The sequence below is a fragment of the Solanum dulcamara genome, chromosome 10 (assembly GCF_947179165.1).
Source record: "Solanum dulcamara chromosome 10, daSolDulc1.2, whole genome shotgun sequence".
Classification (NCBI taxonomy): Eukaryota; Viridiplantae; Streptophyta; class Magnoliopsida; order Solanales; family Solanaceae; genus Solanum; species Solanum dulcamara.
The window spans coordinates 39,640,460-39,712,548 of NC_077246.1; the positions used below are offsets into that span (position 1 = coordinate 39,640,460).

Sequence of the window (72,089 nt, forward strand, 5' to 3'; positions counted from 1 at the left end):
AGATACTGGCTTGAATCAACACCGATAGCTAGTACACAAATCTGCATCATTAAAACAGATATAGAGTATAGTATGAGTACCAAAACAACAGGTACCCAGTAGGCATCATGGGCCGACTGAGCTAGATAAGCAAAAGTAAATTGAAATGCGAGTAAATTACCATAACCAAAGACAGGGTAAGAAGTAAATGTAGGTATGTACACGAGCATAATCAACAAACAAAGAGAAAGAATCTAGCTAAATCCACTGGGCTCCCATAAATCCGATGGATACGCTCATGCACAAGTCTAAGGTAATAACTTGAATGGGACCCCATAATCCCGATAGGAGCAAAGGTATTTGAAGTAAAAGAACGGAGCCTATAGAGTTCCAATAATACTACGAATATGCAGGACTTGAACTGAACCATCCCAAAAGCCTAAAACTTTAACCCAAATCTAGGGGTAGATGAAGATTTGAACCAAAGATTCATCAGGGAATCCAAAATTTGAACCATGCGTAAGCTAGAACATGGACTTCAATCGGTTAACTGTAGCTAATGAGTCGACACAAGTAAGCTAGACCACAGATTTCAACTGGGTAACTATAGCAAAGGGGTCAAACACGGATAAGCTAGACCACAGAATTCAATCAGGTAACTGTAGCTAAGGAGCTAGATCAGGGTCTTTGATTGGGTAATTATAGCATATGAGACGAACACAAGTAAGCTAGACCAAGGGCTCAAACTGAGTAATTATAACTAAGGGATCGAACTAAATTAAAATCAGCGGCCAATCGAGCATCAAAGGGAGTAACCCCAAATTGAGTGCCATCAATGCATCACTCCATCCCGATCCATATACAACCAAAATCATTAAGAAGACTCCCAGAGTCAAGAATCAAGCAAGATAGGATCGAGGGGAGAATACGACATTATGGAGATAAGGTCACAAGCTATGTTACTACCTAGCTAAACTCAGACTATAAGATTCAAGTCTACTATATCAGTCTACAGGGAGCTCACTACCCGAAATGATGTTGGAGAAGTTCTAAGGCTCAATGACACCAAAATCGAGCAATTCTAAGGCAACACTAGTCTAAACCTAGACTAAAGAAAAACATGCTTCTGAACATATAACCGCAGATGCATCATACATCACAAGGCATGGATGATTAATAATAGCAGGAGTCATGCTTAAGTAGTCCAACAATTTCTCGAAATAACGCCTAGGACTTGAATTCTAGGAATTTAGCATGCTAGACACAAAAAACCCTCCAACTCATAACAGTCAATATACTATTGCCTATACATGCTCAGTCTCACGAGGGAAAAATTGTAGCCTACTTGTAGATTGACTACTAATGCTCTTAATCATGGAACCAGAGCTTTTCCCTTTTGAACGACCTCTGAATGATGCCACGCTATCAATAATAGATTCACAATGTTAATACAGTCATTATGAAACTAAAACTATCAAATTCAGAGACTGGCCAATTTCAGAATCAAAAATCGAAAATTGTGGGATCCGCAATGTAACTCATGGAATTGACTCTGAAAATAGGCTCCATTTACTACCCCTAGATCATGTTCCAAAAAGGAACACAATTCACACCCCAAAAATAGACCCAAATCATTCATGCATTCATGATCAACTACATAGCCCAAGAACACTAGAACACACAGAAAAAAGGAAATTACCTCAAAGAAAATCTCAACTCCTAATTCTGAATATACCACTGGGTTCCCCTCGAAATATCATGCAGAATAGTCTTTTGAATTGCCCAAATAGCCCAATAATTGAAGGAGAAAATGAAGTTAAAAGTTGGGGAGAAAATCTGGGAAAAGGGTCTTAAGAACGACCGACTAATGTTGCTTTAGCGATCTCTGGATGGTCGCTTAAGCGACACCCACCAAGAGGCGGGCATCGCCTTACCGACACCCACCAAGAGGAGGGCATCGCCTTAGCAACAAGTCTTTTATTTAAGCGACATCCGCCCGCGAGGGTTGGTCGCTTTAGTGATTAGAAGTTGCTTTAGCGACGACGCCAGACTCAATTGGCGCAAAATGGACTTTGGTATGTCCAATCCTTCGATGAGGTGCTCGGGATTCATTCGGAACCCTGTGCGCACAAGAGAGATATGCTACCCCACCAAATTTGATGATTCGAACTCAATGGCACATTCAAAATTCTAATACAAGGTCATTTTAATAAAAAGTGGATCTCATACTCTGGTGCCATTTTGGGCCGATTTCCACGACAGTTCTTGGGATTAGATCGAAAGCCTTGAAAAGTGAATGAAGGGTCATTATTAAACTCAACATTCTAGAGCAACCGCATTGTCGAAATTCTCATCCGAGTATGTTTTTCAAGAATATTGACCAAAGTTAACTTTAAGCAAAATTTCAAAGGCAAGAGCGCCAAATGGCTCCAAACTCGCACCGATTGCTTGGTACTTGTGCCGAACATGCTTCTAGCCTAATTTGACCATTTTGGATTTGATGAAACCGTCAGAATTCTGTTCTGAAGTCATTTTTTTGAAGTTATGACCGAAGTCAACTTTTCAAGTTATAAAAGCTCTAAAATAGAAAAATAGGTCTAAAACCCAAACGAACGAATGAGCAATCGAACAGTCAGTGTCAGCAAGTTATAAATGACTTGGGGTCACTACAAGAATGCTCAAAATGACGAAATGAATGTTTTGATTCAAAAATGACCTGGTGGGTCATCTATTTACATAATTATACGGAACTCAATAGAAGAAGAATTAACTCATTCAAAAATTTAAGAAACTAAGTTAGACTTAACTCATTCTCAACAATCGATAGAATTAGATATAGGGAACGTGGAAGAATTCCAATATTGTGGTTAGCCTTACATACCTTAAAAGCTCCATAAATCGTGAGGAAAAATCTTAATTTGAAGAAGAACAATCAAGAGACCCTATCTTGATATTCTTGAATTTGTTTTCTTGGAAACCGTATGGTTAGTATTTAATATTTCTCTTAGAGATTCATGTATGTATAAAGAAATTTGGGTTGGAAAGCTTGAAATATATGAATAAGAACTTACCTTGATGAATAATCTTGAAAGAGAATCCTAACTTGATGTTTTCTTAAATATTCTTGAGCGTAAAGTTTAGGAGTGAATGAGAGGGTTTTTAATGAGGAAACAAATTGATTTTTACATGTTTAGGGACATTAAAATAACTCCCCAAAGGTTTATATGACAAAAATACCTTGAAAATAAAAGGGGAGTCATGGCTTAGGCAGTGGAGTCCACGTCATCGCGGACTTCTGCTAGGACTGAGCATCTCCAGTAAAATAGTCATAACACTTTACTCTGAACTCCAAATGAGACAAACCTAGCAGAATTGGAAATAAGACACACAAAGTTTTAATTTGATATTCATGGGATACCTAACTCATAATATTCCGAGAGATATGGTCGTTTAAAGTTGAACCTTTTAAGATCTTATACGAAAACTTAATCGGTTAATGATCTTTCAACTCGACTTAGTACTAGAGGTTCCTTATGACCCTAATTCATCTCTAATATACTTCAAATATTTAGAAATTAATCCTATAACATTTATGCAATTAGAAGTCATCAGGTTCGGGCCTATATGTATAAGAAGAATAGCTCGGGTCTTAGCTTAATTTTTTTTCCAGGGTATAACAATATCTCCCCTTTGGGATCATTCGTCCTCGAATGATAATTATATCAAGGATGGAATTGAGGCACGAATAACAATCAATACTCAAATATTCAACCAATCAAATGCTCTAAACAATCAATTATTCAAACTCAAGGATGGACATACCAATTCAAATCAAGAATAGGGACATTACCTTCAACATCGTCATTGAAAGGAACGAATAGAATGCACAGACGCAATTACTCAAATACTTAGACTCAAGAATGAATATAACCTCGAAAATAGAAATCCAACTTACTTATGAACGTCGAATATGAATTGAAAAGAGGATTACCACTCGAACACTTCCATCAAAATTCCTCATGAATCCAAAAGAAGACTATTTGTCCGATATAAGGATAGGACCACTTGTATTAAAAGGTACGACTACTAGCTTTTTTCTCAGCAACTCTCCTCGACTATGCTTTCCTTCGTGGATACTACACTTCATTAATTTAATTCTATAACTCTCATCAAAGAAAATGTCTATTGCATACCCTTATCAAGTTCAAGCCTAACTCTAACTCACAACGTGCTACCCATAAGATGATCATACTCATAAAAATCTAACCTACAAGATTCATTTTCTATATCTTCATAAGGAACTTCATTTAGAGGATGCTACTTCTCTTACCACTCTAATACACTTACTTGATACCTTTAACAAGAAGTCATCCATAACCTTCTACTATCACTCACATAATGAGAATCATGTATTCAAGCTTATTATTCTACTTACTCAATGACCTCTTTGTAATATACATCACCTAAGAATTTTCATGTCTACCTTAGCATCTCTACACTCGCAATTGTATTAACTTCTACCAAAAGCAATATCAATAAATTCTTACCTGTCTATTACACACAACAAGATCCCATCTTGCTTTTCCTTAGTATCTATAACCTCAAGTGGAATCATCATACCTCAACTCTCACCATAAGGAACACCCACTCTCTCTTATCTTCCACAACTCATTTACTATCATCAATATCGCTATCATGACTGAAAAGGAAGAATCGCTGAAAAAGTTTAGAGCAAAAGGTCATAAACATGATTCATTCGAGAAATTCTAATCTGAGAACATCCATAACTAATATGATCTCTCTAGTCTTTCAGGGCTTATCATGAGTTCATGGAAATATACATATTGTGAAACTCAAGTCATGTCTCATGTAACATAAGGTTGAAAACGCTTAGATTTATGAGACAAAATCAGGATTGCTGAATGAAATTATCATTTCTCATCCTTGAACTCAGTATGGATATGCATCAACATAGGGATGCATAGCTCTTGTCCATGGGCATGGTGCTCATACACATGGCAGGAACAGAGTATCACCTCGACTGAAGTATTAGTAATATGTGAGATGGAAAAACATCAATGTCTCATCCTGAACAACTCATCACTATTGAAAATTTAAGACACTTTGGTTTATTACCTCGTAATCACCCCCTTAGCTCAAAGGTCACCTCCTTAAGTCTGCGAACTAATTTTATTTACTAGCTACAAGAACAACTCTCCACATGGTTGGGGCATCACTATCCATAAAAACACTTAAACTCCCTTGTACACTAAACTCAAAGATATGAAACCGCTACTACAACTTTCTTTTGAGATACCACTCTTAGCTTTCTTCTACCTTTATAGACATTTTTCTATACTTGCCACTCTTATTAGCATACATAGCCGCTTTCTATAACTTTTATGATCTAACCTCTTCTTTTAGTCTGCGAACACTCAACTTTTAGGCTCTCATACATCTAACTGAAGAAAACTTGAATTATAATAGGAGACTCATCATCATCTATACATAATCCCCTCGACCCAACTCTTAAAGATGATAAGGAATGCTTACATCAGCCTGGTCCACATTGACAACTCATTTATACTATTTATGTACCCATAGAAAATCATAAATTTAAAGCCTCATACCACTATATACTATCTCTAATACACATCTTAGGCCTTTTCTTACCTAATGACTTAGCCCCAATTAACTATTTCCCTCTAAAGGTCATATACACCATACTGGTAGCTCACACTTATTGGATGTCAACATCTTAAACTTTTGCATATGCTATGTCAATCCTATTAGATCAACTTTAAAAACCAAAAATGTCACTCTCATAATGCTAACCCGTGTTCATAATGCTCATCTAAAATTCAAGCTTAGAGTCTATGCCAACATGTATCTTACATACTTCTTGCATACTATACCATCTTGCAATTACTAGGTAAAATTTAAGAAACACTCGCCTAATACCTCATGACAATTAATTGATCTCTATCTCACAGACTGTCTAATTATAGTCTATCACCACATCTCCTTTCACAACCTAGGTGCTATTTAGACATTTATTACACCTCCTTGCTTAGTTATATTTATGACCCTATGAATATCATAGGGCTCTTCCTACAACATCATAAGTCCAGCTCAGATCTACCAATTTATGACTACTCCACCCTTCGATCCACCACCCATAACTGGTCTTGACTAACACACAGACATATAAAGATAACTCCTTTCTAGGTTCAAGTATACTCTAACTCATTCTAACCAACAATTTTTCTCTACCTTCTATCATGAAAGCTTGACGATACTTACTATATCTTCAGTCAATGTCAAAAGGACTTGACTTCTAACCCTATTACGTACCTTATAGATACCTAACTCTAGGTACATGCCTCAATCAACCACCATTCTCACTATTTGGTTTCTACTCCTCTAACTCCATCTTTCTTGCTCTAGGATCATTCTACGAATCATAGCTTACCATGCCTCAAATCACATTTCATATGATGGGGACACTAATCATTTATAAACATGACTTTCCTCTCGAGGATAACATCTGAAGCAAGGTTTTAGAGATGGAACTATGGGAATACATATTGCTTTGTCTCAACGTACAATTCATATGAATGAGGGTGCATTCTTTCAAATTAATGGACTTATGCACACTAATCGGCTCCTTTCAAGCCTAGTGCATTATATTTACACTTTGAAACACTTTATCAGAGAGTAACTCATCAATAGGGATCTAAGTTTTATTGTTTCGACCACCTTGAGTATGAGGGGTAGTTGAACGAATTTGAGAAACAAACAAATTTGAATAAGTTTCTTGGAAAACAACTCTATCGTATGAGGTAGAATTTGAAACAAGGGAAAATGAGGTAGAATTTGAAAGAAGGGAAAATTTTCTTAAATTTTAATAGTCCTTCATTTATAGAAGTGGGTTCCTCATAACCATAAATAAGACCCTACTGACACAGCTTCATAGACACCTTAGGACACTTGAACTATGCGCTCTGATACTAAATTTGTCATACCCAGAGAGAGTACCCTAGGCGTGGCCGACACTCAAAAACCATTGATGGTCCCCAAGAGAACATCTTGGTTTGATCACTCATTCAATCAAAAAATGAAAGACTCAGATAAATCAAAAAACTACTCGAGTGGGCTGAAAACTCAACAACTCAACTAAAAGAATAGTTTTAAGTAGACGATCTTTGAAAATAACCTCAATCTCATAAATAAACATTTGAGAAAAACAGACTCAAAAGGAACATCAACTCCAATCTACTCAATCTATGTCTATGAACCCTCTATCAACTATTCTATAAGTTGTCGAAACAAGCCCATAATGACCTCAAAAGAAACTACTCATAAGAACTGAATGAAAAAATTATGGTTCCTCCGAAAGCAAGGAGTCTCACCACTATCAGGAAGGGAATGGATCTTCAACGATACTCTTGTGGAGGATCTCTAATATCTGTATCTGTATCATAAAATAATGCAGGACAAATGGCGTCAGTACATAGAATATAGGAGTATGTAATATAGCTGAAAGGAAACTTACTCAAAGATATTCAACTCAACTCAAGGGATTCAACTTTGAAAATAACTCAACTTAATAAAGATGCAAGTTCAAATATATGAAATGTATTTCAATCGACTCAATCATAGTTTTTCAAATCGACTCAATCGTATGCAATCTAAATCAAATCAAATCATTTTTTTTAACTGACAACCATCACCATATGAGTGAGTGATGTACAACAAAGTGGTGTAATTACCATACCCATCCAATACTTTGCCAGGGTAAGGGATGAATCACTATCATTGTATCCATAATCAATCAAAGTCCATTATTTTGAGACTTAAGAGGTTTAACCCTCCATCCTACGCTAGCTATGTAGTTAATGGTATTTGAGTTGTAACTATACTCTTACCCAAATCGGTGCTCAATAATACTAAAATATATGCTACTCATATCTATTAGGTAAAATATGCATATCATCTAATATGGTCTCATTGGACCCCTTTCAAAATTCAGTCTCATCTCAAATCATCATGTTTTTTCATTAAAAAGTGTGCTATCAAGCTCAATCAAATCTCCTCAAAATTCTATCTCAAACAATCATTTATACTCAAAATATTTAAGTTTAAATAATATTACTTTTAAAGACTTCTCAGATTCAACTCATTCTCATTCAAGACATTCACAAATCATGATTTAAGACTCAATCAATGCATATAGTATTTAATTATCAAAACTCAATTCATATGAAAACTTAAATTCATTTAAAATCAATACTTATACTCAAATCATCAAGTTGATTCAGTAAAATATGCTTCCAAAAATCACTCACACCTCATCAAAGCTCTTCCTCAATTTTAGTCAATTATTGGGGCAGGGTGGATGAAATGGAGGATTGCTTCTGGTGTGCTTTGTGACAAGAAGGTGCCACCACAACTTAAGGGCAAGTTCTACAAAGTGGTTGTTAGACTAGCTATGTTATATGGGGTCGAGTGTTGGCCAGTTAATGTCTTTCACGTTCAAAAGATGAAAGTTGCCGAGATGAGAATGTTGAGATAGATGTGTAGACATATCAGGAGCGACAAGATTAGAAATAAGGCTATTCGAGACAAGGTAGGAGTGGCCTCGGTGGAAGACAAGATACAAAAAATGCGATTGAGATAGTTTGGGCATGTGAAGAGGAGAGACACAGATGCCCCAGTGAGGAGGTGTGAGAGGTTGGCCATGGATGGTTTCAGAAGAGGCAGGGGTAGGCCGAAGAAATATTGGGAAGAGGTGATTAGATAGGACATGGCATAGTTACAGCTTATCGAGGACATGACCTTAGATATGAGGGTGTGGAGGACCCACATTAGGGTAGAAGACTAGTACATAGTCTCGTTATTCTGTCCTATTAGTAGGCGCATTAGCGCACTATAATTTCCTGTGTAGAGGACTGAGATTAGGATAAAAGGGCTAGATGACTCATCCTTTACACCATAGTAGTTGTAGTTATGCTCATTATTTTTTGCCATTTGATTTTTGCATTGTATTATTGTCAATAGTTGTGGCATCGTTGTTCTTTGATTATCTTATTTATTTATTTATTTATAGTAGTTAATGCCTCTTTCTTTACGTACCATTCTACCATGACTTTCTCACTTTTGCTATTTCTTGTTTCCATCTTGTTTTCGATATGATTGTCCTTATCTGACCTTTCATCTTGTTTTCCTTTTGTTTTCCTCTCTTGAAGCTGAGGGTCTTTCGGAAATAGCTGCCCTACCTTTCAAGGAGGGTGTTAGGTCTGCGTACTCTCTATCCTCTTCAGACCCCACATTGTGGGATTATACTGGGTTTGTTGTTGTTGTTGTTGTATGTTCGACCCTCATACTCATTTGTACTCTATACTCTCTCTCTCTCTCTATATATATATATATATATATATATATATATATATATATATATATTAGTTCAGATCACTCTCTTCATCAATACATAAAAGCCATCATCTTTACTCAAAAATATGTATGTAAAAGTCACAATTATCAAATCAATTAGGGTTCATGGGAAAGTAGACATGAAAAATAATTCCAATCAATTGAGAGATAGAAAACAACAATAACCTCAATACATAATTATATGGAACTCAATTGAAGAAGAATTAACTCATTCAAAAATTCAAGAACTAGGTTAGACTTAACTCATTTTCAACAATCGATAGAATTAGATGTACGACACGTGGTCGAACTCAATACAAAGTTATGATTAGCCTTACATACCCTAAAATCTCCACAAATGTTGATGAAAAATCTTAACTTGAAGAAGAACAATCAAGAGACCCTTTCTTGAAATTCTTGGATTTGTTTTCTTGGAAACTCTATGGTTAGGATTTAAGATTTTTATTAGCGATTCATGTATATATAAAATAAAATTGGGTTGGAAAGCTTTAAATCTATGAAGAAGAACTTACGTTGATGAAGAACCTTAAAAGAGAACCCTAACTTGACGTTTTCTTGAAAATTCTTGAGCGTTAAAGTTTAGGAGTGAGTGAGAGGGTTTTTAATAAGGAAAAACTGATTTTTACACGTTTAGGGACATTAATATAACTCCCAAAGGGTTATAGGATAAAAATATCCTTAAAAACTAAAAGGGGCATCGTTTGGCTTAGGTAGTGGAGTCCACGTCATCTTCGCGTCGCGAAGCCATCGCGAACTTCTGCCATGATGGAGTGTCTCTAGTAAAATAGTCATAACTATTTACTCTAAACTTGAAATGAGGAAAACATGGCGGCTTAGAAAGAGGACACGTAGATCTTTAATTGGATAGGTCATGGGACACCTAGATCTTAATATTGTGATAGATATGATCGTTTAACTTTGACCCTTATAAGATCTTATATGAAAACTTAATCGGTAAATGATCTTTCAACTCAACTTAATACTAGAGGTTCCTTATGACCCTAGTTCACCTCTACTACACTTCAAATACTTTGTAATTGATCCTACAATATATATCCAATTAGAAGTCATTGGGTTTGGGCCTATACGGATAAGAAGAATCGCTCAAGTCTTAGCTTAAATTTTCTTTGGGGTATAACAATTATAAAGTAAAATTGTGATGAGTGAGTGATTGTTCTCATCCAATCTTGACCCTCCACAACGTAAATTGATGATCAAGCTTCTTCAATTTCAAACAATTTAAAAATAGTTAGCTTGAAAAATCCAAAATATTTTTAAAGTTATTTTAAAGTAATTTTTGCATTTTTGTAATTTTGAATGATATATATATATATATATATTACCTTTTATGATTATTCAAAAATCGTCTAAAAAAGATTTTGTTTTTAACTAAATATTTTGTTAATTAGTTTTGCTTGATTAATAGATTTGTATTTCAAGTAAATTAGTTAAAATTAAGATAATTATTTTACTTTTTCAAGATTAAGAAGGTCCTTAATTAATTAATATTAATTCATTCTATTTAAATTTTAGCGGAATTCCTTAATTAAACTTAGTTTGATTAATTTTTTAACTCATGTTGTCTATAATTGAAACAACGTGACCTTTTTTCTAATTTCAATCATAGCCGATTCTTATTTCATCCCAACTCAATTTCCCACTGCCCCAACAACAACATTTGCTACAAGTATAATATACTCCTTCACCGGCGTACCAATTTCAATTCCCATTCAACAACAACACGTGGCAACATTACACCAACTCACTACACTACGTATATATTAGAGAAACTTACATAAATAGCTATAGTAGTAGGGTTATTCAATTTGAATAACTATAAGTATCTAATTTATCATAAATGGCTATAGTTTATATTATATTTTCATTGTATTATAATATAATTATTTTTAATTTTTTAATTTTTACAGCATTACATTCTTAAATGTTCTGTAGTAAATAAGTTGAAAATTTTGATACTATATCTGACATTCCTTTATTCACTCTCCAAAAAGCTCTCAACTTCCCATTATTAAATTAATAATTATTAATTACACATTTAAGAGGCATGCACTAATGAATTGTTTGTTAATTTATAAATAAAACATTAATTCAAATTTAGACTAAGTATATTGTATTAAAATGCATTAATACAATCATGCCTATGACTATATGACGAACTGCCATGTATAACATTTCATTGCAACTTAAAAATGAAAATTACTTAACATTTTTTACTCATTTTATTTCTAGCTTGTCAACGTCTTGTTCCTCTATTTCAAAAGGATGACAATAAGGAGTATATTCCAAAGATGAGGCTTATATGTATAACTCAGTTAGACGTTCAAAGTAACACAACAAATGAGGAACCAGTCAGAAAGGGCAAATGACTATAAGTATATACTCTATATAAATTATTCTTATTAAATACATTATTCATAGCTAAAAAGATACAGGGATTCATTGTGTGCATTATTTATGTAAGTGTCTCATTTTTTTCAATTGAACTTAAATTCCCTTGGAAAACTACTTTTACTCATCTTTATATTCAGATACTCATTATAACAAAACCAATCATGAATTTAACACTTTACACATTTTTTTGCTTGTATACAATGAGTGATTTTGAAGATTAACAAAATAAAATATAAAAATAAAACATTAATAATTAACCATGCTCCAGATTTAAAAAGTGATGACAAAACAAAAGTAACATATTCACCACAAAAATATACTTTCATACTTTTAGATAAAAAAAGATAAATAAAATATCCATAACAAAAATGTTAGTTTCTTCTTCAAATTACTTAAATAGTCTACTAGTTGATTATGACAATTTCATTGCTCCCATTTTTTGTGCATGGCCTCCTGATCAATTTTTGCGGTGCCTCATTATTGCTAATATTTCTATCTTCAATCTTGTTTGCAGTGTACTCCTCATTTTGATGGTGCCTCATACGAGTGTATACGTCAAAATATTTATTCTTGAATTCATTGAGCTGGACAGAGGCAAGCTTTTCCTTCAAATCATTAACTATGTTATAGTTTCCATATATCTGCATATGTGGGGCTTCAACCGGGCGATTCAACACATAGAATCTAGTTCCCTACACAAGGGAAAAAAGTATTACTTGTACTGTTCCATATAGACATTTAGGAAAATCAAGGATGCAATCCATTCTCTTATAAAAAATTAATGTATTAATATATTAAGAAAAGATAGTTTAACATGTTATCATACAATAAATACGATAATTAAAAATACATTGCCCTTAAATATACAATAATGTTGTGTATATGTGTATACTCTAGATATTCAAATCAATTACCATTAAGAATACCGTAATACAGTGTGCATAGTAATGTCCATGATATTAAAGATGAAATTGATCCATTAGAAAATCAGAAAAGGTGAGAAAAATAAAGCATAGCACAAAATAATATCAAAATGTATTCAAATATGTCAGCATAAGAATACTTATATTTCAAATGAATACAAGATTTATATAGCTAATGTATTGTTATATCAAAGTATACATGTAGCCCTTAATGTAGTATTATACCAAAAAAAGATAAAAGTATGACATATTTTTCTCTACATAATACCCCTGCAATTAATCACAAAATCTTGTAGCTTGGACAACCCCATAAGCAAGATATAATGTATCACATTGTGATTATCCAAGAAAAAGTATTCAAATATATTCGTTTTTGGTGTCACATAATTCTCAAAAAAGCAAAGTATTCACATGTATAAAAACATTGTACTATCTATTAAAATCAAACATCAAATTTTAAAGGCATACAAACCTCATTTTCTTCATCTTAATGTTCTTGCTGCACCACTTTTTCCCCCTGCTATCAACATCAACATTGTTGACTTTTCTTCTTTTTTCAGAATTAAATTTTTTGATGTGTTTGAACCTTCTTTCATCTTTACGGATTTTGCCGAGTTAGTTTCATCAAGTAGAATCATAGGAATAGGTTCATTATTCTTCCTTGACCTTTTTTCATTCTCCAATGCAACAAGAAAGCTTGAACATTTATCTTTCTCTTGAGTAATACACAATCAAAATAAGAAAATTCATCCAACAATTCATCAGATAAATGTATAACTCTGGGGACCTCCATTATAATAAGGACAATATTTCTTCAACGAAATCCTATAAAAATAGATGAACCATAGCTGTATACAAGCATAATAAACGAAAAAATGAGAACAAAATTGAAATTGGAGGAAACCTTTGAAGATGAATTACTAAAATCACTGCTGAAATCGTGCAAAATAAAATCATGATTTGGATGAAAATCTAGATTAAAAAAAATGAAGAACTAGGGATAATGAAAGAGAACACTTAAGAGAATATTTCGAAGATGGTAAAAAAAGTTTGGGAACCATGCACGAGTGCCTTAGGTAATAGCTGGTAATTGATTAGGAGTGTGATAATTGATTAGGAGTGTGGTAACTGATTAATTGTGCATTTATTACTTTTGAGTGTTAAATATTTGTTTAATTATGTATAGAATTAAAAAAATATTATATATATATATATATATATATATATAATTAACTTTGCTATTTAATATTTAACTGTATTCATATAATATAATAAAGGTAAATTATAGCTATTTATATTAAAAAAATATTGATGTTATCTATATCCTGTAGATTTTCCTATATATTATACATACAACACCTATACCCCTACCAACCCACAACAATTTCCTACATTATACAACTACACTCCAGCAACAATTACAATAGACCAAACTTTATAACACCTACTATTTCTCCCAATTCCCAAGCCCACCACCGATTCCAATTCAAAATATACACCGACCTAATTTAACATATAGTAGCCCATCCCCAACCAATACATCAGCATACCCACTTAATTCTGAAAGACCCTAAGCGCGTATACAGAGACATGTACATCCCCAACACATAACGTATCCTCCAAAAGACCCCGTACTCATCTCCTTCTTCCTTAAGGAACCAAAGGCCCAGAACAAACCCAAATGATGCTGCTCGGTACATCATCTAGGCTAGCAAAATCTTCAAAAATCGTCCAAGTATCTTAATCTCATCATTGGTTTGTCCTTCTTCAAGTTCAAACGACTCTCATTCTCAAGCCTGTGAGAATTTGTTCACGATTGTACAAATTATAGTGGTTTGACCTTATCTCGAGATTTTCCAGCGAAATTTGAATTTGAACCCCTAATCCTATCTGATTTCCCCTCTCTATTTCCCCCCAAATCCTTTCCTATATAAACTCATCTCTTCTTCATTGATAAGGGGGGGTCTGAATACACAAATTTCATGATAAAAACATAGATTTTTGAGAGCTAAGAGAGTTCCGAAGCATTATGATTTCTTTAGAAAAGAGTTCTTTTCTTTCTTCGACTGCCTGAATATTCTTCGGAAACTGACGTATTTCAATCTTGGTGTGGAATAGATCACTTCAACTCGTCATCCTAGTTCATTTCACCTGAAAAGGTAAAAAATTTCTTTGATCCTAACTCGTATTAGTCGATGTTCATATTTTATGAATTGAATGAAGCTTTCTTTCTCTTCTTTCAACTTCCTGTCCATCTTTTCCTTCTCAAGTACTCCCATTTGTCTCAGATTGCTATGCTCATTGTTGAAGTATAATAAGTGTTTGTTTTGTATCAAATTGGTATATTTTAGTTATTTAAAATGCACCTTCAATATATGATTTGAGTGTAAGACTCTATGTTTAAGCGATATGGTTCCTTTGATTTTCATATTTAACATCTTGATTCTATAGTTCGTGTTTCCTTTATCTACATACTAGTCTTTACTTGCATACAATAGGATAATCCCTACTTTAGTACTTCAAATCAGCATGATATGTTCCTTGATTTAACTTCCAAGTGATGAGTTCTTATGTCATCTTTTTACTATTTTGGTACATGTGAATATCGGATGAAACCAAAGGACTCCTTTGCTTCTCTTTGCATTTCTTTCGTTGGGATGAAATCCAATATTTTTTGGGTCTAGTCTGCCTCGCGAATTTAGAGCAGAAAAGGAATCAAGTTTACATGTTTCAAAGGTCGAGAGCAGGCTATATACGTCCAAGATACAATAGATATACAATTTATGTACATTGGTAAAATAGTCATTGTATACATTGATATACACGAAAATTGGCCAAAGGCTTAAAAAAATGTAGCATTCTTTTAATAGAATTAGGATAGATATTGAGAATGGGCTGTTAGCCCAATAATTTTTGAACTCACTCTATTTAGTTGTTTACTATTGTGTTTGTAGCTTGTTAATTCTGTTACACCCAGTACTTTTGTACTTTGGAACGCGTTCTTAAGCTCTTGGAAGGCTCTTAAGTTTCATGGAAGGATCGTACACTTCTTAGGTTTCTTAAGGTTTCCTAAAGTTTCTTAAAGCTTCTAAAAGCCTCTTAAGACTTATTAAGAAGTCTTAATCTTCTTAAGAGTTTTCATGTGAGCCGGATAATCTATAACGCTATCAAACAACTCTAAGGAAAGGAGAATTCGATACCCCATAGTAGAGAAGATTGGAAATAGAGTTATAAGAATCCGGAAGAAGTTGGAGACCAAATGATGAGTCGTAGGAAACGACTTATTTATGTAAGCTACCAACTTGAAAATCTTACATACTTAAGCTACTAGAGTACATACCAAGCTTACTTAGCAAGGATTACATAGGTTCGTAAAGTAAGATGAGATTATGAACCCACGAGGGGGAAAAGAGAGTGACACGTGGCAACATGAGAGAGTGACACGTGGAATCATAAGAGAGTGCCACATGGAAGCAGCTGGAGCAAGGGTGGTGGACCCCATATGCCATGTGGCAACCTGTGATTGGAGGAAAGGGGTGTATTGACCCAATGAGGGCTTGACACGTGTCACCACTTAGGGCTTGACACGTGTCACCACTTAGGGCTTGACATGTGTCACCACTTAGGGTTGACATGTGTCACCCCCTTAGGTAGACTATATATATATTTCTTATGAATTATTAAAGTTCCATACTTATCTAGAAAATTCAAGAACAAGAAAGAAGAGAAGAGAAGAAACTAGAGAGGGAGAGAGCCACGGTTTTGGAAGGAAACAAAAGGTGAGTTCTTCAATTTTGCTTCATGAATTAATTATATATGATGTAACAAGATGTTATGAAGGTGTTAATAATGAAAATTTATGGTTTGTATCAGCCCAAAACGTTAACAAACAGCCATGAAATTTTAGGCGTGCTAAAGGAACTTCCGAGGCAAGTTTCGATGAGTTTGACGAGTTTCAGGCAAGGTAAGGGCTTCCCTTTCAAATTGGAGTTTATGATGTTGTTATGAGCTATATTACATGTCTTAAATAAGGTTAGAATTGAAAAAATTGCATAAGTATGCTTGACGTTAGAAACAAACTAAATTAAAGTGGTTATAGCTAAATCGAAGTCGAGTAGTGGGTTGTGGTTGTGGTGCTGCGGGTGAAGTTGGTTGGGTTGCGTGTTGAAGGGATTTAAAGTGTTTTAAAACGGGTGTGGGTGCTTCTTTTTTCATCCACACAACCCTCCATTTGGTATGGTTAAAGATTTTGTGAAATAAAGATTAAAAACTCTATTTTCGTATCGTAGTTTTGAGCTAGTTGTTTGGAGTTGTATTGTGTAATGTTGACGTAGTTTACTTGTATATATGATGATGGTTTTTGTTTTTTGTATGTTTGTTGACACTGTGTCCAAGTTGAAACCTTGGGGATGTTGAAGTTACAGGGAAAATGCTGCCCGATTTTCGATAGCATCGGAACTAGTAACAAACTAGTCGAGGGTAATGGATAAGAAATGACTCCTATTAGTAATTGGTTGTAGAGTGGGATATTGGAAAGTCAAAGGCTATTAATATTAGTAGTAATTTCATGTCAAATAGGTTAAAGAGGTATCAAGGCAAGCCTGATTTCAATTAATCTCGAAAAAGGTATGTGAAGCTTTCTCTTGGCATGTCTTTGACATAAGTATGTGGAGATTTCTCTTGGCATGTATTAGCCTTAAGTGATTGATATACAAAATGTGAGGATAATTCCATTCATATAACCCCAAGTATGACTCATAAGTCTTATTCACTTCTCGATGGTAAAATTCCTATACTAGTTGAGTTATTGCCTCTCAAGGCTTCTATGTGATGGAGAGTAGTAAATATGTGAATTTATCTCCTTTCTCTTGGAATGTTTTGGCATAAGTATGTAGATCTACCCTTCTTTACTCTTGATATGTCTTTGACATAAGTGTAGTGCTATGATGATAAGGTAATGCAATAATAAGGTTATGATACCGAGCCTATGACGGGCCGGGTACGATATATGTAATGATGACTCCTTGAGGAAAAGTAGAGACTAGGTAAAGCTTATTATTTCTCTTCCTTTGGCATGTCCTAATTGTAAGTAAAATGTGATACGATCTCTGGGGTAACTCCACTTTTAAGTCCTAAATGTAATCCGTATTCTTATTCACTTCTGAATGTCAAACTCTTGTAGTAAGTTGAACTACTTTCCTTGAACTCCATAGGTTGAGAAGTATTGAATGCATAAGCTCCTAGTCCTAAGGACTATGTGACAACGGATATCCCTGATTCTATAAACTGTTAGTATTACGTTAGTACATGTCTAGGGTCCCCAAGATCCTAAGTGATATAGGCCTGAATGGCATTTAGAAGGCACTCGAGATGGCTACACTACTATTCTGGTCCTTAGATGATAGCTTAATCTTCTTACATTGTGGAGTCTCTGATAATGATTTAGATTGTATATGGTTACTCACTACTTGATTCGTGTATACTGTAATACATCTTTCACCGAGTCTTGGGCCAGCTATAATATAATTGTTATTATATGATATGTGGATCGGACCGAACGTTCCTTGACATTACTATATGATATGTGGATCGGACCGAATGTTCCTCAGCATTACTAAATGATATGTGGATCAGACCGAATGTTCCTCGGCATTACTATATGATATGTGGATCAGACCGAACATTCTTCGGCATTACTATATGATATGTAGATCGGGCCGTCGTTTCTCTGGATTATTATATGATGTACGGATCGGGTTGTACGTTCCACAGTGCTAATAATATATATGTGCATATGATGACAGAATGATGTAGATGGTACACCAATTCCCCAAAATAGGCCGGGCACAGTACGTGATAGTAATATGTATGACTTTCTTTTATACAATGCGAGTACGGTAAATGGTTAAATGTTATACTTGTCCCCTGCATCCCTACGCCAACTGTAATTTCCTTATGATGTCTATGCTTTACATACTCAGTACATATGTCGTACTGACCTCCCTTTCTCGAGAGGGCTGCGTTCATGCCCGCAGATACAGATACACACTTTGGGGATCCATCAGCATAGGAGTTCCACTCAGCAATTCAGAAGCGCTCCATTGTATCGGAGCCTAGTTTTGGTATTAACCCTCGATGTATATATTTATTTGTTCACGGGTACGGCGGGGGCCCTATCCCACCTTATGTTGTTGTTCTTACTCTTAGAGGTCTGTGGACATGTATGTGGGTTGTATATGTATGTGTGAACAGTTGTGCCTATATGTTACGATAGCCTCATCGACTTATATATATTGTCTTGCCTGTTGGCCCGCTATGACTCAAATAGGAGACAGGTTTCCTTATAGTTAGCAAGGGTACATGCGAGTGTCCAGTTCAGGCACCCGTCACAACCTACGGAGTTGGTTACTTAGTAATTTTTTTTAAAAAAGAATTTACTTTATAAATTATTCCAAATATCTTAAGATCATATTTCTTTCAAATAGTTTTTAAAAGTCTTTATAATTTACAAGTAAATTTTCCAAAAGTTAGTCAAATATAAATTTTCAAATCGTTGGACAACCGCGCATTAGCGGCCACTTTGAGTGCCGATACCTTCTCAAAGTGGAAATTTGAACCCTTTATCCTTTTCTTTGAATTTTTAAGACTTAGATCTGTTAAAGTTTTTTAAATTTCATTAAAAAATTAAGTGACAACTCCTTTTTAAGTTGATTTTTTCTTAAGAAGTCTAAATCAATTTCAAAATCATCTTTTTTCCCACTAAATAGAAATAGCGACTCCACTGGGGAATTTAATAGGTTCTAATCATTGGATGTGATTATTTGTCTATGCAATAATGTTTACTTGTCTTTATTTGTTTAGATTCCACAAACTATAAGTGTTGCACTTCATGGTATTGAATTCCGCCAAATGAAAAATAGTTTGCATTAGGAATAAGGATGGTTACGTCGTTATCTGCGGTTGTTCCTTTAGAAAATAACCCTTTACTTATTTAAATAATAAATAGATAGTTGGTTCGTGGTCGTCCAACACCGTTTATTATATTCACCGCGTAGTTTGTCCAACTCGGATAACCGGTCTCTTTTCAAAAGCCCATTCTTGTTCACCTAGTGTAGAGTGGAAGCCAAATTCCTTTAGTGCATTAACATAAGTTGACCCAAAACCCAAGGCGTGTTGGGACCATTAGAAAGACCACCTTGAGTCCAAAATGTCCCCCGGCCTGAACAGATAATCATGCTTATATGTTTAAATTTGAAGGTTGTATACGTTATTTGGCAAATCATTGTTCCTCGGGGTTGGGAGTTTATTTTAATAGCTTATTCTAGAAGAAGAAGGATCTTCACATACTGATATTATATTAAAAAGGCATTGGCGTTTGGAGATGTCAAGAACTAAGGACCTTTCATAGAGGTACATTATAGGATTATATTTTCACGACCCAATTTCTCAGGTCATGATGACACCTACTATGATCCTCCAGTAGGCAAGCCAACCTATATCCCAGAACTGCGGTTAATGGGATGTCAAAGTAGAAGACCAACAATTTAAACTATAAACAATAAATCAATAATAGGAACACAACTGAATGGCGGAAGCAAATAAAAAATATAGACAAATAAAAGATCCCTCCCAGAATCTGGAAGTCATATGTAAAGAGCTACTACCAAATGAGTACAAGTCCCAACAGTTGACCACAGAAACAAGGTTGTCTCAAAAAGCAAAATAGAGACAAAATATATATACACAGAGGGAGACGTGTAACTCCAGAACACTATGTGCTCACCCTCACCTATAATCAAGACTGCAGTTGGCACGAGATCAACTTTAATAGCTAGTACCCGAACCTGCATCACAAGAAAAGATGTAGAGTGTAGTATCAATACAAAAACAACAGGTACCCAGTAGGCATCATAGGCCAACTAGGCAAGATAAGCAAAAGTATACTGAAATGCGAGAAACTAACCACAACCAAAGGCAGAAACAAGAGCTCAATGTATGTATGTACATGAGCATACTCAAAACACATAGAGAAAGAGAGAAACTAGCTGAATCTATCGGGCTCCCATAAACCCGATGGGTACGCTAGTGCACAATTCTAAAAGTAACAACATGAAGGGACTTCCATAAGCTCGGCATGAATAAAGATAGTTGAAGAAAAATGATAGAATTTGATGAAGTTCCAATAATGCCACAACTTCCCACGGACTTGAAAAGAACCATTCTGTAAGCTTGACGCTTTAACCAATCCTGAACATAGTTAAGAAATTGAACCGAAGAATCATAGGAGGGCCAGGAACATGAATTCAGATTTGATAGCAACTAAGGACTTAAACCAAGGTGTCGATAATCACAAACTTGAACCACGTACAAAAGAGACCAAGGACTTGAACCGAGGTAATAGCAGATATGGACTTGAACCAAGGCTGATAGCGATAGTGGACATGAACCACGGCTAGGTAAAACCATGGACTCAAATTAAGGTAATAATACCAAGGTAAGGACTTGAACTATGCTCGGTGGAGTAAATTCGGGACTTGAACCATGACCAGAGGCGAATCAATCAGAATTAGGATCAGCGACCAATCGTGCTTCATGGGGAGTACCCTAAATTCGAACATCATCAATAAGTCATTCCATCCCAAACAACATCCAACTAGTATTAATGATTAAACCTCCAGAACCACGAACCAAGTGGTACAGAACCGATAGAACAGTAGGATATTATGGAGATAAGGTTCCAAAGTTGTGTTACTGCCTAGCTAAGGCTCAGACTATCAGACTCAAGTCTACTATATATATCAGCCTACAGGGATCTAAGGTGTCCGAAATAATATCAAAGAAGTTTCAAGGCCTTACGGTACCAAAATTATGCAAGTCTAAGGCAACACTAGTCTAAGCCTAAAGTAAGGTCAAACATGCTTCCAAATACATAAACCAAACACACAATACATGTCATACAATACAAATGATCGACACTTCACAAGAGATATGCTCAACTAGCCCAAAGATAGAGCCTACGACATGAATTTTAGAAATTTAGCATGCTCAACACCCAAACACCCCCAAACACATACAAATAAGTATACACATGCCAAAACAAGAAGCAAAAATCATAGACTACCTGTAGGCCGACTGCGTGCTCCAATTCAAGGAACCAAAGCTTTTCCCTTTCGAACGGCCTCAGAAAGCTGTCATGTCATCAACAATAGATTCATAATATCAATACAGTCGTTGTTACATTAAAATCATTGAATTCAGAGATGGGTGAATTTTAGAGTTAAAATAGAGAATTGTGAGACCTACTCCATAATTTATGAAATTAACTTCGAGAGCAGGTTCTAAATGCTACCCTAAGCTTGTGTTCCCTTTGCCAAACAACCACTATACCAACATGCATCTATACCCTCAATTTATCTCAAAGCAAGAAAGTCAAAAAACAAAGAAAATTACCTCCAATGAAGCTTCTATACTAAATTTTGAGCACACCACCTGATTCCCCTTGAAAAAAACCGCACTTTAGCCCTTGAAATCACCCAATTCGCCTCAATATTAAGGGAGAAAATGTATTTTGAACTTTGAGAATATAACTAAAAACTTGAACTTAAAAACAGGACTTAGGTATCACAAAAGTGACCCCGATAATTTCTTAAGCGAACACCTCAAAGAGGCGGGCATCACTTTAGAGACACCAGTTAGCTTAAGCGACAGTCGCCAAGAAGAGACTGGTCACTTTAGCGACTAGGAGTTGGTTTAGCAACAACACTAACCTCAGTTGGTGTAAAATAGACTTTGACATGTCCAAGTCTCCGACGGGGTACTCGGAATGGTAGGATATTATGGAAATAAGGTTCCAAAGCTATGTTACTGCCTAGCTAAAGCTCAGACTATCAGACTCAAGTCTGCTATATCAATCTAGAAGGAGCTAAGCTATCCGAAATGATGTCGGAGAAGTTCCAAGGCCTGACGGTACCAAAATTATTTAAGTCTAAGGTAACACTAGTCTAAGCCTAGATTAAGGCCAAACATGCTTCCAAATACATAAACCAAACACACAATATATGTCATGCAGTACAGACGATCAACACTTCACAAGAGACATGCTCAATTCACCCGAAGATAGAGCCTGCGAGATGAATTTTGGGAATTTAGCATGCTTGACACCAAAACACCCCCAAACACATACAAATAAGTATGCAAATGCCTAAACAAGAAGGGGAAATTGTAGCCTATCTGTAGGCTGACTGTGCGTGCTCCAACTCAAGGAACTAAAGCTTTTCCCTTTCGAACGATCTTGGAATGCTGTCATGCTATCAACAATAGAATCACAACATCAATACAGTCGTTATGACATTAAAATAATTGAATTCTGATATAGGTGAATTTCAAAATCAAAATCGGGAATTGTGGGACCTACTTCGTAATTTATGAAATTAACTCTCAGAACGCGTTCTAAATGCTACCCCAAGCTTCTGTTCCAAAAAGGAAAACAATTCCCTATGCCAAATAACCACTATACAAACATGCATCTATATCCTCAATTTAGCTAAAAGCAAGAAAGTCCAACAGCAAAACAAAGGAAATTACGTCCAACGAAGCTTCTACACTTAATTCTGAGCACACAACCTGATTCCCATAGAAAAACCCTGCACTTTAGTCCTTGGAATCACCCAAATCACCTCAATATTGAGGAAGAAAATGTATTTTGAACTTTGAGAATATAACTAAAAACTTGAACTTAAAAATAGGTCTCAGGTATCGCAAAAATGATCTCAATGATTGCTTAAGTGACCACCTCAAAAAAGATGGGCATGCTTTAGCAACACCCATCCATGAGGGCCTGGTCGCTTGCTTTAGCGATGGCACCAGACTTAGCTGGTGCAAAATGGACTTTGGCATATCCAAGTCACTAATGGGTTGCTCAAAATTCATTCAAAAACCTATGCGTGCAAACGAGATATGCCACCCCACCAAATTTGACATTTGGAACTCAATAGAGCATTCAAAATTCCCATACGAGATCATTCTAAAGAAAAGTGAGTCCTACACCCAAGTGCCATTTTTAGCCAAATTCCACAATGGGACTCAGGATTAGACCGGAAGCCTCAAGAAGAGAACGAGAGTCATTCTACACCGAACTCAATTTTTCATAACTAACTGCATTTATAGAATTTCCGTCCTAATGCATTTTCTAAGAATGTTGACCAAAGTCAATGATAGGCCAAATTTCGAAGGCAAAAGCACCAAATATCCCAGAAATTGTACTGATTGTCTCGATATTCAAGTCGACCATGCTACTAGCCTAATTTGTCCATTGTGAAGATGAAAGAACTATCAAAATTTTGTTCCGAGTTCATTTACCTGAAGTAATGACCAAAATCACTTTTTCAAGTTATAAAATTTCCAAATAGGAAAATTTACCTAAAACCCAAATGAGCGACCAGATGATCGAACAATCAGTGCCATCAAGTCAAAAATACTTGGGGTAACTACGGGAATGATCTAAATAACAAAATGAATACTTTAATTCAAAATAACCTGGAGGGTCATTACAACATCCACTACTAAAAGAACTTTTGCCTACAAAATCAAGAGTCAAGAAGTACCTAAAGGCTCAAATAAATAGAAAAACTGTGCCCGAATCTCCTGATCGGTCTCCCAAGTAGCCTCCTCATCTAGACGATGCCTCCATCGTACCTTAATAGAAACTAGCTCCTCAATATAACATTGAAGATCATCCAACTCGACCGCATCATATTAGAGTACATGAGACTCATTTGGGATGTACCGGTGCAACATCAAAATATGGAAAATCGAATGAATAGCTGAAAAGGATGGAGGTAAACCTAACTCATATGCAACCTCAACAAGTGTCCTCAAAATCTCAAAAGGGTCAATATATCAGGGGCTAAGCTTTCCCTACCTACCAAATCTCATTACACCCTTCATGGGCAATACACAAAGGAATACTCTATCACCAACGACAAATCTCAACAGTCGACGCCTATGATCAACATAGCTCTGGTAGCTACTTTGAGTTGTCCTGAGCCTATCCTTAATCACCCTTACATAATCCAAGGCCTCATGCGTCAAGTATGTACCGCACGACCTGGGATCTGTAGAATCAAACTATCTAATTAGAAAGCGACAACGCCTATCATATAAGGCCTCAAATGGGGCCATATGAATACTGGAGTGGTAGCTATTATTGTATGCAAACTCTGTCAAAGGAAAAAACCAATCCCACTAACCCCCAAATACCATAACACAAGCCCACAACAAATCCTTAAGAACTTAAATAGTGTTCTTTGACTGGCCGTCAATCTGCAGGTGAAAAGTTATGCTAAGGTCGACATGGGTACCCAAATCCTCCTGAAAAGTCCCCCAAAAGCTGGATGTGAATTGTGAGCCCTGGCCTGAGATGATAAATAGGCACACCATAAAGACAAACCACCACCTGAATGTAGATATGGGCCAACCTCTCGGCACTGTAAGAAGTATAAATAGGGAGAAAGTGCCAGGCAACCCCACAATGAAGTCCATAGTGATACACTCTCACTTCCACTTGGGAATTGATAATCTCTGAAGATCGCCACCAGGTCTCAAATGCTCAGCCTTAACCTACTCACAACTCTAACAATGTCACATAGAGCCCGTTTGGATGGGCTTAAAAAAAGTAACTTTTATGTATAAAGTGCTTTTAGAACTTTAAAGTGCTGAAAGTTATTTTTATAAATAAGCAGTTGAGTGTTTAGATAAAAGTGCTTAAATGAGGAAAATTATGTGAATTTTAGATTTTAGGGTTAAAAGAATAAAAAGGGTAGTTTGAGAATTTAGTTAAAATATAAGGGATATAAAAGTAATTTCCATGGTCAAAGAAAATGACTTTAAGCACTTAGGAAAAAAAAGTCAGGAATCCTAACTTTTCATTTTTGACTGACTTTAAGAACTTTCTGGCTTAAAGTTAGCATTAGGCAAACACGTTTAAAAGCTGAAAAGGGGCTTTAAGTTGATTTTGACCAACTTAAAGCCAATCCAAACGGGCTCATAGTCTGCAATATCTCTCCTCATACTGCTCCACCAGTAATGCTACCTTAAGACATAATACATCTTAGTAGTGTCCAAATGGATAGAATATCTTAAATTATGGGCCTTACTATGGATTAACTAGATCAAACCCCCAACCCTTGGGACATAAATACGGATACCATACCTCAATACCCTATCTGGATCTAAAGTATCCAGGCAGCTTCATCTCCCAAAACTCGATCTCAAAGTGCAACTAAATCCTCATCCTCAAACTGATGGTTGTGAATTCAATTAATAGAGATGGCTGATCTCCTACATAAGCTAGCACACACTGAGGGATCAGATATATCAAGGCAAATCATTCGACTAGCTAAAGACTGGATGTCCAAAGCTAAATGTCTCTCCATAGTAGAAAGGAAGGCAGGACTACCCATACTTACTATTTTTCGGCTCAAGAAGATTGCTACCACGTTCACCTTGCCCGGATGGTAGAGAATAGAGAGGTCATAGTCCTTTAGGAGCTCATTCCAATGGCGTTGCCTCGAATTAAGATCCCTATGACTGATAATATATGAAAGGCTCTGGTCATCAGTGTAGATCTCACATCGAACTCCACACAAGTAGTGCCTCTAAATCTTAAGCACAAAAACTACCACCGCCAACTCTAGTCATGAGTGGGGTAGTTGCACTCATGCAACTTAAGCTTCCTTAATGCATAATCAATAAACTAGCCCTAATGCATCAGTACACAACCCAAATCAGCGCCAGATGCATCATAATAGATGGTAAATCCCTTTCCCTCAATTGGAAGAGTTAATATAGGAGTGATGGTAAGCAACTCCTTAAGCCTTAGAAAGCTTATCTTACCCTTCTCCAACCATAAAAATAGAATTTCCTGATGAGTCAACTGAGTCAAAGGTGCTGCTATAGTAGAAATCCCTCAACAAAGCACCTATAGCACCCATGTTAATCTAACAAAGCTATGAATATCAATCACAAAGATGAGCATGTCCCAATTAAGAATAACCTCAATCTTTATTAGATCTACCATAATGCCATTCTTAGATACCATGTGTCCCAAGAATGCTACAGACTCAACCCAAAACTCGTACTTTGAGAACTTGGCATAAAGCTGCTGATCCCTTAAAGTATGGAGCACTACCTTCAAACGCTGCTTATGCTTATCTCTACTTTGCGAGTATACCAAAATATCATTTATGAAGAGTATAAAAAATGAGTCCAAGTACGGCCTGAATACCCAAGTTATCAAGTCTATGAAAGTGACAGGGGGAATTAGTCAACCCAAAAGACATCACTAAGAACTCATAATGGTCATAAAGTGTCCTAAATGCGGTCTTAGGGATGTTTGTTTCCCTAATCCTCAACTGTTGTAGACGAATATCAAATAAATCTTAGAAATGTCATGACCCAACCCCGTAGGTCATGATGGGTGTCCAAGATAGACACTCGCATATACCACTGTTAACTATAAGTAAACCTATCACATGTTCACATATTGGTACAACCCGTCTCCTGAGTGGAGGGGGGTCACAACTTATCAATAGGTAACATAACCCATAAGCCGATGAGTCTATCATAGTTTGTGGGGTCGTCCTATTATAAATACACACGCAAGCTGAAAAGGCTTCCACAATAAAAGGAACGTCCCAAAACATAAGTCATATCGGCAAAACCAAACATACATATATACACAACCTACATGCATGTCTACAGACCTTTAAGAGTAATAACGGTAACATATGGCGGGATAAGACCCCCGCCATACCCCTAAATAAAATAAATATATACATCACAAGATCAGTACCCAAAAGCTAAGCTCCGAGACAATAAAGCTTCTCCGAACTTGATGAGTGGAACCCTAAGTTGGCGAATCCCCAAAATGTGCATCTGTACCTGTGAGCATGAAATGCAGTCCCCCCCGAAAAGAGGGGGTCAGTACGACATATGTACTGAGTATTTAAAGTATAAAACATCATAAGGAGATTACAACTAACATAGGGATGCAGGGGGCAAGTATAACAATTAACAATTAGTGTACTTGCATCTTATAAAACAGAATCATGTACATCATTGTCACATACCGTACTCAGCCCATTATGGGACTCGATGTTGCAAATATATCACTATATTTTCATATGCATGCCTATATACCATATCCGACCCTTTAGTGAGAGACTTGATGAAGAGAATAGTGTACATTTATATCATATCCGGCCCATCACGGGACTCGATGCCATCATCATATCATCATATCATATCTTCATATATATCATATCATACCCGTCCCTCTGGTAAGGCACTCTGTGAATCTGTCATATATCATACCCCGACCCTCTAGTAAGGGACTCGGTGAATAATTATATCTTCATATCATCGTATACATATATCATACCCAGCCTGAGACTCGGTGAAATTATAGTGAAGCTGTGCACGATTAACATACCCAACCCATTATGGGACTCGGTAGAAGATATATTAACAGCATGCACGAGTAGAGTAGTGAGTAACCATATGCAAGTTAAATCATCATCTGAAACTCCATGAAATAGTCAAGTGAATCATCACTTGAAGATCAGGGTAGCAGTTATCTTAAGTACCCTCTAAAGGTCATTAGGAATCATATCAAATAGAGTCTCATAAATCTTAGACGTGTATCAAGACAATGCTACACAACTAATCAATCAGATACATTTATCATCATAGAGCCCTTAGGAATAGGAGGTTACGCATCCAATCACTACTCAACATATAAAAGGCTCGAGGGTAGTAGTTCAACTACTTTAAGACTTCTACATTCAGAAGTGAACACGAGTCATGAGTTATATATGGAACTTATGAATGGAAATACCTCCAAACCCATATAAATTCACTTAAATTTAAGACATTACAAAAGAAAGGAGAGATAGGCTTTATGTATACTACTTTTCATCATACAGAAGCCTTAAAAAGTAATAACTCAACTATTGTAGGAGTTCTAACATCAAGAAGTGGATAAGAATTATGAATCATACTTGGAGTTCTATAAATTGAATTATCCCCACATTTCATATACCAATCATTTATCGCTAAGACATGCCAAGAGAAAAGAAAGATAGCTTTACATACTTCTTATGGATTAATCTTAACCACGTTTGCCTCATCGCCCTCTGAACCTATTTAACACGAAAGTAATGCTAACATTAATAACTCTCGACTTTCCATCTTTCATATCTACAATCAATCATTCATAAGAATCGTTTCCTTATTCACTTTTGTCGACTAGTCTATTAGTTAGCAAGAAGTTAACAGAAATCGGGAAGCACATCCCCTATAACTTGCCCTATCCGAACTTCCAATTACATCTATGATTGGTACAGCCATATCAACAACAACAACCAGCAGCTATGCATAATCAAATCACCTCAACATTATGCTATACAAGCTCCAAACAACTCGGCCAAAACCACGACATCAAAATAGGGTTTTCAATCTTTATTTTGCAAAATCTTAACCACACAGAATGGAGTATTACGTGGCTAGAACCAGAAGCATAGATACTCATTCATAGCCACGTTTTCATCCCTTTAATACACCCAAACTACCTTCGAACACAACACCAGAATAATAACAACACTACTCAACTTTAATTCAATTAAAATGACTTCAATTCCGCTCGTTTACAATGTCGATCATAATTATGCAATTCTCTTATTTCCAACTTCATTTAATACAATTAATCTTTCCATTACAACACCCTTAACTCCAATTCTAAAGTAGGAACCTTACCTTGCCAAAAATCAACTTCGGAAGCTCCTTAACATGGCTGAAATTAATGGGTTGTTTCTTGCTCTATCTTGCTGCCCCAAATAATTAATTTACGCTATTAAACACTGTTACTTAATTGAGGAATACCTTAGATAATTAATTTATGGAGAAAAATTGTAGGGCTTACCTTGTTTCTCTCTTGGCCGTAGCTACTCTCTCTTGTTCTCTAGCTTTCTCAATTTTTTTTCTCAGCTTAAGAATGAAGAAAATGAGAGAGTAGTCATCTTTATACATATATATACCCCTCCTTAGAAGGTGACATATATCAGCCCCTATGGGTGACATGTATCCATCCCCTATTGGGCCACCGCATCCATGTGGCCACTCCAAGGCTACCACGTGGAAGGGTGGGGTCTACCCCAAGCAGGTGCATCATCTACTTGGTCCAAGTAGGTATATCACCTACTGCCACGTGTCCCCTTCTCCTTTTTGTAGGCTCGTAATCTCATTTCACTTTAAGAATCTATATAGTCCTTGCTACTTAAGATCGACATGTACTCAAGTAGCTTAATTATGCAAGGCATCCAAGTCGGTAGCTTACGCAAGTAGGTTGATTACCATAACTCACTACTTGGCCTCTAATTCCTTTCCACTCCTTCCAAACCTATTTCCAACCATCGCACATAGAACTTCATAGATAACATGGATCACATGGCAATCTTTTAGAAAAAAAATATGTTCTAATGTAAAAAAGTGTGGGGTATAACAAGAAAGTACCACAGTACCCTGAAGCTGGTCAAATAGATTATAATCTTAGGCATGGGGTAACGGGTTTTCATCGTCACCTTATTCAAATACCTATAATGAATACACATCCACATAATACCATCTTTCTTCTTAACAAACATGAGTGGGGCATCCCAAGGTGATACGCTAGGCCAAATAAATCCCTTACCCAAGAGATCCTGAAGTTGAACACTGAGATCTTTAAGCTCTTCGAGGGCTATACGGTATGGTGGGTTGGAAGTAGGATAAATACCCAACTCTAAATCAATGGCAAAGTCAATATCACAATTCGAAAGGAGACCAGGCAGGTCGGTAGGAAACACATCTACAAACTTCTGGACTATAGGCACTCCCTACTACTATCTCTAACATAAGCAAAATATACCAAACATCCTCTCGCCACTAACCTCCAAGCCTAAATAAAAGAGATCACCCTAACCTATGTGCGACTACAAGAGCCCCACCATACCACCGGCCGGAACACCAGTCATGGCAAAGGTTTTTTTTTTCTGGGAACAGATCGGAGGCTCCCACCTCTCGTGCACAGTCAGAGGTTGAGCTGCACCCTCAAGCCTTAACATAAATAAAATTATAAAAATATACAAAGGGGGACATAAACCTTACCTCCGACCTTAAGTTAGTTCATAAGTCGGCCAACTCATCCCTGATACTAGATTAAAAGCGATAAACCTATGAGAGGACTCCTCTCGATACAACGCGACTAAGAAAAAATATAAATGAGGGAGACTCTCCCCTTCTATGTAAATACAAGAAACAAACCTATACTAGTCCCATTTAAATAAGCTATATTAGAAAACATAGCTAAATCGAAGTAGGTCAAGTATATGAACCTTACGATTTCTATGGATTGAGATCGATTTTGTCATCGTTGTCCTTCTTAGGCTTGTCGTAACGAATTTGTCCATATGATGTGAGTGCGACAATCAAAAAGGGTTGCATTATGCTGCTGCTAGTTTGGGAATATAGAAGAGTACCTCATTGAAAAGACTGGCTTTTTCAGGGTCGCTCGACTAAGGTCTCCAATCATCCGTTTGCACTGTAACTTATTGAGCTTTGTTATTTTTGGAGTTACTGTAATCCTGCAATCCCAAGAGGCATTTTGGTGTGGTATGGTTCATGTTGTTGAATGTTGTTGAAATATGCTAAGGTTGTGAACTGCTCCTGGATGTGCTGCTGTAGCCTTGTATGTTCTCCCTTGAAGTTATTGCAAATTATTGTTGCAGCTTCTTAGTATTTGTGTCTCTCCACAGATGCTTTATATGCCTTTGTAGCTCACTGAAATCTGCAGGAGTAAGGTAACAAGAAACAACAAAACAAACATCCAAACAAGCCTCCTGAATTTCTAAAATTTCTGGAGTTGTTGGAGTTGCATCTTTTTGTCTTCTTAATGTGTTCCAAGGTGTTGTGAATTCAGCTACTGTTGGATGGGCCATCAACCTGCACCTGCACATGTAAAGAAAAACAAGCACATATGGTAGTGGTGAAGTTGTTGCAAGCCTATATGTCAAGCAAGCAAACAAACAAACAAGGCTCCTGCCACATCCTGTATCTGCACAACCAAACAACCAAACAAACAAGCAAAAACTTGTAGTTTTGTGTGTGTTGTAGGCTGCTGAGGTTGTTGTTGGAGGATGATGTTGTTGGAAATTATAGTTTGTAGGTTGTTGTGGCTTTGAGTTTGTACTCTTGCCCTCCCTAGTAAATGGTTTGATTGCATGGAAGAATTCCACTGTTTGGCAGGGAGTAGTTCCACATTTGCTGCATAAACCAAGGAATCTGGAGCTGTTGCTTGTAGATGGCTTCCAAAACACCTGGAGTTGTTATTGTTGGTTATTACTTGTTGTTGGCTTTCAAACAGCCTGCCTTCTCGAAGCTTCAATTCTATTTTGTTTGTTGTAGTTGCTGCTAGTTTTTGTTGTAGTTGTGTGTTGTTTCTGGTGAGGGCTATAGCTCCACTTATTGCTTTGTTGAGGGCTACATCTCTGTCAACCTACACAAACAAACAAGGAAACACACAAGAAAAGCAATGGTGTAGTTCTTAATGTTGTTGATAGTTCCTGATTCATGAGTTTCCATATCCAATTGCTGTTGAAGTTGTTGATGTATAACTGGAAAACTACAAGTTCAGTTGCCGTACTTCCACTAGAAGAGGTTGAAGTTATACAAAGATGGGTGTTATTGGTGTCATGGCAAAGGTAATAGTCTAGGAATAGCAATCCAAGACGGTATGGTGAGGGGATACAAGTCCATGCCAGAATCAAATCAAAATTCACCATATCAAGAAAAATGAGGTCAGCCCTAGTGTTCCGCCCCTAAATAGTCAGCACACAAGATTGAAAGACTTGATCCACTACTAAAGAATCACCTATCGGGGTCAAAACACGCAATGGCTCAGCTAAGGGCTTTGAACTCATGATCATTCGAGGGGCACAATATATAGATGCATAAGCAAATATGGGCTGATGCCATAATATAACCAGATCTGTGAGCACATCATGTTAGACCTCAGCCTCTACTCTAGCTGGAGCTGCATAAAAATGGGCCTGGTCTCCTCTGTCCCATGTATCAACTTGGTCTCCTTCCCTTCCTCTTTGTGGACCTCCCCTTTCACCCTAATGACCACCCCTACAGTCCTTGTCCTGGCCTTCACCTCTAACTAAAGGTGTTGCTGCTAGTGTAGGTCCAGCTACCTATGGAGCTAGTACGGCTGACCTACAGAAAGGGAACTAGCGAGACCAATAATTTAGCTCCCTGCAGTCATAGAACACCTGTGGCTGTCGACTCGCAGGTGGCAATCAACTACCTCGACCATAAGAACCCATCTGAATTCCCCATCGACCCAAACTTTGACCAGCACTAGAGATACCCTGATGGTGCTGGTCACCCTATGAAGTATAAAGTAAAGCCGGGAATGAGAGACTGACTGCCCCTACTGGAATCTCTGGAGGGACCTATCATATGACTCTCTGGGCCTAAAATAGGGCCATCCTTAAATATCCTCCTGCCTAGCTCTCTTGCGGCTTCCCTTTTGGGCCTTGCGAATGGGTTGCTCATGCATCCGGGCATAATCCACCATGTCTAAAAATGAAAAGCCCGTTGAAACTAAAAATTGATTCTCAATTCATAACTGTAGTCTCAACCCTCTGATGAAGCACCAAACTCTCTCCTTCTTAGTAAGTAGGATTATGGTAGCATGTCTAGAGAGCTCATGGAATCGGGCCTCATACTCTGATATGGTTATAGAGCCCTATTCCAACCATGAAAACTGAACTGAAGCTAATATTTGATACTCCTAAGGATAACTCGAGCCAAAAAGACCTCTAAAAACTCAGCCCATGATATTGGTGGAGACCCAGCTGGCCTGGTCTCTAAATATGAATGCCACCATTGTGGGGCAGGATTGTCTAGCTAATAAGAAGTGAAGTCAGCTCCTCTTGATTCCACTAAACCCAAAGTCTATAGCCGTTTATGACAAGTAAGTAGAAACTCGTGGGAATCTTCACCCACAGCCCTAGAAAACTTTGGTAAGGATAGTCCAAGTGTTATGACGCCCTCTAGATCATCAGACTGAGCAGTATATACCCGTGGCGGTTGATCTACTGGTACTTCTAGTGTAGGCTAAACCTGTAATGCTGTAGCAGTTAGACCTTGGGCTGACTGCATACCCTCATTAGGAGCTAATACTGGGCAAACATCGCTTGAAGGTCCGAAGCTACAACTGGCTCGGGTATGGATGGACTAGTCTTGAGCCTACTGACTTCTGATGTACTGGAGCTACTGGTGGCTCCACTTTCGGCTTTGGAGTCTGCTTTCTATCCTGGGATGGATCTACAGCCCTGGTACGACCTCGAGTTTAGCCTCTACCCCTAGCTGGGGCTCAATCAAATGCGAGCAGTCATGTAAAAGAGTATAACAAAGTGAGATTTCTAGAAAATGATAAGAAACCCACTAATACAAGCTCCTAAAAACATCTCGTAGCCTCCGAAAGATAAATCACAAACGTTTCCATACCGATCTAGAGGACTCTACTAGATGTTTGCTCTGTATATGTGAGACCGATGAACTTGGGGCTCTAATACCAACTTGTCCCGACCTGATTTCTTAGTTCATGATGAATCCTACTATGACCTTCCCCTAGTAGGCAAGTTAACCCATATCCCTGAACTGTGAGTAATGCGATATCAAGGAAGAATACTAATAATTTAAATTATAAACAATAATATAATAATAAGAACACAACTGAACGATGAAAGAAAATAAAAAATGTATACAAATAAAAGATCTCTCCCAAAACCTGGAAGTCACATATACAAAGCAACTTTAAAATGGGTACAAGTCCCAAAAGTGGACCACAAAAAAAAACTATCTCAAAAAGCAAAAGACAGACAACATATATATATATAGAGAGAGAGAGAGGGAGAAGGGTAACTCAAAAACATTGTGTGCTCTCCCTCACCTCTGATCAAGATACCAGCTGGCTTGAAATTAACGCTGATAGCTAGTGCCCAGACCTGCATCATGAGAATAGATGCAGAGTATAGTATGAGTACCAAATTCATAAGTACCCAGTAGGCATCTATTGTAATGAACCTCTAGGTTATGTTTGAAATAAAGCATTCATTTTATCATTTAGAGCATTCCTATAGTGACTCTTAAGTTATTTATGAGTTGTTGGTACTTACTATTCGATCGCCTGGTCATTCGTTTGGGTTTTATATCCGTTTCTTTATTTTAGAGCTTTCATAACATAAAAAAGTAATTTTGGTCATTATTTAGGTAAATGACCTCAGAATAGAATTCTGACGGTTCTTTCAACTTTGGAAAGGCCAAATTAGGCTAGTAACATGGTCTCCAAAAGTATTGAGGCAATCAGTACGAGTTTGGGGCTATTTGGCACTTAAGCCCTTGAAATTTTGCCTATGGTTAACTTTGGTCAATATTTTTGGAAAATGCACTCAGATGAAAATTTCATCAATGCGGTTAGGTCTAAAAAATTGAGATTGGTCAAGAATGACTTTTCATGCTGTTCCCGAGGTTTTCAATCTCAACCTGAGCCCATTATGGAATTTAACTCAAAATGACACTTGAGTGTGGGACCCACATTTTATTAAAATGTCATGTATGGAAATTATAAGTACTCCATTGAGTCCAAAACATAAAATTTAGTGGGGTAGCATAGTTCATTTGCATGTACTGGGTTCCGAATGAATCATGAGCACCCCATCGAAGACTTTAAAAATGAGAATAATCTGCTCGTGCACCCTTTTCCTCTAAGACAACATTTCCCATTAGTTTTCTTCTAATTTCAAAGTTGTATTTATTGAGCAATTTAAGCCCGAATTGAACTATTCAAAGGTCTATATTGCAATATGTTTCTTGGAGATCCTGTGGTGTAGTCAGAACTAGTTGAAGGCTAATCGTTTGACGTAAATTGAATGGTTTTGCTGCAATTGTTGAGTTTTGAGCAATGGTTTTTGAGAAATCTAAGGCTTGATTTCTTGGGCATTTTAGTTCTGAATCTAGCAGTTTAAGAGCATAATCTATGTTGTTTTTCAGGGAGAATGCATCAGCATGGTTGGAATTCACATATGAAGTTTCGTTGGAGGTAAGTTTGTTGATTTAGCTGCAGTTTTATCCCATTTTCGGTGTGGACTATTAGCAAATTTTGGGAAATTATTTCTTAACCAATTTAGGTTCATTTTCTGCGATTCAAGAGCCTATATTGTGGGGATTTCCACAAGGAATGTCATAGTATAATTAGTTTCATCCATCAAGGTTTCATTCTAGTAAATTTGTTATTCAAAGTTGTTGTCACCTTAATGTTCTTAGCTTAAAATTCGGAATTCTTGTTGCATGATCATTTCTTGACGTTTCACGACCATACCTTGTGTTATATATGGTTACATAAACTTGGGTTGTTGTTTAGGACCAACTTTTAGGGTCAATTCTAAAATTATGAAGTAAGTCCCATAATTCCCAATTTTGACTCCAAAATTAATCCTTCTCTAAATTCGATAATTTTAATGTCAAAACAACCATGTTAATATTGTGATTCTATTGTTGATAGTGTGGTAGTATTCTGAGACCATTTGGATGGAAAAAGCTCTGGTTCCTTGAGTTGGAGCGCATACGATCAGCCTACAGGTAGGATATGGTTTCCCCCTTTTTAGACTGAGCATATTTATGCATTTATATACTAATTTGTATGTGTTTTTTTGGGAAGGAGGTATTTGGGTGTCGAGCATGCTAAATTTCTAGAATTTATGTCATAGGCTCTATTTTCGAGGAATTCAAGCTAGTAAAGGATGTCTCTTGTCAAGTGTTGATAATCCATCCCTTGTGGCATGTATTGTGTGTTTGGTTTATGTCCTTGGAAGCATCTTTGGCGTTAGTCTAGGCTTAGACTAGTGTTTCCTTAGACTTGCTGACAGACCTTGGAACTTTTCTGACTCATCTCAAATAGCTTAGCTCCTTGTAGACTAATATAACAGACTTGAGTCTGATAGTTTGAGCCTTAAATAGGCAGTAACACACCTTTGGAACCTTATCTCCATAATATCCTACCATTCTATCGGTTCTGTATCTCCTGGTTCTTGGTTTTGAAAGTATATTCATTAATCCTGGTTGGATGTGGATGGGTTAGAATGATTTATTGATGGAGCTCAAATTAGGGGTACTCACCGTGACACGTAGTTGTCCAATGATCCTAATTTTGACTAATTTACCTCTGTTCATGATTCAAGTCCTCAATTCACTCCACTAGGCGCGCTTCAAGTCTTTGTCTTGGTATTATTGCCTCAATTCAAATCCCTGGACTTACTTAGCCATGGTACAAGTCCATCGCCACTCTCAGCCTTGATTCAAGTTCGTAACTACTATTACCTTGGTTTAAGTCCTTGGTCTCTTTTGCAGGTGGTTTAAGTCCACAATTATCCACACCCAGGTTCAAGTCCTTGGTTAGTATTAAATTTCAGTTCAAGTCCCTGATCCTTTTATGATTCTTTGGTTCAAGTCCTTAACTATGTTCAGCTTTTGTTAAAGGTTCAAGATTACAGAATGATTCAGTTCAAGACCGCTGGAAGTTGTGGCATTGTAGGAACTTCATCGAATTTTCTCATTTTACTACAACTGTTTGTGCTCCTGTCTAGCATATGGGAGTTCGTTCAGGTTGTTACTTTTAGACTTGTGCACAACCGTACCCGTGGAGTTTATGGGAGCCCAACAAATTTAGCTAGTTTCTCTCCTTCTCTTTGAGTGTTGAGTATGCTCGTATATATAACTATCTTGAGTTCTTATTTTTGTATTTTGTTATGGTTGGTTCTTGCATTTCAATTTACTTTTACTTATCTTGCTCAGTCGTCTAATGATGCCTGCGGGGTATCTATTATTTTGTTACTCATACTACACTCTGCATCTGTTTTTGTGATGCAGGTCTGTGTACTAGCTATCAACATTGATTTCAAGCAAGTTGCAGTCGTAATCAGAGATAAGGATGAGCACACAGCGTTCTAGATTTACCCATCTCCCTCTGTATATATATATTTTTTCTGTCTTTTGCTCTTTGAGATAATCTTGTTTCTGTGGTCCACTTTTGGGACTTGTACTCATTTCGTAGTAGCTCTGTATATGTGACTTCCAGGTTTTGGGAGTAATCTATTGGTTTGTATATATTTTGATTTGCTTTCGCCATTCATTTATTTTTTTTCTTTCATTATTGCTTTAAGTTTAAATTGCTGGTCTTCTACCGTCATATCCCATTACTCACAGTTCTAGGATATGGGTCAGCTTGCCTACTAGGGGTCATATTAGGCTCCATTGTGAACTGAGAAATCGGTTTGTGACAAGTTGGTATCAGAGCTCCTAGTTTACCGGTCTCACTTGTACAAAGCTAATGTCTTGTAGAGTTCTACGGATTAGTGTGGGGACGTCCGCGACTTATTTTTGGGAGTCTACAGGATGTCTTTAGAAACTTGCCTCTTTTGTATCACTATCATGCAGTGTGTATCTTATTAGTTTCTAGAAATCTCACTTGCTTCACTCTCTTACAGAATAGATCACACGCATGATAGAACCACACCTATGGGTAGAGGCCGACCTTGAGTTCATTCCAGGGCTGTAGCTCTAGCCCAGGACAAGGGGAAAACTTTGGAGGTAGAGCCACCAGCAACTCCAATACATTATCAGTTGGTGGGGCCGAAACCAGCGCAGCCACCACCCAAGATAGTTGGAGCTTTAGATCTACAGAGGATGTTCGCCGAGATATTAGCTGTTATTGGGGGTATGCAGTAGACGCCAGTTCTAACTACTCCAACACCGTAGGGGCAGTCTGCTCCAGAAGCACCAATTGTTCAGCAGCCACCGGCGCCTACCTCTCAGCCTGCTGACTTAGAGGGCGCTAGGCCACTTTAGGAATAGAAAATGCTCGGGGTGTTCCTTAGACTACCACCACTGAGGTTTTCTGGGGCTTTGGGTGAGGATGCCCACGAGTTTCTACTTAATGTTTGAGAAAGGATACAGGCTTTGGGTTTAATGGAGTCAAGAGGTATCGACTTCACTGCTTATCAACTAGATGGTCCTACTCGACAGTGGTGGCATTCATACCTAGAGACCAGGCCAATTGGGTCTCCACTAGTGTCGTGGGCTAAGTTTTCAGAGGCCTTCTTGTACCTGGTTATCCCCAGGAGCATCCGAGATAAGTTTTCACAGTTGGAGCAGGGCTCTTTGACAGTTTTGATGTATGAGGCCCAGTTTCACAAGATCTCCAGATATGCTACCATGATATTACCTACTGAGGAGGAAAGAGTTCAGTGCTTCTTCAAAGGGTTGAGACTCCAGTTATGGATTGAGACTCAGTCTGTAGTATCAACTGGCTTCTCATATATGGATGTGGTAGACCATGCCCATACGCTTAACAAGCTCCATCGTGAGGTCTATGGGGGAAACGACAAGAGAGATAGGAAGGAGGATAGCTAGGGTAGGCCCTATTTTAGGTCCAAGGAGTCATATGGCAGATACCGCCAGAGATTTCAATAGGTCCAGTCTAGTCACCCATTCCAGCATCACTCCATACCTTAGAGGGTGACCAGCATCATCAGGATGGATTTAGTGTAGGTCTGAGTCAGGGCCTAGGTGGTATTCAAACGGGTTCTTCTATCTGAGGTGGTCGGCCTTCTACAGAAATCTGAGAGCCACAAGGATGTTATGACTGAGGGGAGATAGCTCATTGATCCCATGAGTGCTCCCTCCATAGGCCAGCTACACTAGCTCCATAGGAAGGTACACTTGCGCCAGTAGCAACACCTCCTGTTATAGGGGGAGGCCAGGGCCAAGATCATAGGGGTGGTTATTAGGGTGCACAAAACATCAAATTTAGTGGGGTTAGCATAGTTCATTTCCTCACACGGGGTTCTAAATATATCTTGAGCACCCCATCGGAGATTTTAAAAAGGAGAATAATCTACTGGTACGTTGGTGCATCCTATCTGGTTTACCCTCGCCCTCTAAGATAGCATTTCTCATAAGTTTTCTTCTAATTTCAAAGTTGTATTTCTTGAGCAATTTAAGCCCAAATTTAGTGATTCAAAGGTCTCTCTTGCATGATTTTTTGTGGCAATTGTCGTGGTTTATTCGGAATTGATTGAATACTAATCGTTTTAGGTAAACTAAACCATTTTGTTGCTGCCATTGTTGAGTTTTGAGCTATGATTTTTAGAGAATTTTGAGACTTGATTTTCTGGGCATTTTAGGTTTGAATCTAGCAGTTCAAGAGGCTAATCTGTGTGGTTTTTTGGGGAGAACACATTCACATCATTGGAATTCACATTTGAAGTTTTGTTTGAGATAATTTTGCTGATTTAGTTACTATTTTGTCCCATTTTTGGAGTTGACTTTAAGTGAATTTTGCAAAATTGTTTCTTGGCTAATTTAGGTCCATTTTTGGTGATTTAAGAGCCCATATTATGGTGTTTTCAACAAGGAATGTTGTGGTGTGATTAGTGTCATCTGTCGATATTTTGTTCTAGTAAATTTGTTGTTCAAAGCTGCTATCCCTTAATGTGCTTAGCTTAAAATTTGGAATTCTTGTTGCATGATCGTTTCTTGATGTTTCTCGACCCCGTCTTGTGATTTATATGGTTACATGAAATAGGGGTACTTCTTAGGACCATTCTTTGGGGTCAATTCCACAATTATGGATCGGGTCCCATAATTCTCGATTTTGACTTCAAAATTGGTCCACCTTCGAATTCAATAATTTTAATGTTAAAACAACCGTGTTAACATTATGATTCAATTATTGATAGCGTGGAAGCATTACGAGACCATTCGAAAGGAAAAATCTCTAATTCATTGAGTTAGAGTATATGCGGTCGGCCTACAAATAAGCTACGGTTTCCCCCTCTTTAGACTGAGTATGTTTAGGAATTTGTATGTTGATTTGTATATGTTTGGGGTTTTTTGGGTGTCGAGCATGATAAATTCCTAGAATTCATGTTGTAGGCTCTATTTTCGGGAAAGTCAGGCTAGTTGATCATTTGTACCTTGTGGCATGTCTCTTGTAAAGTGTTGATCATTCGTACCTTGTGGTATGTCTTTGTGTTTAGTTTATATCCTTGGAAGCATGTTTGTTCTTAGTCTAGGCTTAGACTAGTATTACTTTAGACTTTCTTAATTTTGATGTTTGCAGGCTTTAGAACTTCTTTAACATTGTTTTGGATAGCTTATCTCCCTGTAGATTGATATAGCAGACTTGAGTCATATAGTCTTAGCCTAATCTAGGTATTAACATAGCTATGGAACCTTATCTCCATAATATCCTACCATTCTATCGGTTTTGTATCTCCTAGTTCTTGGTTCTAAAAGTCTATTTATCGATCTTGGTTGGAGGTGGATCGGGCTGGAGTGATTTATTAATGGAACTCGGATTGGGGGTACTCCCCGTGACACTTGGTTGACTGTTGATCCTAGATCTGAATGAATTACCTCTATTTATGGTTCAAGTCCCCAATTCACTCCACCGAGCACAGCTCAAGTCCTTGCCATATTATTATTGCCTCAGTTCAAGTCCCTAACCTTAATTAGCCATGGTTTGAGTCTACCGCCACTATCAGCCTTGGTTCAATTCCATAGCTACTTACTAGCCTTGGTTCAAGTCCATAACTACTTTTACCTCAGTTCAAGTCCTTGTTCTCTTCTGCATGTGACTCAAGTCCATGATTATCCACACTTTGGTTTAATTCCTTTGTTATTATCAAATATTGGTTCAAGTCCTTAACTATGTCAGCTTTGGTTAAACCTTCAAGCTTATAGAATGGTTTGGTTCAATTCCGCGGGAAGTTGTACATTATATGAACTTCATCGGGCTCTCTCATTCTACTTCAACTATATTTGCTCCTTCGGGCTTATGCGAGTCCATTTAGGTTGTTACTTTTAGACTTATGCATGAGCGTACCCATCAGGTTTATATGAGTTTGGCAGATTTAATTAGTTTCTCTCCTTCTCCTGGTGTATTAAGTACGCTCGTGTACATACCTACCTTGAGTTCTTATTTCTATCTTTGGTTGTGGTTAGTTCTTGCATTTCATTTTACTTTTTCTTATCCTGCTCAGTTGTCCTATGATGCTGATATCTGTTGGTTGATACTCATACTACACTCTGCATCTGTTTTCATGATGCACATCTTAGTACTAGCTATCATCGTTGATTTCGATCCATCTACAGTCGTGACCAAAAATGAGGGTGAGCACGCAACATTCTGGATATATATATATATATATATATATATATATTGTGTGTCTTTTTCTCTTTGAGAAAATCTTATTTCTTTGGTCCATTTTTGGGACTTGTACTCATTTTGTAGTAACTTTGTACATTTGACTTCCAAGTTTTGGGAGAATTTTTTTGGTTTGTATATATTTTGATTTGCTTCTGCCGTTCATTTTTGTTCCTTTTCTTTAATTACTATTTTTAGTTTAAATTGCTGGTCTTCTACCTTGACATCCCATTACTAACAGTTCTGGTATATGGGTCGGCTTGCCTACTGAGGAGTCTTAGTAGACACCATCATGACCAGAGAAATTGGGTCATGACAGCATGTTAGGCTGACTGAGAAATATAAGAAAAAGTAGAATGGAATGCAAGAAACTAACCACAACCAAAGACAGAAAAAAGAACTCAAGGTAGGTATTTACACGAGCGTACTCAACACACAAAGAGAGAGAGAGAGAGAGAAACTAGCTGAATCCATCGGGCTTCCATAAACCCGAAGGGTACACTTGTGCACAAGTATAAAAGTAACAACCTAAACAGACTCCCATAAGCCTCACAAGAGAAAAAAAATAGTTGAAGTAAAACGAGAGAATCTGATAAAGTTCCACTAATGCCACAACTTCTGGAAGACTTGAACCTAACCATTCTGTAAGCTTGAAACTTTAACCAAGGCTAAACATAGTTGAGGACTTGAACCGAAGAAACATAGGAGGGTCATGGACTTGAACCGAGATTTGATAGCAACCAAGGAGTTGAACAAAGGTGTGGATAATTATGGACTTGAACCACGTGCAAAAGAGACCAAGGACTTGAACTGAGGTAATAGTAACTATAGAGTTGAACCAAGGCTAAGAAGTAGCTATGGACTTGAACCAAGGCTGATAGTGGCAGTGGACTTGAACCACAACTAGGTAAAGCCAGAGACTTGAACCGAGGAAATAATACCAAGGGAACGACTTGAACCGCTCCCGATGGAGTAAATTGAGGACTTGGACCAGGAACAGAGGCGAATTGGTCAGAATTAGGATCACTGGACAACCGAACATCATGGGAGTACCCTTAATCCGAGAACCATCAATAAGTCACTCCAGCCTGAACCATATCCAACTAGAATCGACGATTAGACCTTTGGAACCATAAACCAAGTGATACAAAATTGACATAATGGTAGAATAATATGGAGATAAGGTTCCAAAGTTGTGTTACTGTCTATTTAAGTCTCAGACTATCAGACTCAAGTTTACTATATTAGTCTATAGGGAGCTAAGCCATCCAAAATAAGTTCCAAGACATGACGGTACCAAAATTATGCAAGTCAAAAGCAACACTAGTCTAAGCCTAGACTAAGGCCAAACATGCTTCCAAAGACATAAATCGAACACACAATACATGTCACGCAATACAGATGATTAACACATAACAAGAAACATGCTCAACTAGCCTGAAAATAGAGGCTATGACATGGATTCTAGGAATATAGAATGCTCGACATCCAAACACCCTCCAAAACATACAAATTAGTATAAAAATGCCTAAGCAAGAGAGGGAAACCGTAGTCTACCTGTACGCCGACTGCGCGCTCCAATTCAAGAAATCGGAGCTTTTCCCTTCTGAATGGCCTTGAAATGATGTCATGCTATCAACAATAGAATCAAAATGTCAATATGATCGTTATGATATTAAAATTGTCGAATTCAGAGATTACCTAATTTTGGAGTCAAAATTGGGAATTATGGGACTCAATCTGTAATTTATAAAAGTAACTCCTAGAACAGGTTCTAAATGCTACCCCAAGCTTGTGTTCGTAAAAAGAACACAATTCACTATGCTAAACATCCACTACACCAACATGCATCTACATCCTCTATTTAGCTCAAAGAAAGAAAGGGAAATAGGAAAACAAAGGAAATCACCTCCAATGAAGATTTTACACTTAATTCTAAACACACCACTTGATTCCCCTTGAAAATCCCCGTACTTTAGCCCTTGGAATCATCCAAGTTGCCTCAATATTGAGGGAGAAAATGTATTTTGAACTTTGACAATATAACTAAAAGCTTGAACTTAAAAACAGGCCTCAGGTATCGCAAAAGCAACCCCGATGATCGCTTAAGAGACCACCACAAAGAGGCGGGTATCACTTTTATGACACCAGGTTTCTTTAGAGACAATCGCTTTGGAAACCATGAGTTACTTTAGTTATGACATCAGACTCAGCTGGTGCAAAATGGACTTTGGCATGTCCAAGTCTCTAATGGGGTACTCAAGATTCATTCAAAAACCTGTGTGCGCAAATGAGATATGATACCCCACCAAATTTAATTCTCTAGAGTCAATGGCATATTTAAAATTCCCATATGAGATAATTCTAGCGAAAAATGGGTCCCATACCCAAGGGTCATTTTTAGCCAAATTCCACAACGGGCCTTGAAATTAGACTAAAAGCCTCAGAAAACAAATGAGGATTATTCTAGACCAAACTCAAAATTCTGGAAGTAACTGAATAGATGGAATTTTCATCTGAGCACATTTTTCCAAGAATGTTGACCAAAGTCAATCATAGGCAAAAATTTAAAGGTAAAAGCACCAAATGGCTCCATACTCATATCGATTGCCTCAATACTCAAGATAACCATGCTACTAGCCTAATTTGTCCATTTTGAAGTTGAAGGAATAGTGAGAATTTCGTTCTGAGATATTTTACCTAAAGTAATGACCAAAATCACTTTTTCAAGTTATAAAAACTTCAAAATAGGGAAATGGACCTAAAATCCAAACAAGCGACCAGACGACCAAACAGTCAGTTCCAACAAGTCATAAATGACTTGGGGTCACTATCAGAATTATCTAAATGATGAAATGAATGCTTTAATTCAAAAATGACCTGAGGGTCATTACATGTACCCCTACATAGAACTGATTATTTGTATCCTATTTTCCTTATTATGTATCCTCATTCAATTTATTGATAAAGTTTGTATAAATATGAGTTTTGGACCATTGGGGAATTTCAAATGACGTTATACATCCTTCAAATCATTAGGCCTAATCTTGGCATAAAAGGGTCACATATTTGTTTAGGTTGTGCAATAATTATTTATTTATTATATGCTATAACCATTTTTTAAAATGTGTTGCTTCATTTGGAGACATACTAGTCCACTCTTTTTTGAAATTTTTCTTGAGCCTCATAGGCACAAATATCAAGTCACTATCAAAATTTCCTCCAAACACTCATCGAGCCTTAAGTTTCCAACAAAATTCGAACTTCATTTAAATCTCAAGTCTTGCTCTCTCTCATCTCAAAAGGGTTGATTTTCATTCAAAAAGAAATTCAAGTTATTCAAACTAGGTAGGGCCTGAATTTTCTTCCGTGGGGTACATAGGCAACATTTAAGGCCTAATTCCTATCTTTACAAGAAAATACAAATTTCACACCACTAAATATCGAGATACAACCGTGAAAATGCAAGAAAACCTTAGCTCAACATAAGTAAACCTTCTCAATTCACATAGCTCAAACCGAATAGAAAATATCCTATTTGTTTAGTCATTTTCCTATACCCACGGGCTAGTTTATCTTCAAATAAAACAACTTTTGTACGTTTGCTGCTCTGTGTGTGATATCTTGTATTATTTATCATCTATAGAGACTAACATATTTATCTTTTGAGTTATTATTGTTTACAGGTAATTTAAATTGATTTGTGTTGAGAAAATAGTTGAACATCCTTACGTCACTAGGTCTAAATATCCCAAAGATTCCTTTCGTAACCAAAGCTTATCGAAGAGAAAAGTAAACAAATTTGAAGATAGTGAGGACATTGATTTGGCAGAAATTATTGTGATGGACCCTCAATACTGAGTCTTATGCAACTCGACCATCAATAAATTACTGAGATAAGGTTCAAATTGCATAAGACTCGGTATTTGGAAAATTTGGATATTGCCGCCAATACTCCCACTTTGAGCGATAGAAGACCCTCACTCCATTTCCTTGCTCTGAATCCAACATTCGAATATTTTCCAGACAACTCATCCATCATTCCAGTACGAAAACCTCCCACTATCGACTTAATTGTTCTAACTCCATATCATGCTAGCTCCTCATACCAAACACCACCTCCTCCTCATAATTCAAATATCGATAATTTCCAAATGTTCTCCATTGTATACCAAATCCCTACTCAAAACACCCAGAACCCACATGCCACTCATCTCATGCCTCTAAAAAATATTTTTCATGTCCCATTCCTCGCAGAACCATATCCGTCCTACCCCATAGATATTGAACCCGACCACTATAAGGAGAAGGAGAAGGAGTGGAGGGCCAAAGAATAAATGACAAAGAAAAGCATGGGGGAACAAATTGGAAAAGTTATGAAAGAATTTCACTGTATCCCAGACTCTACAGGGTTCAACTATGAAGATTTATGCATTCATCTAGATTTGGACCTCCTAAAAGGATTTAAAGTACCAAAGTTTGATTCTTTTTATAGAACCGAAAATCCCTTGGCTCATTTGAGAGAATATTATGACCAACTCGTGAGAGTTGGAAAAAATGAAGCTTTGTTGATTGGCTCTTTAGTCAAAGTTTGAGAGGAGAAGCCTTAGAATGGTTTATATCACAAGAAATAAAACAAAGGCAGAATTGGAAGGTACTCACAAAGGATTTTATCGAACAATTTGCCTATAACGTGGAACTTGTCCCTAATCGCTACTATTTGGAGAATATCAAATAAAAGTCCACTATAAACTATCGATAATATGCTTTTCATTGGATAAAGGAGGCTGCAAGAGTTCAACCTCCTATGATCGAACGTGAGATCACCGAAATATTTATTCAAAATTAAAAGTCTGAATACTATGAAAGAATGTTGTGTATGATGGGAAAAAAATTTATTGAGGTCGTCAAGGTGGGATATTCTTTGGAGGATGTCTTTAATATTGGAAAAATCACAAACCTTACCGCATTACTTGCTAATGACAAGATCATCGAAATTAGTGATATGAAAGTGTCAGGAAAGAAAGAAGAAGATGAGTTTGTTTTCAAAACTAATTGTATATACTCAACCCCACAAAGGAAATGTTGAAGCTACCATGCCAATTAGGAAAAATTCTCTCGTTCGAGTTTCAGCAAGCCTTCCAAAGTATTTACACCACTGAAGGAATCTCAAACTCATCTTTATAAGAGGTTGAAAGCAGATGGTATGCTTTATCCTTTAAAAGGAAGAACAAATAACCCTTTGGGTAAATTTTACAGGACTGACCATAGATGTGTTTATCATTCAAGAGCAATTGGACACGATACAGAGAATTATTCAACCCTCAAACAGAAAATTCAAGCATGATCAACAAAAATTTAATCAATATTGAGAAAGTTGTTACACCCCGCACTTTTAAATCGTGAAACATGTTCCTAACCTTCTTGAAAGTGTCCATGAGACCCCTACTGTCCACACACATTAAACAACCCTAAGAAAAAAAGAATGCAATACCCCACACTAGAGAAGGTTGGAAATAGAGTTATAAGAATCCGAAAGGAATTGGAGGCCAAGTAATGAGTCGTAGGACTCGATTTACCTAAGATACTTGAGGATATACCAAGCTTACGTAACACAGATTACATAGGTTCTTGAGATAAGACGAGATTACAAACCTATGAGGAAGAGAAACAAAAAGACATATGGCAGCCTAGGAAGGTGACACGCGGCAGTACCTCAAGAAGGAAAGTGACCCACCTACTTGGGTTCAAGTAGGTGACCCACCTACTTGGGGTAGGTGGGCCCCACTTCCATGTGGCAGCTCCTAATTGGCAGAATATATGTGGTGGCCCAATAGAGGCTGGACACATGTCACCCTTAGGGGATGACACATGTCACCTCCTAAGGACACCTATATATATGTATATTGTGACTAAGAGGCTGATTCTTATCTCAAATTTCAGCTAAAACTAAGAACAAAAAAACCCTACCTTAGAGAGAAAAGAGTGACGGCCTAGGAGGAAAACTAAGGTACATCCCAATTTTGTTCTGTAAATTAATTATCTAGCATATACCACGATGATATGTAGGTATTATTAGTATAAAATCATGGTTTGGTGCAGTAAAAATTGGATAGCAAGAAGCCACGGCATTTAAATCGCGTAGAGAAGTTCCGAGGCGAGTTTTGGCGAGTTTTAGCTAATTTTGGGTAAGGTAAGGTTTTTCCTTTCAATTTGGACTTTATGGGGTTGTTATGAAGTGTATTATACACATTTTACATGGCTATAAGTATAAAAAGGGTCCATGGAAAAGCTCGACGTTAGAAATAATCTAAATTTAAGTCCTCATAGCTAAATTAAAATCGAATAGTGCATTATGCTTGTGGTGTGTGGCTGTTGGTCGTGTGGTGGTGTGTTCAGGTGATGGAACATTATTTAAATAGGGCGTGGGAGCTGAAGGTTTCAGCCACATGACCCTCCATCTCGTATGGTTAAAGGTTTTACGAAAAAGAGACTAAAAACTCTATTTTGATATCGTAGTTTTGAACGAGTTATTTAGGGCTATATTTTGTAATATTGAGGCGAGTTCATTGTATATATGCTGGTTGTTGTTGTTAGTGTGGTTTTTGACAATGTGGCCGAGTTGGAATCTCGGGGATGTTGAAGTTATAGAGGAGATGCTACCCAAATTCTGTTAACTTCTAGCTAACTAATAGACTAGTCGGGACTAGTTGAGAAAGGCAAATAAGGATTTGGTTCCTATGAGTGGTTGGTGATAGAATTACAAGTTGGACAGTCGAAGACTACTAACATTAGTGTCACTTTTATGTTAAATAGTTTAAAAGAATAACGGAGTGAGCTTGAACGCGATTAACCCGTAACAGGTATGTGAAGCTTTCTCTTGGCATGTTTTTGAAATAAGTATGTAAAGCTTATCTGTTCTCTTCTTTTGGCATGTCTTATATGTAGGCTATGTATGGTGTAAGCTTTGGGGCAATTTCATTCTTAGGTTCCGAATGTGACTTCAGGACTCTTGATCACTTCTGGATGTTAAGACTCTTAAAGTAGTTAAACTCCTATTTCTCGAGTCTTCTCTGTGACTGTATAGTGATTGATTAGACAAAGCCCTTCTTTTTTTAAAGGCTCTGAGATAACTAATGCTCAGACTTCTATAAGATATTTCACACTGGTATATGTCTAAGATTTTCAAAACTCCTTTTTACCTAGTCCTTAGTGACATTTAGAGGGTATACGTTCGATACTTCCTACCCTTATCGCCAAGTAATGGTTCACTTGATGAATTTATTGAGTCTCAAATGATAATTTAAATTGTGTTTTGTTTACCACTACTCTACTCATGTATACTGTAACACTTCTTCTCCGAGTCCCGGGCCAGTTATTAGATTCGTGCTCAATTCTACTGTATTGTTCATCGTGCCCTTACTAGAGGGTCGGGGTACGTATATATATATATGTGATGATGTGTTTTAATAAGGAGGTGATGGTTCTATGGATATGATTCACCAAATCCCTAATAGGTCCGGCTATATTATAAAATTTGAGCATGCATCATTTTACTTCCCTAGGTACAAGTTTCTGATTTAATATTTTATCCCCTGCCTCTCTATTTCAGGTATGCATCCAGTCGTATTATGTTATGGTTTACATTCTCAGTACATATGTCATACTGACCCCCTTTCTTCGGGGGGATATGTTTCATGCCCGCAGGTATAGGTATAGGTTTTGGGAGTCTGCCAGCCTAGGATTCTGCTAAGCCAATTTGGAAGAAGCTCCATTAGATCAAAGCCTAGTTTTGGTGCTGAACCTTGATGTACATATTACTTTCGGTTGTATAGAGGTACGGCGGGGGCCTTGTCCCTCCATATGTTAGTTTCACTACTCTTAGAGGTCTATAGATATGTATATGTGGGTTGTATGTGTAAGTTTTGATCAACTGGGTCTACATGAAGTTTTGTAAAGGTTTATATGTATGGCAGCCTTATCGGATTACATGCCCTTTCATGTTATGATGAAAGAAGCTATATGTGTATGAAAATGTTATACCCCATTGGGGTTCTAATTTGACTTGACCACGGCTGATAGATATATATATGGGGTCCAGGTCAGGCCCTAGTCGCGGCCTATGGGGTTGGGTCGTGAAAGAAGTGGTATCAGAGCAGTTCATCCTTAGAATGTCTACAGATCATGTCTAGTAGAGTCTTGTGTATCGATGTGTTGCGTGTTACATCTATAAATAGGAAGGTACATGGCATTTAGGATTTCTACCTTCTTCTTTTTTTTCTTTTTTTTAAGGGAACAAACCCTACACGAGGCTTCCACCTCTTGTGCACAGTCAAGGGTTCAGCATCACCCCCAAGCCTTAACATAAATAATAAATAGAACGGTACAAGGAGGGGAACATAAAACCTTACCTCCGATCCTATGTTAGTTCATAAGTCGGCTAACCTACTAAGGTCTCATCCCCGATACAAAAGAGGGCTAACTAAAAAATAGAAAGCAGTAAACCTATGAGAGGACTCCTCCCAGTACAAGTTGACTAAGAAAGCATAAATGAGAGAGACTCTCTCCTTCCATGAGAAAACAAGAAAGTAGCCTACACTAGTCCTATTCAACTACGCTACGTATCCTACATAGCTAATTGATGCAGAAAAAGTATACGAACCTTCTATCTCGCATGAGGTGAGAAAGCTCTTTTCATCTTTGCCATTTTTAGTCTTGTCGTACCAAGAAAATCCAAAGGAACTATGCAACAACATCCAGAGCATGAATATTAGCTAAAAAGGGTGAAAGAAGGAGAAGTATATGGAACTTGAGCAGTCAGCAGCCTTGGGATTTTTGAAAAAGAAAGTGGTGGGCTGAAAAGAAGTATCTTGCAAGTCCTAGTTTGACCAGCTGCTTGGATGTTTAACTATTGGTGCCTTGCATATTGGAGAGATTCTTCTGTGCCTGCAATCAAACAAATAAACAAACAAGGAGCTCCAAGAATTTTGGATGCAAGGGGCCTGCTGCAAGTGTGAAACCCTTGTATGTATGGCTGTTATCTCCCTTTGTTTGAAGCTTTGTGGGCCTTCACAAACAAGTAACCAAGCAAGGATCTCCAAGAATATTGTTACTAGTAGTGAATGCAGCCTGCTGCATCTCAGCCATGTAGTTGTTGGTGCTGTGATGTAGCTTTTACATGTGTTGTCGTTGGGGAGTTGTGAGACTATATGTATTTGTTGGTATAGGACTACCAAAACCAGCTTCTGCAAGTCTAACACAAGGCTCAAAGTTGCATGATGCCTGCACAAAGAGATATACAACAGAGAACAAAAGTAGAACTGAAGATTCAGTTTTGATGTCTGCTGAATGGATTTCCATGTGTTGGAAGTTGTCTTGCTGATCTGGAGAGGTGTTGCTAGAGGCTCTTGAATGTTGTTGAAGGTTGAAGTTCTTGTTCTAGGGAAATGGATCTGTGTAGAGGAGGAAGAACACAACCAAAAACTGGAGCAATTGTTGTAGGGTTGCTGCTGTGTGAGCAGCTCCAAGTTGCTCAGCTGGAGATCCATGTTGTTTCCTTTTATTTGGCAAGGTGTTGTGAATAGCAGCCCTAGTGTTTTTGCACCTACACAGAAACAATCAAACAAAGACAGGCAACCAAACAAACACAAGACCCAAGAGGGGCTTCTAATTCTGCACAATTCTTTTGTAGCACTCTTGGTGAAGATATTTGATTTGGTGGTTGTGTCTGTGATGTCCTCTATGTAGTTGTTGTTAATGCATGTTGATGTATCACTCCAGCAACCTGCAACAATACAACAAACAAACAAAAGCAAGAAAGGACTTGCACAAGCTAGCAAAAAGGAAAGGACCTCTAAGAGTTCTTTGGAGCTTATTAGCTTTTTCAAGGTCACTCGACTAACGTCTCCAATTATCCGATTGAGCTGAAACTTCTTGAGCTTTGCACATACAGCCTTTTATTTAGTCCTGCAAGATTTGGAGGCTTTTTGCACAATTTGGAATTTCCAAAATGCAAATTGCTCCCTCTTTAGGCTTAAGACAGCTGACTTTTTCAATGTCGCTCGCCTAACGTCTCCAATTATCCGTTTGAGCTGAAACTTCTTGGGCCTTGCCACTATAGTATTTGCTGCAATCCTGCAAACTTTGGAGGCCTTGGTGCATGTTCATATGATGCAAATCACCCTACACATCATACCCTGCTGTAGCTTGGTCTTACTTCCAGATGTTGCATAGAGGAAGTTGGCATGAATGGGAGGCTGAAGAATTGGTGAAGTCCTAGCATGCCAGGCTGCTGTCTTTCTTCTGTTGAAGTACTTTGAACCTGTATAAACAAGTGGCAAAGAGACAAACAAGGGAGATAGGTGCATGTGCTGCTGCATGTACTTGTGCAGCTCCATGTTACTTCCATAGTAGAGGGGTTTAAGATGCTTGTTATTGCAAGCTACTCCCAAGAGGAGATATCTAAGATCGTGTGATAGAGCCGAGTCATAGGAAATGAAATTCCTCATACTAACCAGTGATTTCAGCAGAAGGACAATACGATAAAAGAAAGTAATTGACGATATTAGGAGTTACATAGCACGCAGATAAGAAAAGGCATGAAAGATATGTGTCAAGTAAGACATTAATGTGCGATTGACATAAAAAAGTAGATGGGGCAGTTCGAGTTGGACATATGAGGTAAGTCCATTATTTCATACTACTATTAATATTGGGCACCCCGTGTGGCTGCGATATAAATGTATATGTATGTTGTCCTTATGTGGCATTGTTGGCATTTTCTGCGTGCAGGTTTAGGATAGTAAGAAATACAGAGGAAACTCTGCCCAAATTTTTCTTAGAAATAAAAAGAGAAGGAAGTATATGATTGAAATAGGCCTTGAAAGGTAGTGCCTATCGTAATGATAAGAGTTGATAAACCTACGAGTATGGTTGATCCCGAGAAATAAGCTAATTGTTGAATTAATGGTAATAGCAGTTAGGATGATCTCTCCCTAACAAACCATTATATTTGCAGCGATGTTTCCAAGAAAAGCAACAACCGCCCAGAAGGGCAAGTTAATAGCAGAAGAAACAGGTCAGGCCCCAAAGGTTACTAGGACTCATGCCCAATCTATGCCGGGGATTGTGTTCTGATCGGCAAGCTCTGTTATGCCACCACTTCCAGAAGGGCCTGGAGCAGCAGTAGTCGCAGAACCTGAGGCCCTAGTATTTGAACCTTCAGCCCCATAGCCAGGGTAGAGGATAGGGCGATGAGAGATGCAGTTTTATTGCTGACCAGATTAGTGGCAGGGCAGGCTCGAAGGCATGGGCGAGGAAGAAAGGGGCAATACAGAGGGCAACAACCCGATAGAGGTTATGACTGAGGCCAACATAAGAAAGCTAGGTTGGCTGATAATTTTGGGGAATTCCAAAGCGGACACCCTCAGCAGTATAGTGGATACCTTTCCCAACCAACCTGGAGTGCACCCCCTCAGTTCCAGGTTGGAGATTCGATAGCATGGGATGTCAAGGAGTCGGTCAGAACTCCAGGGTACCAAGCCTATAGATAGGTAATAGTTTGCATTAGTCGAGGCCACCTTTGCCTCAGTGTCCTCGTTATGATAGGACTCATTTTGGGAAATGCCGTTTTGGGACAGGTGCTTGTTTTACGTGTGGCCGTCAAGGACATTTTGTGAGAATGTGTTAATTCAGAAGTAGGCTAAGTGGTACAGCTCCGCCTATGGGGACAGTTGCGAGTTCTTCTTCTTCAGTGGCTACACGCCTTATGCGGCGGGGTACTTATATATCAACAGGCTATGGTAGAGGCCGTGATGAACCTTCTAGTTCTAGCGGTCCTTTGAGTCGTATTCATGTTTTAGCTAGCAGATAAGACTAGGAGGCGCCACCAAATATGGCTACAAGTATATTACCAATCTTTTTCCAGGATACATGTGCATTAATAAACCCAGATTCCACTTTATCGTATATGCGTCTCCTTTTATTGCTTGTAGGGCCAGAATGAAACCCGAATTAACGGACCCATTTGAGGTAACAACATCAACAGGAGACTTTACTATAGAGAAGCAAGGTGAAAATAGATAGTTGTCATACCTGGGTTGGCTTACGAGGGAGATGGTAAGGAAATTCTAACGGAGGCACCCAAGATAAACATAAGTAATTGAATATGAGAGCGGAACAAGAGAAGAAGGTATAGTTGTAAATTTAAAGGTATAAGTGTAACAATATGGCGATAGGATGGACTACTGTTAGGCAAACTTGACATGTTGCTGAGAAGGCAAGCATTGGGTGCATGACAAGGGTGAAAGCTCTTGAGGTATAAAGAAGGATTGTGAATATGTGACGCCATCTTAGAGAATAGTGAGATCCTTCAAGGATAAGGAATGTAGGGTTGCAGAACAACTGCTTGACTGCAAAGTCATTGGGAAAAATAAGTGGTATCCCTTTGGGAGTAAGATAGTATTATGACCAAGTTTGAAACATGTATCATCCGAATATAGGTGCCCCAGAAGGGGAAATTTGAAACGATGATAAGCACCTTCTAATTGTGTTAAAGTCTCATACGTAGGTAACTTAAGGTATAGGTAAGATGCAGTATACTAAATATGTTAGAAAAGACTTATATGCCTTTGGAAGGCTGAAAATAAATAGACAATGGCATGGCTACACCTTAAAGGGGGGAAGTGGATATGAGACATACAAGCATGAGGTAAAACCAACCGACACTACAATCTGTTAATGTGAACACTTAAAACTTCAAAGGAAATCCCATGTTGGACCGAGCTAGCAGGATCTAAAAGCCAACCATAATGGATAGAAGCCATGAGATCTAAGACCGTACGGGGAACCATTAGCTGAGACCCTAATAAATGGGTGTATACGAAAAGGGGTGAATACAATAGGAGAAGTTAAATCAAATGACCAAAAAGGGACATGGTCATGGTGGAACTAAAGATCTACCTTTATATCGGTTGCAAGATAACGGGAGAAAGGGAAGGGTGAATCTTGGACTAACTTGAGTTCCTCACACATTATTGCAAGGATTGCAAACGCGACAGGAAGACTTGGACTAACTTGAGTTCCTCACACATTATTGCAAGGATTGCAAACGCGACAGGAAGACTTCCTAGGGAGGTCACCCATCCCAGTATTACTCTTGCCCAAGCATGTTTAACTTTAAAATTCGAGTGGAATTTAATGCGTTAATGTTGGTATGATCGCGCGAGATGGAAGAGTCTAAACTAGCAGCGGAGGAACGACATGAGATTATGTACCTAGAGTATTATAAGTTACGTTAAGGGAATTATAAAAAGGGCTTAAGCAACAAAAGCAGGATTAGCTGACTACTAACCGATGGCGTACTTGTATGCCACAATTCTTCAACGTAACACCAGTTACTGATAGGCAAACCACAGAATAGCTATATGGGCCAGTGGGTAAGGGAATTTTGACACCATTTGGCAACCACCTCTGAGGGGAAAAAAGCAAAGCCCAAAAGGTAAGGGTACCAGTTGATGTCATTTAAAGAAGGCAGGAAGTAATACACAAGGTCAAAGATTCCACAATACGACCTTGGCGATAAGACTTACTTCGCACTCCATGGATAGATGACTCTAGAGGGAATGTTACCGGCAGAATAACAATATCAGCCCATGCTCCTTCAATCAAAGGCTACCTACTTAGCCGAGAAGGTGTGAAATTATAGGGTAAAGGGGGTAGGACCTTACGGAGATCCCATAGCTACTATCCCAGACGAAGGAGCCCAAGTTATAGTTAACTACCAAAAGTTAGTCCGCAAAGAAACTGAGAAGACAGATAAGCCTTCGTATACTACTTTACCCTCAGATTGATAGACAGACTAGGTCTACTAGCTATATGGTAGACAATATGTTGCGGCCCTATGCGGTTGGCCCCAAAGGTAACTCGGAAAATTGCCTACCACCTGTTAGGAGTACTTATGATATTAACCATCGTTCTAGCATCCAGATGGCTCCACATGAGACTTTATATGGCAGACAGTGTATGCCGATGATTGGTTGGTTTGGTGTTAGTAAAACACGACTTATAAGCCCAGATGTGGTTCAATAAGCGGTATAGAAGGTAAAGCCTATTCAAGGAGTAATGAAGTTGCTCAAAGTCGACAGAAGCTATATGCAGACAATCAGCGTCGCTCTTTGGAAATTTAAGTAAGCAATTGGGTGTCTTTGAAGGTGTCGCCCATGAAAAGAGTAAAGAGGTTCGACAAGAAGGAAGAAGTTAAGCCTGAGATACATTATTCCTTACCAGACCATGTGTGGAATAGGAAAAGTTGACTATGAAGTAGCCCTACTATCTGATTTTAAACTAGTACCCCTAGTCTCCCACTCATCAATAACCCATAACTGTATAAGTGAAACCTTCCAGAATCTTCTCCGTGGATAAAGTCAGCGTAATAAAGGAATTATCCTATGAAGAGCAATCTATCGCCATCTTGAATTGACATATTAGATGATCATGGATTAAGATGTGACTTCCATCAAAATGTTGTGGCAAATAAAAACCAAAAAGAGCATGACCTAGGAAGTCAAAATGGAGGTAGAAAGAAAATATCCACACTTGTTCACCATATACCATAGGTAATCTAACCTCCTAATTGAATTAGGAGACGACGATTAGACAGAACCCCCAAAATAAACCCTATAAGCCGAGTTAACATTCGAGGATGAATGTTCTAAAGGGGGAAGGATGTTACACCCCACACTTTTGAACCATGAAACGTGTTCCTAACCTTGTTGAAAGTGGCCATGAGACCCCTACTGTCCCCACACATCAAACAACCCTAAGGAAAGAAGAATGTGACATCCCATAGTAGAGAAGGTTGGAAATAGAGTTATAAGAATCCAAAAGGGATTGGAGGCCAAGTAATGAGTCGTAGGACTCGATTTACCTACGTAAGCCACTAACCTAGAAGTCTTACATACCTAAGCTACTTGAGGATATACTAAGCTTACGTAACATGGATTACATAAGTTCTTGACATAAGACAAGATTATGAATCCACGGGGAAGAGAAAAAACAAAGACACGTGGCAGCCTAGAAAGGTGACATGAGGCAGCAGCTCAAGAAGGCAGGTGACCCACCTTCTTAGGGTCAAGTAGGTGACCCACCTGCTTGGGGGAGGTGGGCCCCACTGCCACATGGCTGCCCCTAATTAGCAGCATGTATGCGGTAGCCCAATAGGGGTTGGACACGTGTCACCCTTAGGGGATGACATGTGTCACCTCCTAAGGATACCTATATATAAGTATATTGTGACTAAGAGGCTGATTCTTATCTCAAATTTCAGCTAAACCTATGAACAAAAAAAACCTTAACTTAGAGAGAAAAGAGTGACGGCCTAGGAGGAAAAATAAGGTACATTCCGATTTCGTTCCATAAATTAATTATCTAGAATATACCACAATGATATAAAGGTATTAGTAGTATAAAATCATGGTTTGTTGCATCACAAATCGGATAGCAAGCAGCCACAGTGTTTAAATCGCGCTAGAGAAGTTCCGAGGTGAGTTTTGACGAGTTTTAGCCAATTTCGGGTAAGGTAAGATTTCTCCTTTAAATTTGGACTTTATGGGGTTGTTATGAAGTGTATTATACACCTTTTACATGGCTTTAAGTATAAAAAGGTCCGTGGAAATGCTCGACATTAGAAACAATCTAAATTGAAGTCGTCGTAGTTAAATTAAAGTCGAATAGTGTGTTGTGCTTGTGGTGTGTGGCTGCTGGTCGTGTGGCGGTGTGTTAAGGTTCTGGAACATGATTTAAATAGGGCATGGTATCTTCTGATTTCAGCCACATGACCCTCCATCTCGTACGGTTAAAGGTTTTACGAAAAAGAGACTAAAAACCCTATTTTGATATCATAGTTTTGAACGAGTTATTTGGGGTTGTATTTTGTAATATTGAGGCGAGTTCATTGTATATATGCTGCTGGTTGTTGTTTTTAGTGTGGTTGTTGACACCGTGGCCAAGTTAGAATCTCGGGAATGTTGAAGTTATAGAGGAGATGCTGCCCAAATTCCGTTAACTTCTAGCTAACTAATAGACTAGTCGGGACTAGTCGAGAAAGGAAAATAAGGAATTGGTTCCTATGAGTGGTTGGTGATAGAATTACAAGTTGGAAAGTCAAAGAATACTAACATTAGTGTCACTTTTATGTTAAATAGGTTAAAGGAATAACGGAGCAAGCTTGAATGCGATTAACCCGTAACAGGTATGTTAAGCTTTTTCTTGGCATATTTTTGGAATAAGTATGTAAAGCTTATCTGTTCTCTTCTTTTGGCATGTCTTAGATGTAGGCTATGGATAATGTAAGATTTGGGGCAATTTCATTCTTAGGTTCCGAATGTGACTTCAGGACTCTTGATCACTTCTGGATGTTAAGACTCTTAAAGTAGTTAAACTCCTATTTCTCGAGTCTTCTCTGTGACTGTATAGTGATTGATTAGACAAAGCCCTTCTTTTTTTAAAGGCTCTAAGATAACTAATGCTCGGACTTCTATAAGATATTTCACATTGGTATATGTCTAAGATTTCTAAAACTCCTTTTTACCTAGTCCTTAGTGACATTTAGAGGGTATACGTCAGATATTTCCTACCATGATCTCTAAGTGATGGTTCGCTTGATGACTTCATTGAGTTTTAGATAATGATTTAAACTGTGTTTTATTTCCCACTACTCTACTCGTGTATAATGTAATACTTCTTCTTCGAGTCTCAAGCCGGTTATCAAATTCGTGCTCAATTCCACTACATTGTTAATCGCACCCTCACTAGAGGGCCGGGGTACGTATATATATATATGTGATGATGTGTTGTAATAAGGAGGTGATGGTTCTACGGATATGATTCACCAAATCCCTAATAGGTCCGGCTATATTATAAAATTTGAGCATGCATGATTTTACTTCCCTAGGTACAAGTTTCTAATTTAATATTTTATCCCCTGCCTCTCTATTTCAGGTATGCATCCAGTCGTATTATGTTATGGTTTACATACTCAGTACATATGTCGTACTGACCCCCTTTCTTCGGGGGGATACATTTCATGCCCGCAGGTACAGGTATAGGTTTTGGGAGTCCGCCAGCCTAGGATTCTGCTCAGCTAATTTGGAGAAGCTCTATTAGATCGGAGCCTAGTTTTGGTGCTGAACCTTGATGTACATATTACTTTTGGTTGTATAGAGGTATGGCGGGGGCCTTGTCCCGCCATATGTTAGTGTCACTACTCTTAGAGGTCTATATACATGTATATGTGGGTTGTATGTCTTAGTTTTGTTCAGTTGGGTCTACATGAAGTTTTGTAAAGGTTTATATATATGGCAGCCTTGTTGGCTTACATGCCCTTCCATGTTATGCTGAAAGAAGCTATATGTGGATGAAAATGTTATACCTTATTGGGGTTCTGATTTGACTTGACCACAGCTGATAGATATGTATATGAGGGTCCAGGTCAGGCCCTAGTCGCGGCCTATGGGTTGGGTCGTAAAAGAAGTGGTAGCAAAGCAGTTCATCCTTGGAATGTCTATAGACCGTATCTAGTAGAGTCTTGTGTATCGATGTGTTGCACACCACATATATAAACAAGAAGCTATAGGGGATTTAGGATGTTTCCTTTCTTTCATATCTAAGATTGTGTGATAGAGCCGAGTCATAGGAAATGAAATTCCTCATACTAACCAGTGATTTCGGCAAAAGGAAAACATCGATAAAATAAAGTAATTAACGATATTAGGAGTTACACAACACAGAGATAAGAAAAGGCACGAAAGATATGCGTCAGGTAAGACATTGAGGTGCAATTGACATAAAAAAGTATACAGGGTAATTCAAATTGGACATATGAGGTAAGTCCATCATTTCATACCGCTGTTAATATTGGGCGCCCCGTGTGGCTGCGATATGGATGTATATATATGTTGGCCCTGTGTAGCATTGTTGGCATTTTCTGCGTGCAGGTTTGGGATAGTAAGAAATACAGAGGTAACTCTGCCCAAATTATTCTTAGAAATAAAAAGAGAAGGAAGTATAGGATTGAAATAGGCCTTGAAAGGTAGTGCCCATCGTAACTGTCACGACCCAACTCCATAGGCCATGACTGGTGCCTGAGTTGGGCACCCATACGTATCCTTAGCCCCACTTAGTACATTAATCGAATAAACATAGGTAATGATTAGAAGGGATCTCTAAACAGATATAATGCACGAGGGCCGATATGCCATCACGGAACACAAAAAAAACTAAAACATATATACAAAACCCACATCTCATGTCTACAGACCTCTACGGAATGATATCCTAGATATATGATGGGACAGGGCCCCGTCGTACCCCTGAACAACGTATATATATATATACAACAGAAAGTGTCAGTACCAAAATAGGGCTCCGGACAATGGAGCACTGTCGACCAACATGGTGGATGTCCTAACCGAGCTGATCAGCAAACCAATCGTCTGTACCTGCGGGCATGTAATGCAGCCCCCGAAGAAAGGGGGTTAGTACGGAAAATGTACTGAGTATGTAAAGCATGCACTGTAATATATAAAATCATAATCTGAATAGTATGTGCAAAACATGAAATCAACGTTTAGAATTTCAAAATGCTTATCAAAATCTCAAACCATATATGCATAGACATATGCCATATCCGGCCTCATTATGGACTCGGTGAACAAAGTGTGGTCGCCCTCCCATCATCGGCACCACGGCACAGCATAACACCAGAGTAGGGAATATCTCCGTAACAAATCATATCATATCAGATGGCCATATCAAATCATATCATATCATATCATATCACAAACATATATGTACATGGCACAGCATAACTCCGTGGCATAACATTTACCACCCTATGTACATGTCATACCTGCCCCCTCACGTTGGGACACGGTGAACAATGTAGAGAAGTACGCATGATAACAAAACCTAGCCCGAGCTCGGTGAAGGAAGCATTGGGGTATCCACGAGTGGAGTAGTGAGAAACTAATGCAAATTAAATCATATTTAAGACTCGATGGAATAATCAGAAAGAGCTATCATGTAAAAATCGAGACAAGAGTCATGTCAATTACCTTTCGAAAGTTACCCTGGATTATATCAAAATAAATCTTCTAGAATCATATACATGTATCAAAGCATAATAAAATACCTTTTGGAAATCAAGAAATTGGCCATCCTAGTGGCTCTATGAATAGGAACTTATTTGAAATTATATAAAAGACATATTTTTGTTTCATAAATACCATGCCCAAAAGAAAGATTAACTTTACGTACTTATGCCAAAACATACCAAGAGAAAGAATAAGCTTTACATACTTATGACAAAGATATGCCAAAAGAAGAGAAAGGATAGGCTTTACATACTTATGACAAAGACATGCCAAAAGAAGAGAAAGGATACACTTTACATACTTATGACAAAGACATGCCAAAAGAAGAGAAAGGATAGACTTTACATACCTCTTACGGATTACTCTTAACTATGCTCGCCTCGTCGTCTCTTGAACCTATTTAACATGAAATTAATACTAAGGTTAATAACCTTTCACTTTCCAATTCCAACTCTACAACCAAGTCTCCATAGAGGTCCTTTCCTTATTCATTTCCCTCAACTATTCATTACTAGCTCCGAATCTACCGAAAATCGGGCAGCATCTCCCCTATAACTTCAACATCCCCGAGTTCTCAACTCGGCCATAATGTCAACAACCATACCAAAAACAACAGCCAGCATCATGTATACAAGTAAATCACTTCAAATTTACACAATACAAGCTCCAAATAACTCGTTCAAAACTACGATACCAAAGTAGAGCTTTTAACCTTTATTTCGTAAAATATTTAATCATACCAAATGGAGGGTCGTGTGGCTGCAACCAGCAGCACCCACATCCATTTTTGAGTACTTTACAGCCCTGCAACACGCAATTAAACCACCACCAAACTGCAGCACCACCAAACAACACACTACGCGACTTCGATTTAACTATTACGACTTCCATTTAGTTTGTTTCTAACGTCAAGCATCCTTATACATTTTTTACACTTACATCATATTTTAAGACATTTAATATACTTCATAACATCCTCATAAAGTTCAATTGAAAGATAAAACCTTACCTTTCCCGAAATTCACCAAAACTCGCCAAAACTCGCCTCAGAATTTTCTTTAGCGCGGCTGAAACTTATTGGCTGTTTGGTAATATTTTGGGCTGCTTCAAACCATAAAATTTCATTACTAATATATTCATAACATCATGGTATAACTCATGTAATTAATTCTTGGAACGGAATTGGAGAACTTACCTTTTTCCCTCCCAAAACCGTAGCTTTTTCCTTCTTTCTACCTTAATTTCTCTTCTCTTCTCTTTTTTTTTTCTTGTAATTTCGTTTTCCTTGCTCCTGAACACTCTAGATGAGTGTGGAAATTAATGAGTCATAAGACTCATATATATATATATATATACTACTTTAGGGGTGACACATGTCATCCCCCAAGTGGTGACACGTGTCAAGCCCTAAGTGGCGACACATGTCAAGATCTAAGTGGTGACACGTGTCAAGATCTCATTGGTCCAACACACCCCTTTCCTCCAATCATGGGCTTCCATGTGGAATGTGGGGCCCACATAAATCTTCTTGAAGACTTTATGAAATTCCTATTTTACCCCTAGCCTTCCACAATATTACCATAGGCCACTTTGCCAACTTTCCTTTTTGCTCTTTGCCTTTTTCATTATTTCCACACTATTAATGATCATAAATAATATTCATATCCAACTTGTATATTAAATAAATTTTGGAAGATGGTCATTCCCTTAACTTTACCACAGCTACCCTAAAACATCCAACCGTATAAAATATGGGATATAACATTCTCTATGAGAAATTCCAATTTTTGCCCCTCACCTTTTATAATATTTCCAAGTTGAAATTCTAATTTAGTCATAAGAATTTTGTATCCAACAAGATCAAACATAGACTTGTCCTTGACTTGTTACCATTATCTCCAAAATATCCTAATGTGCAAAATACGGGTTATAACATTCTTCCCTCCTTTTGAACATTCGTCCTCAAATGTTAAACTAACCTTATGGGGTGTCTTCATACTTCGGGCGGTTCCTCTTATTGTTATCCTTTTAATCATGCTCATTCCTTATCCCTTTTTTCATGCTTTTTAAGGTGCCGAAAAGTGTAAGTTATAACTTTACCATGCTGCATTAAGACACAACCTATTCTTACACCCGAAGCATCACAATAAATAACATACCTATCTGGTCCATCTGGAAGAGTTAGAACTGGAGTTGTAGTCAACTTCTCTTTCAATAACTGAAAGGTTCGTTGACAGGCACGAGTCCACTAGAATTTGACTCCCTTCTGAGTTAATCTTGACAGTAGTGCTGAAATTAAAGCAAATTTCTCTACAGATATCCTATAATAACTTGTTAATCCTAAGAAGTTGCGTACCTCTATAGGTGTCGTCGGCCTAGGCCAGTTCCTTACGGCTTTGATCTTCAGTGTATCTACCCGAATACCATCATCCCCAACAATATATCCCAGAAGTGCCATAGAAGTCAACCAAAATTCACATTTGGAAAATTTAGCATACAGTTTATGGTGTCAAAGTACTACAAGTACCGCTCTCAGATGATTTGCATGCTCTGCTTCTGACCGAGAATAAATCATAATATCATCAATAAATATAATCATGAACATATCCAAGAATGGTCTAAATACCCGATTTATCAGGTCCATGAATACCGTTGGAGCATTTGTCAGGCCAAAAGACATCACTCTGAACTCGTAATGGCCATATTGGGTCCAAAATGTTGTCTTTGGTTTATCTAATTCTCTTACCCGCACCTGATGATAACCCGATCGCAAGTCTATTTTTGAAAACTACTTAGCACCCTCTAACTGATCAAATAAATCATCAATCTTGGGAAGGGGGTGTTTATTCTTAATGGTTACCTTATTCAGCTGCCTGTAATCAATACACATCTGCAGCGACCCATCTTTCTTTTACACAAATAATACCGGGGCTCCCCAAGGTGAAGTACTCGGTCTGATGAAACCTTTTTCCAGTAAGTCTTTTAACTGCTCCTTCAGCTATTTTAATTATGCAGATGCCATTCTGTATGGAGGAATATATATCATATGGGTATCTAGCAGCACATCTACGGTAAAGTCTATCTCCCGTTCGGGAGAAAGGCCTGGAAGCTCGTCTGGGTATATATATGAGAATTCATTAACTACGGGAACTGACTGAAGGGTTGGCGCTTCCGCTTCCAAATACTGTATGCGAACCAGGTGATAAACACAACCTTTTCTGATCATTTTTCTCGCCTTAAGGTAGGAAATAAACTTCCCTCTCGGCGATGCTGTATTAACTGCCCATTCCATCACTGGTTCTTCTGAGAATTGAAAATATACTCGAACTACTAAGTCTTACATGAGTCCTCATTCCCCGTTATGGGTTTCCTTTTTTGGTACTTGAGAATATTGTGATCCCTCTTTGGCCTAATATAATATGGTCTCGCGCCTTGCCGGTGATTTCTCTCAGGAGTTTCACTTACTGAGGTTTCCTTACTTTTCACCTCCTTCTAATAGTTTGATCTCTTTGTTTTCTATTTACTTACCCTCTTTATGTCACGACCCAACCCCGTAGGCCGTGACGGGTGGTCGAACCGGACACACACGCGTACCCCCGCCACCTATACATAACCTGTCTCCTGTTTATACCCAAAATGCATCAATATGTACGAAAATATACAAGCCGACAAGGCTGTAGTACTATATATAGGGTCGTTCCATAACACACATATACGCAAGCCGACAAGGCTGCCACAATACAGGGAACGCCCTAAATCACAGGTCATATCAGTACAGTTGTACATACATATATATAACTCAGATCCCACTCATATACAACTTATATACAACCTATATACGGCTCATACACCACTCATATACAGGCACAACCCACATACGTATCCATAGACCTCTAAGAGTAAGAAAAAAATAACATAAGGTGGGACAGGGCCCCCACCGTACCCGTAACCAAATGAATATATACACCACGTTTAGTACCAAAATCAGGCTCCAGCATAATGGAGCACTTCTGGACTGTTGAGTGGGACTCCTATGCTGGCGGATCCCCAAACTGTGTACCTGTACCTGCGGGCATGAACGCATCCCCCCAGAGAAGGGGGTCAGTACGACATATGTACTGAGTATGTAAAACATAATATAGCACAATTGAACACATATCTGAAACAACGAAGCAGGGGATAACATATCATATGAAACTTATACCTGTACCCTGTGAAGTATCAAAGTATGCATGTTCAAATTATATCGTATAGCCGGCCCTATCAGGGGTCCGGTGGATACCTCTGTAATATCATCACAGCCCAATGCCATCACCACCTTATTACCACACATCATCATATATATATATACACATATCCCGGCCCTTTAGTGAGGGACTCGAGGAATAATGCAGTGAGTTGCGCACGAGAACATATCCTGGCCCGGGACTCAGGGAAAGATGGGTCACAGTATACACGAGTAGATTAATGAGCAACTATATGCAATTTAAATCATTATCGAAGACTCAACCGTAGAAGAAAATTAAGCTATTGTCTGAGAACCAGGATTGTAATATAATCACCTTAAATGCCCCTTAAATGCCATTAGGGGCTATACTAGTTAGTGTTTCGGGGTCCTTAGACATGTACTAAGATAATGCTAACTGCTTAAGGACTCCAGAATACATGTTTTTATATAGTCCTTACAACTAGGAGCCCGTATATTCATTAAATCCTTAGTATAGGTAAGGCTCAAGGAAAGTAGCTTAACTGTTATAAAAGTTCATTACCCAGAAGTGAATAAAAGACACTTAGAAATGGAATTACTTCAGAGATCACATCATTGTTTACTTACCTCTACGACATGCCAAAAGAAGAGAAAGAATAGGCTTTACCTACCTCTTATGGATTTCCCGTAATCGTGTCCACGTCGTTGTCCTCGAAACCTATTTAACATGGAAGTAAGGCAAGTATTAACAACCTTAGACTTTTCAGCAACTTAGACTACCTACGAGTATTCATCGAGCTCGTCCCCTCGCTCGCACCCTCGACTAGTTCCTTAACCAGTTAAGAAGTTAACGAAAATCGGACAGCACCTCCCCTATAACGTGCCCTATCCGAATACACAACCATGTCCTTAGAATCTGCAGCTAACCAACAATACAACCAGCAGCCCAAAAATATACATATTACGACAACATTACACAATATAAACCCTCAACAATTCACTCAAAACTAAGATACCAAAACTAGAGTTTTTAATCTTTCTTTCGCGAATTCTTTAATTACAAAGCGGAGGGTCGTGTGGCTGAAACCAGAAGCAACCCATGCCCTTAGAAACACACATTCCATCACCCTAACAACTCATCACACGAACAGCATTCACATACCACAAGCACGAGGCATTATTCGATTACAATTAACTATAGCGATTCCAATTTCGCTTATTTCGAACGTCGAACTTTTAAAGTCTTTTCCCCAAATTCCAGCAGATAATAAGGTGTATAATACACTCTAATTTAACATCATAAACTTCAAATTAGAGGGGAAGAACTTACCTTTCCCGAAATTGGTTAAAACTAGTCGAAATTGTGCCTCGGAACTTCTTCAACGTGCTGAAATTGAGCGGGCTGCTTGTGGTACTTCCTCTCTGCCCCAAATTGAATTTTTAGGTTATAAAACACTAATATACAACTTAGTGACACGTCAAATAATTAATTCATGGAACGAAACCTAGAAGCTTACCCAACAAGGGTCAAATCCGTAGCCCTCTCCTTTGCCCCTTTTCATGTTTTTTCCCCTTTTTTTCCTTCCAAATTTCAGTTGCAACGCTGGAGTTTTGGTTCCATCAACGTCTTAAAACACATATATACGTATCCACGTACTTAATGTACACCGTATATAATTAATTCACGGAAGAAAGTTGAGAAATTCACCTTTAATCTTCAAGAACCAAGGCTGCCTCTCTTTTCTCTCTTCTCACGTTTGTTTTCTAAGTGCAGCTGCTGTTTTGGATAACTTAATAACTGAAGTAATACATATTCATATATATATGAGGTGACACGTGTCATCCCCTAAGGGTGCCACGTGTTAGGCCATCATTGGGCCACCTCAACCATGCGGCCAATGGGGTGCTGCCACGTGTCACCCTCCTATTGGCTGTCCCACAAAAAATTTTTCTCTTCCTCGTGGGTTCGTAATCTCGTCTTAGTTTAAGAGCCTATGTCATTTATGCTATGGGAGCTTGGTGTGTACTCAAATAGCTTTAGGTAAGTAAAACTTCTAAGTTAGAGGCGTACGTAAGCAAATCAAGTCCTACGACTCATCACTTGGCCTCCTACTTCCTCCGACTTCTCTTGACCTTATCTCCAATCTTCCCTACTATGGGGTATCACATTCTCCCTTCTTAGAATTATTTAATAGTGTCGTAACTTAGGCGGCTCACATGATAGATTCTAAGTAGCTTTAGGAACCTTTCGAGTTCAAGAATGTGGGGTGTAACATCCTTCCCCCCCCTTTAGAACATTCATCTCCGAATGTTGAATAAAACTTCTCTTAAGACTTTATGCCGATTATAGGGAGGTTTTCTTCTACTATGATAACATACATTTTTATCTAAATAATTAATATACCAGTTCTAAGAGTTGGGGTTACCTGTAGATGTCAAAAATAGGTACGGATATTTGTTTTTCATGTCCTCCTCAGCTTCCCAGGTCATTTCTTCCCGATTCCTATTTCGCCACAACACCTTGACAGAAGCTACGTCCTTAGTCCGCAGTCTTCTAATTTGCCGATCCAGGATGGCGATAGGTTGCTCTTCATAGGCTAACTCCTCTGTGACCTAGATATCGTCTACGGGATGTACCCGAGATGGATCACCCATACATTTATGAAGTATTGACACGTGAAAGACTGGATGTACAGCTTCTAGATCCGCTGGTAAGTTTAGTTCGTACGCCACTTTGCCTATTCGGCGAAGAATTAGGTAAGGGCCAATGTATCTCGGACTCAGCTTCCCTTTCTTGCCGAACATCATTACCCCTTTCATGGGCGATACTTTTAAGAACACCCAATCACCTACTTGAAATTCCAAGGGTCGACGTCGATTATCTGCATATGATTTTTGTCGACTCTGGGCTGCTAATAATCTTTCCCAAATAAGCCTTACTTTATCTACCGCCTATTGGACCATGTCTGGGCCTATTAGTTGTGTTTCACCAACCTCAAACCAACCGGTAGGCGACCTGCACTTCCTGCCGTATAAAGCCTCATACGGTGCCATCTGGATGCTAGAGTGATAACTGTTATTGTAGGCAAACTCAATAAGGGGTACATGATCATCCCAACTACCTTTGAAGTCAATTATGCAGGCCTGCAACATGTCCTCTAATGTTTGAATCGTACGCTCCGCTTGCCCATCAGTTTGAGGATGAAATGTTGTACTAAGGCTTACCTATGTCCCCAAGCCTTCCTGGAATGACTTCCAAAAGTGGGCTATGAACTGAGCTCCTCTGTCTGAAATAATGGATGTGGGAACTCCATGAAGTCATACTATTTCCTTAATGTACAACTTTGCATAGTCCTCGGCTGAGTAAGTGGTCCGGACTGGAAGGAAGTGGGCTGATTTTGTCAGCCTATCCACGATAACCCATATGGAATCCTGCTTTCGAAGAGTCCGAGGCAAACCTGTAATGAAGTCCATATTAATCGCTTCCCATTTCCAAGTTGGAATCTCCATCTCCTGTAGTAGCCCACCCGGTTTCTGATGTTCAACTTTAACTTGTTGGCAGTTTGGGCATTGGGCTACGAACTCTGCTATATCCCTTTTCATACCATCCCACAAATATAGACATCTGAGGTCGTGATACATCTTGGTTGACCCTGTATGAATAGAATAGCGAGCGTAATATGCCTCTCCCAGTACTTGCTGTCGTAGTCCTGCAACCTCCGGTACACAGACTCTGCCTTGGTATCGTAATATCCCACCGGCCGTAAGGTCAAATGGAGTCTTTTTCTTTTGGATACTTCGTTAGAACAGGGTCCTGGTATTGACATCACTTTACTTCCTCCATGACGGAGGATTCAGCAATTCCTCAAACAGAAACCTCATCATCACCCGAATCAACTAAGCAGACTCTAAGACTGGCAAGATGGCAGATCTCACGGATCATTTCCTTCTGTCCCAGTCGTACCTCTGCTAAGCTACCCATTGATTTACAGCTGAGCGCATCCGCCACCACATTCGCTTTCCCAGGGTGGTATAAGATGTCGACATCATAATCTTTCAGCAATTCCAACCACCTTCTCTGCCGTAAGTTCAATTCCTTTTGTTTGAAGATATACTGGAGGCTTTTGTGATCTGTATAAATATCCACATGCACACCATATAAATAGTGCCTCCATATTTTCAAGGCATGAATCACCACTGCTAATTCCAAGTCATGAGTTGGATAATTCTTTTCATGTTTTCTGAGCTGCCGGGAGGCATAAGCTATAACTTTACCGTGTTACATCAATACATATCCAAGTCCAATACTGGAAGCATCACAATAAATAACAAGGCCATTGGGTCCTTCTGGAGGGGTTAGAATAGGAGCCGTAGTCAATTTTTCTTTTAACAACTGAAAGCTCCGTTCACAAGCATCAGTCCACTGGAACTTAGCCGCCTTTTGAGTCAGTCTTGTTAAAGGCGCCGAAATGGAAGCAAACCGTTCTACGAACCTCCTGTAATATCCTGTTAATCCCAAAAAGCTACGTACCTCTGTAGGAGTTGTAGGTCTTGGCCATGCCTTCACGGCCTCAATCTTCTGCGTATCTACGCAAATACCATCAATCCCAATAATATGCCCCAGAAAAGCCACTGAAGTTAACCAAAATTCACATTTAGAAAATTTAGCGTATAATTTCTGGTGTTGGAGTATTCCCAGTACTGCCCGCAAATGATCTGCATGTTCCTTTTCTGATCGTGAATAGATCAAAATATCATCAATAAATACAATCACGAACAAATCTAGAAATGGTTTGAACACTCGGTTCATCAAGTCCATAAACACCGCTGGAGCATTTGTCAACCCAAAAGACATCACTCTGAACTCATAATGTCCGTATCAAGTTGATGATCGCAATTCATTTTCTCAACTATTTTCTCTCTCTAACATCTCACTAGAAAAAAAACTCTCAAAGAAGACTAGTTTTAAGCTTATGGCTTCCAGGGATACGAATCCACCTCCGGACCTCCAAAAATTTCATTCAAAAGACAGAATCATAGGTATCGACGAGACGAATCCAACACAACAGGAATCGTCTCAATTGGACATTCGAAGCTTCGGGAATGTTGAAAAAACAGCAGCGATCACTGTTCAACATTCTGCCACTGATCAAGGAACCAATTCTAAGACAAATTCTGTAATTTGTATTGATAAACCATCAATTGGGGATGTTAGAACAGCATCCCAGCCACATCATATCAAAAATCCAAGGGATTTCACCATGGAAATTGAGAGAAATCCAGGCGCGACAGTGGGATGAAACTCCGGTGAAACGCTGGCCACTCGAACTACAAATTCGACGGCCTCCGATTTTATTCGAGGTGGCGCACCACCTGGGGTTGGTAGTGCACCCCCAGGCGCACCTCATACTAAAAGCCCAGCTCCAATGGGTGACGGCATCGCCGGCGACACACTGTTGAACTCTGATGTTGGCATTCTGGCGACATTCGAGATTCAAGACCAATGCCATCTTGTAGAGGAGATCAATACGAATACAACAATCCAAAAATCGCCGCCATACACAAAGCCAAACTCGTCGAATATCAATTTGAAGAATTCCGGCGGTGAAGTGATTTCCGATAGTGGCGGCGTCTGGTGGCGAAAATACAAATTGTTTTGGGGGTTTGGTAGACGATCTTACAAGGAACACAATGAACCAAAAAGCCCCATCAGCAACAACACCTATCTCCTCCAACTTGGAAATTAGGGTTCCAATCCAAACTGCCGGAGGCGGCGCAGCGGCAAAACTCCAATTCCAAAATTGGCAATGCCAACCTGTTCATCTTGAAGAGAGGAGTCCAGAAACACAAAAAGCCCCTTCAGGTATGGTCCCTATCAATTCGAATTTATCAATTAGGGTTGCCAATTTGAGTACTAACACTGGCAGCGGCGACATCGGAACTCCAGCGATCGGAAAAAATGTTTCTAGTTTGAATAATAATACGCACCAATACAGTATCCATCAAAAAAATTTAAATTCAAAAAATGACTATCCTAACACACCAAATGCCAATACTAGAATTGAACCTAACGTAAAAATCACCGAAAACACTCATCCGGTGAACGCCCAAAGAAATTCTCAAGGTATTACTAACCCCCATATCAGTACGAACATTTTAAACCAAACGCCACAATTTTTAGACACCTCTAACTCAAATTCCAAATTTCCATCTTGTGATAATAGAGTCAAAAACAGTCTTTTAGTGCCCAAAAATGTTTCCCCAGATAATCCTAGCACCTTAACTAATCCTAAAAGTGCCAAATACCCTCCCAGTTCAGACTTCCCTCCAATATCTTCTAATTTCCAAAAATACGACTCAAAAAACTCTAGAAATCCGGTAGTGACCCTAACCCCAGTGCGCTACCTCCAAAGACCAAGCCCCATATCAACCAACCGGTCACCACAAATCACCCTCCGCCCCCTATAACAAAACAATCCATGGCCACACGGCTGAGAGCTACACAAACTGAGAATACTACCAAAATTGACCTTACAACCCCAAAAAGAGTAATGAAACAAGGCTGTCCTGCTATTATGTTTAAGAGAGAGGACTAC

General features: G+C 38.3%; 1 long non-coding RNA gene across 1 annotated transcript; it reads left to right on the forward strand.

Moving 5' to 3' along the window:
• Nucleotides 1–14,253: 14,253 nt before the first annotated feature.
• Nucleotides 14,254–38,048, forward strand: LOC129871638 (uncharacterized). Its single transcript, XR_008762283.1, has 6 exons — nt 14,254–14,926; nt 16,470–16,546; nt 16,641–16,731; nt 35,922–35,970; nt 36,433–36,509; nt 37,797–38,048. It is a non-coding gene; the product is annotated as an uncharacterized LOC129871638 (long non-coding RNA).
• Nucleotides 38,049–72,089: the final 34,041 nt, after the last annotated feature.